The 69,829-nt window shown below is 49.1% G+C and overlaps 3 protein-coding genes across 4 annotated transcripts; 2 read left to right on the top strand and 1 right to left on the bottom strand.

Annotated features, from left to right (window-relative positions):
- Positions 1 to 13,642: 13,642 nt before the first annotated feature.
- TRIM63 (tripartite motif containing 63) lies at positions 13,643 to 25,609 on the top strand. The gene is made up of 9 exons (XM_049875902.1): positions 13,643 to 13,912; positions 15,306 to 15,478; positions 18,625 to 18,793; positions 19,592 to 19,687; positions 20,762 to 20,995; positions 21,746 to 21,768; positions 22,095 to 22,219; positions 24,439 to 24,504; positions 25,563 to 25,609. The coding sequence occupies exons 1-9, from the start codon at positions 13,754 to 13,756 to the stop codon at positions 25,571 to 25,573; spliced, it is 1,056 nt and encodes a 351-aa protein (XP_049731859.1). The 5' UTR covers positions 13,643 to 13,753; the 3' UTR covers positions 25,574 to 25,609.
- Positions 25,610 to 36,595: 10,986 nt separating this feature from the next.
- On the top strand, positions 36,596 to 43,781 carry SLC30A2 (solute carrier family 30 member 2). Of its 2 annotated transcripts, XM_049875900.1 has the most exons (8): positions 36,596 to 36,645; positions 37,341 to 37,561; positions 38,265 to 38,411; positions 39,102 to 39,255; positions 40,027 to 40,201; positions 40,953 to 41,058; positions 42,208 to 42,342; positions 43,636 to 43,781. In XM_049875900.1, exons 1-8 carry the CDS (start codon positions 36,596 to 36,598, stop codon positions 43,779 to 43,781), a joined length of 1,134 nt encoding a protein of 377 aa, XP_049731857.1. The 2 variants fall into 2 exon arrangements, with proteins under 2 accessions (XP_049731857.1, XP_049731858.1); XM_049875901.1 differs by lacking the exon at positions 38,265 to 38,411.
- A 6,171-nt stretch (positions 43,782 to 49,952) lies between these two features.
- On the bottom strand, positions 49,953 to 64,421 carry EXTL1 (exostosin like glycosyltransferase 1). Its single transcript, XM_049878330.1, has 11 exons — positions 62,826 to 64,421; positions 56,485 to 56,575; positions 56,067 to 56,174; positions 55,031 to 55,150; positions 54,312 to 54,444; positions 54,009 to 54,115; positions 53,126 to 53,221; positions 52,253 to 52,339; positions 51,655 to 51,815; positions 50,418 to 50,589; positions 49,953 to 50,250 (listed from the first exon to the last, which is right to left on the bottom strand). The coding sequence occupies exons 1-11, from the start codon at positions 63,599 to 63,601 to the stop codon at positions 50,074 to 50,076; spliced, it is 2,028 nt and encodes a 675-aa protein (XP_049734287.1). The 5' UTR covers positions 63,602 to 64,421; the 3' UTR covers positions 49,953 to 50,073.
- Positions 64,422 to 69,829: the final 5,408 nt, after the last annotated feature.

Here is a 69,829-nt window from a genome sequence, read left to right as displayed (position 1 = left end):
CCTCCTGTCTCCACTTCTCCACTCCTTCCTGAGCCAGGAGGGCACCTCATGCCTGAGAGCAGGGTAAGGAGATGGCCTTGGGGCCTTCCTTATGGCAGTCTGGGATCTTCTCTGGCCCAGGGGTGCTGAGCCATTGGCTCCCAGACCCATTTGGTCCCCTTCTCCTTCCCCCATTCCTCATAAGAGGACTTCCTCTTCTGAGAGCCTCAACAGGGTGTGTGTGGGGGGTGTGTGTGTGGGTGTGTGTGTGTGTGAGAGAGAGAGAGAGCGCCAGAGCCCTTACCCAATAACCTGAAGGGTGCATGCTCCATAAGACAGTAGACAAAGGACCCTCAATTGCCTTGACCCTGAGGGTGCCCATTTGATCTTACCTTTTTTAGTCTATTTTGCTTTCATTTTTGAAAGTAACAATTCACTGAAATAAATTAAAAACTGAATATCCCTCGCGCCTCCAGTTCTGCTGCATAGGAATAGCCGCTTTTTAACAGTTGGGGGATTTCTTTCCAACCATTTCTACGCCTGTGCAACATTTTCGATATGTCTGTTTATTTCCATACCTACACATACAGTACTTTGTAATAGAAAAGAATCAGGTTACATCACTGTTTGTGTCTAACCATCTCCTGCTGACAGCGTTTCATTTAGGTATTCCCAAGGCGCAATATCATTTTTTTTTTCTATTGAAGGGATATTTTTGTATACGTTTATTTATTTATTCTTATGCACAGACAGTTGGAATGCTTGTTGGCGTCTGCTTTTGTTTTTCAGTACACTTTTTCTTCAAGTATAATTTAGATTCAGAAAAGCACACAATTCCTAAGTGTACAGTTTGAGGTGTTTTCACAAAGTGAGTGTAGCTGCCTTAGGTACCTACGTGAGGGGAATGGGCACCTAGTTCAAGAACCAGACCATGACCAGCACCTCTAGGACCCTTCACCTGGGCCCTCTCCTGGTCCCCTCACTGCACCCCTCCCACCAAGGGGCACCACTATCCTGCCTTCTAACAGCTTATATTAGTTTTGCTTTCTTCTGAACTTTACATAAATGGGATCACACAGTATGTCCTCTTTCGCTCAACATTCTGTTTATGAGATTTATCCATGTCATTGCATGTGACAATGTTTCTCCCCTCTCATTGCTGTATAGTATTTCACTATCTGACCACACAACAATTTATTTATTCATTCCACTGAGAGAAGTTTGGTTGTTTCCAAGGTTTTGTCACTATGAACAATGTTGCAAAAACATCCTTGAGTGCAAATAGGTTTACATATCTGAATATCTGTACAACCAAACCGACTCATGGCTACCCTATAGGACAGAGTAGAACTGCCCCATTGGGTTTCCAAGTCTGTAAATATTTACAGAAGCAGACTGTCACATCGTTTCCTCACAGGGCAGCTGATGGGTTCAAACCACTGGCCTTTCTGTCAGCAGCCAAGTGCTTAATAATCTATTATGCCATCAGAGCCCCTTGGATATCTATAATCTATTTTAGGAAACCCTGGTGGCATAGTGGTTAAGTGCTGTGGCTGCTAACCAAAAGGCAGGCAATTCAAATCCACCAGGCGCTCCTTGGAAACTCTACGGAGGCAGTTCTACTCTGTCCTGTAGGGTCGCTAGGAGTTGAATCGACTTGATGGCAAAGGGTTTATTTATATCTACTTTAGCTAGCTAGCTAGCTCTTTTCTGTCCTTTTTTTAGGTTTTCTGTAGGATAGATCCCTTGAAGTACAATTGCTGAGCCACATCCATGAAGACTTTCCATTCCGATTTTATCAATTGCATCCCCCACCAAGGTCAAGAGTAGCAGCCGCACCCATTTACCTATGCCCTCACCAACCTTGGATATTATTAATCTTTAATATTTTTGTCAATCTAATAGAAGAAATCTGATTTTTTTTCTATGAGATTGACAAAAATATTAAAGATAAATATTTTAGTAGTGGTGTTAATGTGATTTTTTAAATTAGTGAGGATAAGCACCTTTTTTGTTCATTTTTAGAGACGGCATTGGCATTTATTCCTCTGTGAACTGCCTTTTTTATGCTTTGCCTGGATTTTTTAAAAAAAATAAATTGTACTTTAGATGAAGGTTTACGGAACAAAGTAGCTTCTCATTAAAGTTAGCACACATATTTTTTTATGACAATGATTAACATCTGCATGGCATGTCAACACTCTCCCTTCTCGACCCTGGGTTCCCTATTGCCAGCTTCCCTGTCCCCTCCTGCCTTGTCGTCCTTTCCCCTGGGCTGGTGTGCCCCTTCAGTCTTGTTTTGTTTAATGGGCTGTCTAATCTTTGGATGAAGTATGAACCTCAGGAGTGACTCCATTATTGAGCTAAAAGGGTGTCTGTGGGCCACACTCTTGGGGTTTCTCCAGTCTCTGTCAGGCCAGTAAGTCTGGTGTTTTTTTGTGAGTTAGAATTTTGTTCTACATTTTTCTCCAGCCCTGTCTGAGACCCTCTAATGTAATCCCTGTCAGAGCAGTCAGTGGTGGTAGCCAGGCACCATCTAGTTGTACTGGACTCAGTCTGGTGGAGTTGGTGGTAGTCGTGGTCCGTTAATTCTTTGGACTAATCTTTCCCTTGTGTTTTCTTCATTCTCCCTCGCTGCCAAAGGGGTGAGACCAGTGGAGCATCCTAGATGGCCACTCAAGGCTTTTAAGACCCCAGATGCTACTCACCGAAGTAGAATGTAAAACATTTTCTTTATAAACTATATTATGCCAATTGAACTAGATATTTCCAAGACCATGGTCCCCATTGCCCTCAGCTTTGCATGCTTTTTAATTAAAAAAATTAAAAAAAAATTTATTATGTTGTTGAGAATATATGCAGCAAAACGTATACCAATTCAACTATTTCTACATGTACAATTCAGTGACGTTGATTACATTCTTCAAGTTGTGCAACCATTCATTCTTCCTTCTTTTCCAAATTGTTCCTCTCCCATTAACATAAATTCACTGCCCCCTACAGTTCCTATCTAACCTTTTGAATTGCTGTTGTCACTCTGATCCTGTATAGATAGTCCTTAAAAGAGCATAATGCTCAATGCAGGCATTTTTCATTAGTTGAGCTAAACTATTGTTTGGATTTAAGAAGACATCAGTGAATATTTTTGGTTTAAATTTTAAAGATTATCTCAGGGCAATAATTTCAGGGTTCGTCTAGCCCCCACGGCTGCAGAAAGTCTGGATTCCATGAGAATTTGAAATTTTGTTCTGCATTTTCTCCCTTTTGATCAAGATTCTTCTCTAGAATCTTTGATTGCCATGTTCAGTAATGGCAGCTGGGCACCAACCAGTTCTTCTGGTCTCATGGCAAAGGAGCCAGTTGTTCATGGACTCAATTAGTGTCCTTTTTAATTTTTAATGTATTATGGATATTGACTCTTTGTCGTCACATGTGTTTCTAGCGTTTTCTGCCAGCTGGTCACTTGTCTTTTAGCTCTGTTTACGGAGCAACGGCCAGTTTAAATATAGTTTGTTTTCCTCTTGGTCACTGTTTATGATCTGGATAGTCCCCAAGGGTGTATGTGGCAACCCCCAGGATCAAGCTGCTGGGGGTGGGGAGCAACAGGCCTGGTGGGGTGGACAGCTGGACCCCAAGACTCTCTCTCTGGGGTACAAGCAAAGGAACATCTGGATCAGCGCTGAGCCCCTGGACCTTGAGTTTGCTATGGTGGCTTCTTCCAATCCTGTTTCCAAGTCTTCCCAATGCTACCCCAGGCCCCACTCAGTGAAGAGAGTTTCTCATCCCAGCCCAGGGGCCAGGCAGGAATCAGGGAGTGTTCAGGGCCAGTGTTAATGGGGCAATAGAGGAGGGAAAGCTTAAGAGCAAGAGCTAAGCAGTTCAATGCCCCAGACCATTTCCTACAAGTGTGATCTTAGGTAAGTTACCTAGTCTCTCTGTGCCTCAGTTTCTTTACCTGTAAAATGAGGATGATGATGGTACTGACCTCATGTATTAATGAATGAATTAATAGATATAAGACACTTAGAACACACTGTGATAGCCAGCCTCCAAGATAGTCCTAAGTAATTCTTGCCTCCCATTATTCATTGTCCTCGTGTAGTCCCCTTCTATACTGTATCAGGGTTGGTCTGTGTTACTGTGAAAGTGATAGTGTGAGACTTTTGGGGTTAGGTCATAAAGACTTAGCTACTTCTGCCTTGTTCTTTTTGATCCCTTGCCCTGGAGGAAGCCAGCTGCCATGTTTTGAGGATGCTCAAGAAGTCCTATGGAGAGATACATGTGGTGAGGGACTGAAGCCTCCAACCAACTTGCCAGCCATGTGAGTGAGCCATTTTAGAAGTACTTCTTCCAGATAAACCAAACTGTAGCCCCAGCCAACATCTTGACTACAACCTCATTAGAGACCCTGAGCCAGAACCACCCAGCTAAGTTGTCCTGAACTCCTGATCCACAGAGGCTGTGTGAGATAATAATAATAGATGTTTACTATTGTTTTAAGCAGAAACCCTGGTGGTGTAGTGGTTGAGTGCTACGGGTGCTAACCAAAGGGTTGGCAGTTTAAATCCGCAAGGCGCTCCTTGGAAACTCTATGGGGCAGTTCTACTCTGTCCTATAGGGTCCTATGAGTTGGAATCAGCTCGATGGCACTGGGTTTGGGTATTGTTTTAAGCTCCTAGAGTTTAGAGTAATCTATTACATAGCAATAGATAACAAATATGCAGATGATGGGGACACCCGTAGTAACTGTTCAATAAATGTTAGCTAATAGTATTCCCTCAACCGTCTTGATAACAACATTTGTTGAATGTCGCCATGCGCCAGAGCCTGGGAAAATGGGCTCCCACGACTGTGCTATCAATTTTCAGAAAGGGATAGTGTGCTGGGGAAGGATATTCACACAGAACCCTAGACTCTTGGGCCTAGGAAGGCCTGGAGAGACAATTCCTCTGAAAACCCATTGACGTCAAGTCGATTCTGACTCATAGTGACCCTATAGGAGGTGTAGAACTGCCCTATAGGGTTTCCAAGGCTGTAAATCACAAGCAGACTGCCACATCTTTCTCCTGCAGAGCAGCTGGTAGGTTCAAACTGCTGACCTTTTGGTTGCAGCTGAGAGCTTAACCACTGTGCCACCTTCCGTTATCCTACCCAACCCTTATTTTATAGATGAGGAAACTGAGACACAGAGAGGCTCAGTAACCTGTCCAAGGTAGCACAGCTGATACATGGAGGAGCCTAAACTTGAAGTCAGATCCATTACTCCCCAGGTATCCTCTCAGGATCTTGTAGTAATGGTTTGTCTAGGCCTAGAGGCAGAGGGAGGAGGCCCATGGGTCTCCTGGCCTAGGCCCTGAGTGGTGAGACCCAGGTTGCTCTACTCCCCTTCCATGGCGTGTGGCCAGGCCTGTGGGCTTTGTCCTGGCATCCAGGGCACTGCATCCTGACCCAAACCTCATGGTCCTGCCTCTGCCAACTGCTCTGGCTTCAACTTCTAGATCAAATGACCCATCAGTTTGATTCTGGGATCCAGGATGATTCCTCGATGAGAATGACACTGAAGCATGTGACAGGAATTTCAAACTGTAAGAAAAACACTCCACTCCCCTACCCCTCCCTTTCTGAGGGTGCTCCAGGGACCGCAGAAGCTCAAGGGGAAATTCAGAGAAGGAGGAGGGACAGGCCCCCCTCCAGGGGAGGCAAGGGGGCGGGGTAGGGGAAGAACAAGCACATGCACATGAAAAAGGTCTGTTCCATGGTGTCCCAAGGAAGCATTTCAACAAGCCCAGACCTTGTGATGTGAAAGGGGAGAGAGGGAGGATGGTTTTCTCTCCAGCATCACCACCGCCTGGGCATGCCTCAGGCTGAGAACCTGGCCACTGGGGAGGCGGAGGTGCCTGGGGGATTATCTCCAACCATTGCCCCATTTGGCAGATGAGGAAACTGAAGGTAGGCGTGGCTCCACGCATCTCATTGTGAATCTCTGGGAGAGCTGGAGATGAAGTCCAGGTGTCCAGGCCTCAGGCCAGGGTTTTCTCCCTTGAATCAAGAGGTCTCAAAATCTCAGGTTTCTGAAAAGTCTCCTCTCTGGCCACAAACACTGGCACATAGACTTTGGGGTTAAACATGCCTATTTCAGCTCTCCTTATTCCAGCCCAAGACTTGTGGTAATGTCATACAAGAGTGCATGCTTCAGTTTCTTCATCTGTAAATGTGGATAATAAACATGACCTACTCATGGTTGTTGTGAGAACTGCCTGAAATAATTCTGTAGGGCACTTAGTAAATGGCCAGCCACACGTAAGCACTGACTCAATGGCAGTTATTATACTAATTACTACTACCTTCCACTTCTCCCTTTTTCTTGCCTGGCTCAGGACATTCTCCGAGCTGTTTGCCTGCCCCCCTCAAGGAGATGGGAACTTCTCAGGCCCTGCAACTCCTCCCACTAGCAACACAAACTGTAGGGGCAGTCTCAAATGAAATAACCTGAATCTCAGCTGGGTGACTTGCCACAAGTCACTTAACCTCTCTGAACCTCAGTTCCTGATATATATATATAAGAATCATAATACCCTGAACTGTTCTCTGACTAATCAATGGCACAAAAGAATGGTAGGGAAGATGATCCTTACAGATTAAAAGGGACTCATGAGACAAAAAACACAAAATGCCATGTGTAAGACCTTCTTTGGATCTGATTTGAGACAAAAAAGTGGTCTGAAAATGGTCTGAGAATTAAATAATACTAAAAAACTATTGTTATTTTTGTTAACTATGATAACGGCATGGTGAGTATGTAAAAAAAAATCCTTTCTCAGTTAGAAATGTATACTGAAGTATTTTTGGATGAAATGACTTGATGTCTAAGATTTGCTTTAAAATATTCCCCCAACCCCAGAGGTCATGGTCCCCAGACCTTTTGTTAGCCCAAGACAGGAACCATTCCCAAAGCCAACTCTTCAGACTGGGATTGGACTGGACTATGGGATAGAAAACAATACCAGTGAAGAGTGAGCTTCTTGGATCAAGTAGACATTATGAGACTATATTGGCATTTCCTGTCTGGAGGGGAGATGAGAGGTCAGAGGGGGTCAGAAGCTGGCCGAATGGACATGAAAATAGAGAGTGGAGGAAAGGAGTGTGCTGTCTCACTAGAGGGAGGGCAATTACGAGTATATAGCAAGGTGTATATAAATTTTTGTATGAGAGACGACTTGATTTGTAAACTTTCACTTAAAGCACAATAAAAAAAAACTATCATTTATTTTTCTATAGACTACTTTTAAAGTGGTACTGTAAGGGAGACAACTTCAGAATATAGAGCGGTCCTTTTATATTAAATAAATTTGATTTTATGAAAACTCAAAAAAGAAAAAAAAAATTCCCCCCAAAAGAAGTGTGTGGAGCGTAGATGAAATAAGATTGGAGAAATACTAAGAGACGAAGCTGGATTTGGCTACATGGGCTCATTATACTATTCTCTCTACTGTTGCATATTTGAAATTTTCATTAATAAACACTAGAAACAAGTCAGTGAGGTGACTTGTAGAGAGGCCGTAAAATGAGCTCTGGGCCCAGGTACACCACTGAGATCTCATATTTGTTTCTTCATCTGCCAGTACCATAGCTTTCAAGTATGTTCTAATAACTGGAAATGAAGTTGGTTTATAGTTTCCTGGTTCTGATGCTGGCTCTGCCACTCACAGGCTGGGGGATCTTGGCCAAGAGACTTACCCTTTCTGAGTCACTTGCTTGTAGCTCAGCTGTAAAACAGGGAAGATCATGGCCCTTGCTTCACTGAGCTGTTTTGAAGGATGAACAAGAGGATGAACATAAAGGGCTTAGCACAGTGCCTGGCACATAGAAGGCACTCAATAAACATTTCTGGGGGAGAAGCACAGGTTTAGGAGTCAGCCTACCTTGGATGTAAACTTCTGCCTGGCTCTCCCACTGCCACTTGGGGCTGTGTGGCTTTGGCCAAGCCAATTAACTCTCTGAATCTTGTTTCCTCACGGGAAAAACGAGGATCATAATACCTCCCTTGCAGGACTGTTGTGAGAATTAAATGACAAGACATGTTTTGAAGCCCAGCCTGGCCCATGTGGAATTTCCCTTCCTCACCTCTTGACTTTCAGTAGTGCTGCGCTTGCCAACCCCCAGCCTGGAGTCAATCCCACTGTCCATTTGCTTGGCATTGCACCTGGACTGCCAAGTGTGACTGGAGAAAGTCAACAGAACAGTGTGAATGGCTCCTCGCAAACGACAAATCCACGTTGGCAAACATCAGTGAGACTCTTCTGCTCCCAGGTAGTCCTTCCAGTGGTCTCTAGGGCACTTCCTCTTGTGCTCCCCACTGAATGGTCCAAACTCTTCCCACCATCCTCTCATGCTCATGCTCCCTTTCCCCAGCCTTAGCCTCAGAAGTTGGCCTCAATTCTCTCTTGATCGAGGTCATCAAATATGAGCACCTCTGTCTCTACTTTCCAACACCACTGATCCTCACCTCCATTGTTTGCTCTCTCCCGTCCTCCTATCTCAGAGGGTGGAGCACTGCTCTTCCTTCCCCAGGCCCTAGAATTTGTTCAGCCAGCCTTCTTCCCCATCTTCCAGTGCTCTCCCTCCACTGGCTCCACTCTCTCAGCCAAAAATCTTGCTCAAGTACCTTAATCTCTGCTAAGCGTGCTGCTCCCTTATTTAACTCATTCATTCACTCATCTATTCATTTAAAACACATTTGTTGAGTGCCTACTGTGTGCCAGGCACTGGGGGTACAGAGATGAATAGAGACAGGCACCCACAGGTCTTTAAAATCTGAAGAGTCAAACTCACAGATGATAACAGTACGACAATTGAGACACAAAGATGAAGCCATGCCTGATGCAGAGATCGGCTGGGTGTGCAATGGGAGGAAGGCAGGAGCCATAATAGGACTCCCAGCTTTTCAGTCTGTGCAAATGGGTGGATGGTAGTGCTATTCACTAAGACAGGGAAAAGAGAAGGAGGAGCATTGCATGGGCAAGATGATGTGTTCCATTTAGGATATGGTGAGTTTGAGGTGCTTTTGGGACATCCCCAGTAGGGATCTCTAACAAATTTGTAGCTTAGGGAAGAGAGAAGCCCTGAAAATAGAGATTTAGGAATCATTGGCAGATAGGAGTTGGAATCATAAATGTATATAGGATGGTTTCAGTTGCAAGTAAGAGAATAATTCAACTACAATGGCATTTGCTGTTTCACGTCTTAAGTAATCCATAAGTAGGCAGCTTCAGGGTTGAATAAACTGGCAGCACAATGAGGGCATCAATGACCCAGCAGTTTTCTATAGTTCCTCTCTGCCATCCTCAGGGTGTTGATTTCTTCCTTGGGCTTGTCCCCCCATGGTTACAAGATGGTGGCCACCCCATCCTCTCACAACTCCACTCAAAGGCAGGAATGAAGCTTTCTCCTCCCTGAGCATAGTGGTGCCGACGCGTGAACAAAACAGGAATTTTGCGAGTAAGGAAGCTAGGATAGACTTTTCTCAATCCTTATCCCTCTCTGACCCCTGGCTGGCCTGGTAGTGCTGACTGGTTATTCAGTGGAGAGGTGAGAGAGTTGGGCTCCTGAGTCGAGCATATCTGGGTTTATGTCCTGGAATCACTTCTTACTAGTTGTGTGACCACATATAAGTTTTTTGCCTCTCCTTGCCTGAGTTTCTCCATCTGTGGATTGAGGATACAATGGTTCTTATATTATTGGTTATTGAGATGATGAAATGAAACATTACATATAGACGAAATGAAATGATACATACAAAGCACTTAGCACAGTGCCTGGCACACAGTACCTAAGTGTTCAGCAAAAACTAGATATTAACATTTTATGGAGACCACCTTCCCCTTGAAAATCTCCTGCCCTTTGTCTTCTAGGTCTCCTCTTTTTCAGATAGGCTCCTTATCTTCTCCCTCCCATTTCCTCCTTTTCCCAAGTTTAGATCCTCTGCCATTACTACTCACTAGGCCTTGTCTTGTGGCTTCAGTCATCAAATCTTCTTGGGACTGATGTGATCAAATCTATTCTCCCATTGTACCTTTTTCTTGATATGCCTGCTGTATGTTCCATGGCCTCATAAGGTTCATCCTGATGTCTGATGCCACTGCTCCTGAACTCTACCCACTCTCCTGCTCCAGCACTTTATACAGGGTAGCTTCAAAGTCCCTTTGCATGAGATTCTACCCTAAAAACAACCACTGGAACTGCCTTAATGACTTCTACCTGCCAACTTGACTCAAAATGAGAAGTAACAGGTGCAAACATCCATTAATAATCAGAACATGGAATGTATAAAGCATGAAGCGAGGAAAATTGGAAGTCATCAAAAATAAAATTGAATGCTTGAAGATCAACATTGTAGGCAATAGTGAGCTGAAATGGACTGGTATTGGCCATTTCGAATCAGACAAACATATGGTCTCCTATGCCGGGAATGACAAATTGAAGAGGAACAGTGTCACATTCACAGTCAAAAAGAACATTTCAAGATCACTCCTGAAGTACACTCTGTCAGTGATAGGCTAATATCCGTATGCTTAAAAGGAAGACCAGTTTATATGACTATTGTTCAAATTTATGCACCAATCACAAATACCAAAGATGAAGAAACTGAAGATTTTTACGAACTGCTGCAGTCTGAAATAGACCAAACATGTAATCAAGATGCATTGATAATTACTGATGATTGGAATTGAAAGCTGGAAACAAAGAAGAAGGAATAGTAGCTGGAAAATATGGCCTTGGTGATAGGAACAATGCCAGAGATTGCATGACAGAATTCTTTAAGACCAATGAGTTATTCACTGGAAACACTTTTTTCAACAGCATGAACTATACACATGGACCTCACCAAATGGATTACACAGGAATCAAATCGACTATACCTGTGTACAGAAATGATGGGGAACTTCAATGTTATCAGTCAAGACAAAACCAGGAGCTGATTACAGAAAAAAACAGACCATCAATTGCTTGCATGCCAGTTCAAGATGAAGCCTAAGAAAATCGAAGCAAGTCCATGACAGCCTTGAGTACATCCCACCTGAATTTAGAGACCATCTGAAAATGGATCTGATGCACTGAATGCTAATGACTGAAGACCAGATGAGTTGTGGGAGGGATGACATCAAAGAAATCATACATGAAGAAAGTGAAAGATAGTTAAGAGAAAGAAGGAAAAGACCAAAATGAATGTGTCAGAAGAGACTCTGGAACTTGCTCTTAAGCACAGAGTAACTAAAGCAAACAGAAGAAGTAAAAGGGCTGAACAAAAGATATCAAAGGGAGGCTTGAGAAGACAAGGAAAATTATAATGATATATGCAAAGACCTGGAGTTAGAAAACCGAAAGGGAAGAACACGATATGTATTTCTCAAGCTGAAAGAACTGAAAAGAAAATTTAAGCCTAAGTTACAATATTGAAGACTTCTATGGACAAAAAATTTAATGATGCAGGAAGCACCGAAAGAAAATGGAAGGAATAAACAGAGTCATTGTACCAAAAAGAACTGGCTGACGTACAACCATTTCAGGAGGTAGCATGTGATCAAGAACTGCTGGTGTTGAGGGAAGGCATTCAAGCTGTAATGAAGGCATTAGAGAAAACCAAAGCTCCAGGAATTGATGGAGATTGAAGTTGTAAAGGATTTCATTTGACTTGGATCAACGATCAACAATCAACACCTATGGAAACAGCAGTCAAGGATCTAACAACATATTGCATTGGGAAAATCTGTTGCAAAAGACCTGTTTAAAGTGTTAAAAAACAAAGATGTCACTTTGATACTAAGGTGCGCCTGACTCTAGACATGATCTTTTCAATTGCCTCATATGCATGGGAAAACTGGACAATGAAAAAGAAAGACCAAAGAAAAATTGACGCATTTGAATTGTGGTGTTGGCGAAGGGTATTGAATATACTGTGGATCGCCAGGGGTACAAACAATTCAGTCTTGAAGGAAGTACAGTCAGAATGCTTCTTAGAAGTTAGGATGGTGACACTTTGTCTTGCTTGCTTTGGACATGTCATCAGGAAAGACCAATCACTAGATGAGCACATCACATTTGGTAAAGTGGAGGATCAGTGAAAATGAGGGAAACCCCCCACAAGATGGATTGACACAGTAGCTGCAACAATGGGCTAAAACACACCAACAATTGTGAGGATGATGTGGGACCAGGCAATGTTTTGTTCTGTTATACATAAGGTTGCCATGAATTGGAGCCAACTTGATGGCAATTAATAACAACAACAGCAACCTGCCAACATGGAAGATGTCCAGAAGGACATGGAGAAACTCTAAAATTTGTGCAGAGAGCAACATCTGGATAACTTCTATGGATCTAGGTTAGGAAATTTGTGGCTCTACCTACCTATTGCCGTTGAGTTGATTCTGACTCATAGGGACCCTACAGGACAGAGCAGAATTGCTCCACAGGGTTTCCAAGTAGCAGCAGGTGGATTCGAACTGCTGACCTTTTGGTTAGCAGCCATAGCTGTTAGCCACTGAGCAACCAGGGCTCCAATATGATAGTTATTTTTGTCTCACTTCCTGGGCTGTGAGCATCTCAGGGCAGGGAAAGGGATTACTCATTTACCTGTCACCTTGGTGCCTAATGTATAGCCAGAAAAATGTTTGATGAATAAATAAGGCTCCTGGCTTTGCCACCTACTACTTTTCAAGTGACAAGACCCTTTCTTTCTCCAAATCCCAGTTTCAAAATCTATACAGTGAGAGGACCGGATGAGCTCCAGGAAGCCCTTTCAACATGAAAGTGGAGTTGGTGGCCAAGGGATGGAGGGACTGGCTAGGAGACTCAAGAAGATTTGATGGAAGGATGGGGTCCCTATCAAGGGATAGAGGATGGGGACTCCAAGGTCTCCTGCAAAATGTTGTGCTCAGGTCCGAGGCAGAGGGATGGGCTCAGAAAGAGGGGCTCCCTTACCCCACATCTTGGGAGGTGCCCAGGACTCCAGAGAAGAGAAACAGGGCTTCCAACTTGGGGTTTGAACACCTATTGAGAATTTGCATTTCTAACAAGTTCTCTGCTGAGGATTTGCTTTTCCACCCCAGATACACTGAACCAGAATCTATAGTTTAGCAAGATCCCCAGGTGATTCTTATGTATAACTGGGTGGGGGAGGGGCTTGTTAGAAGTGCAAATTCTCAGCAGGAGTTCAAAAGGGACAGATCAGGTTCAAAGCCCTGAGGGGAAAGGACTTGATTTAGGTCAGAGGGTTTCTCTCCTGTCTTTGAGGGGGCACTGGCTATTAACCCCTTGAATCCTAATGGTTCGCTGGATGAGTCCCAGCCCTGCCTCCCCAGCCGGGGGTCGGGGGGAGAAACAATTTCTGGAGACAATTCTGAGTACCCATTCCCCCCTGCGGCCTGCCTCCGAACAGGCTGTTCTTGTTTACGACCCCCATCCTGGGAGAACAGCGATTGCTCATCCCCACGTGTGATTTGAGAGGGTGAGTCTTCCAGGCCTGGAGGAAACTCAAACCCCGGCAGCCAACTGGCATCGGAATGCTCAGCTGGTTCCCTCCCGGGGCTCATGTGACCAGGGTCCAGCTATAAATATCAGAGGGGCCTCAGCCCAAGACAGAATTCGGGCGCCAGAAGAAGGAGGCAAAGAGGCTCTGTGCGGGTGTTTTGTGACAAAGGCAAGAGCCCCAGGTCTGCCCATAGTTAGGTGCAGGCGAAGGAGGCAGCCAGGTAGGCCTATACCTACCGACAATATGGATTATAAATCCAGTCTGATCCAGGTTGGGAACCCCATGGAGAACTTGGAGAAGCAGCTCATCTGCCCCATCTGCCTGGAGATGTTTACCAAGCCAGTGGTCATCTTGCCGTGTCAGCACAACCTCTGCCGGAAGTGTGCCAATGACATCTTCCAGGTCAGTGCCCGGCATGGTCTAGTAAAACCCTTCTCACCTAGCCCAGGACCTTTCCAAACTGCTGCTGGCTCTGTCCCCTGCAAAATGAGTCCCCCCCGCGCCCCCGTGCAGAGGCCTGAGGACTCAGCTGAGGGGTGCGAGGGAGGCTGCTCTGGCCACTCCAGTCCTTCTCCATGACGCACGTTTCCCCTCTCCATCAGGCCTACAGCTCCCCCACCCCTGCCCTAAGCAAGGCAGTTGACTTTCCGATCAAGAGTCAAATGCCTCAAGAGATAAGTAGGGGAGGCAAGCGGAAAGGAGAGAGAAACCAGACCCCTGGGGCTGGAGCCAGCTCTACTGTGGCAGGGGGCCCAGAGCTTTGGGAGGAGGGTGGTGGGGAGGTACTGGACAGTAGAGGCATCTTCCCTTTTGAGGTTGGTCCCTGTAATCCTGTGGAGGGGTGGGGGTGCCCAACCGCCCTAAGAAAGGAACCAGAGTGGACCTTCTGGCTGGGAAGCGGGGATCAAGTTTCCCCAGGAGCACTTTACATAAACGCTCTTTCACTGTTTTATCTTCAAAGTAGCAACCCTAGGAGCTTGCTCTAATTATAATGTCCATTTCATGAAGGGGCATACTGAGGCTTAGATAAGGTTACTTGTTCAAAGTCACATGGAAATCCTGGTGGTGTAGTGGTTAAAGAGCTATGGCTACTAACCAAAAGAGGTCAGTAGTTCGAATCCACCAGGTGCTCCTTGGAAACCCTGTGGGGCAGTTCTACTCTGTCCTAAAGGGTTGCTGAGTTGCAAGTGACAACAGCAATGGGTTTGGGTTTTTTTTTTTGTTTGTTTATTCGAAGTCATTTATCGAATAAATGTAACTTGAACCCAGGTTCACCGATTCTTAAAGCAGGTATATTATCTTGTGTGGTTATTGATTGCTTAGTTGCTTCTCAGGTGCTCCATGTGTAAAATGGGCTGGTTCTCATGTCAGAATGGGGAGCTCCACGCAGGGGCCTATCTGTGGAAAACAGTGCCTATGGCAATTAGCCTTAAATTGTTGAATGATCTCTCACAGCTGGCGATGGAAACTGCAATGGCGGATGGCCAGTGGAATCAAAACTGCTCGTTAGCACCCTTCGTTAGCACCCTTCCTCAGGTGGCCAGTGGAATCAAAACTGCTCGTTAGCACCCTTCCTCAGGTGGCCAGTGGAATCAAAACTGCTCGTTAGCACCCCTCCTCAGGTGGTGCCCAGGGCACTGCCCTACCTACCATACCTTAGTTAGGCCTCTGGCAGGTCATATGGTTCGACAAGAATGGTTGGTGTAGGCAGGGGTGGGGACGGCTAACAGGAGATTAGAAAGGGAAAGGGCTGGCCAGGGATCCCAGGCCCCACCTCTGCCCTTGCCATCTGCAGGCTGCAAATCCCTACTGGACCAACCGGAGTGGCTCGGTGTCAATGTCTGGTGGCCGTTTCCGCTGCCCCTCCTGTCGCCACGAGGTGATCATGGACCGGCATGGAGTGTACGGCCTGCAGAGGAACCTGCTGGTGGAGAACATCATCGACATCTACAAGCAGGAGTGTTCCAGGTCAGCTGATCCTCCCACCTCTGCCATTCTGTACCAGCTCTCCCCGGCTGTCCTTCTCTTCCTACTTCCGCTCAGGATCCGGCCTCCCAGCAGTCCAGAGAGCCATTTCCTTCTGCCTGAGGAACATACGCCCCAACCCTGGCTCTCAGTATCAGTCAGTGAATAAGGAGGAGTCCAGACAGCAGGCTGCCCTTCTGGGAGATGCTGAGACAGAAAGCAAGGGAAAGATAAGACGGGAGGGGGAGAGAGAGGCACCCCGACCAGCTAAGCGGCCCTGAAAAGAGAAAGCACCCAGGGAGAATTTGGCCAGTAGTTACCCGCCGTGGGTCAGCAGGCACCAGCACTGGGATGCTTCTTCTTGGCACCTCTTAACAATCCTATGGATCGGCCACAACTTTTATTATCCCCATTTCACAGATGAGGAAGCTGAGGTTCAGAGAGGTGAATCCATTTACCCAAGGTTGTGGAAGTAGGTGATCTAGAAGGAGACACAGTTGATCTAGTTCCAAATCTGTTTATGAAAGAGCAGCTCAGTCTCAGGCAGAATTTGTGAGTGGTAGAAGTTACACAGCGTCAGGCTTCAAACCGGAGAGAGCTTTACATACAGTCAGGACATCCCGACAAGACTTCCAGGAGCCTGATCCCACAGCCCTTATGGTCCAAAACCTTTACTGAGCACCTGCTACTGGTAATGCCCTGCTGGAGGGAGGGTGGCAGACCAGGCCTGCTGAGAAAGAGCCCTGGCCTTTCTGTCTGAATCTGTTACTAATGCACTCAGGCACTGGCCTTTGGGCCTTCATTTCCCTCGTCTACAGAAGGGGACAGTGAGATCCGTTATTGTGATTGTGAAATAGGATATCGATGATTAAAAAAATACCAAATATTTATTAAGTACCTACTTTTTTTTTTTATGTGTAGGGTACTAGGAGCCCTGGTGGCACAGTGGTTAAGCAGTTGGCTGCTAACCAAAAGGTTGGTGGCTTGAACCCACCAGCCTGCTTCCGTAAAGATTTACAGCCTTGGAAACCCTGTGGGGCAGTTGTACTGTCCTATAGAGTTTTTTTTATAGAGTTGCTATGAGTCGGTACTGACTTGATGACGATGAGTCTGGTTTTTGTTTTATGTGTAAGCGCTGTACTAAGTATTTTTTAAGCATTACCCTATTTAATCATCATAATAACCCTATAAAGTACTCTTATTCCCATTTCATGGTGAGGAAATGAAGGCTCAGAGGGGCAGAGGTTTCCAAGGTCACACAGCAAGTAAGTGATGAAGCTGAGAGAGAGATCCCAGTCTGATCGACTCCACGGTGAATATTCCTAACCACTATGCCAGATTGCCTCTCATTTTGATAGAGCTCAATATTACAATAACACAAATGTATGGTTGATCATTACGATAATAATAAAACTGACATCACATCAAAATATTAACCCATCTAGTATCAACTTATGAAGAGCACAGTGTGCATGAACCTTTCTAGACCTTTCTGCATAATTGAATGACAATGATAGCTGTCCTTTATGAGGATCTGCTCTGTGCCAGGCATTACACATTCATTACAGGCAACTCCTGCTATGACTGCAGTAGACCTGGGAGGAAGCCAAGGCTTAGAGAGGTGAAACCATTTGTCTGAGATCACAAAAATTGAGTGACAGAACAATCTGGATTTGAATCCAGATGCTAAAGCCTGGGCTCAGGAGTTTGGGCATCTGGGAGGGTGTTGGGCACAAGGCCCCAGACCTGCAGGATCTGTGCCTCCCTCAGCACCCACTGCCACCCCAGTGCTCCCTTCCCAGAGGACAGAGTCAGGTGGCAAGGGGGAACCCTTCTCAACATGGGGGGCCCTGGGCTAAAGATGTAAAAAGACAAATCTGGAAAGGGGCTTATTTAATAACTTAAAGAACAATAAGTCTGGGGTGCAACAGTAAGTCTGGGGTGCAACAATAAATCTGGGGTGCAATCGGTCATGCAAGGCTGTTTGGAGGTGAGGCATTCATACTGATTGTGGACAGTCATCCATTTGACACTTATGAGATGCCTGCTGTGTTAGAGGCTGGACAATAAGACAGTGTAGACATGGTGTTGGCTCTAAATGGAGGCTAGGGTAGGAAACGACAGATGCTTCGAGAGAAGCACAAGTGACATAGCTGAGGCCCTATGTGGACAGCAAGATAAAGGGAGAAAGGCATCCTGAGAATGTGTGTTTGGGAAGGAGAAAAGGAAGAGACTCTGGACCTTGGGAAGAATCTCTGGACTAGGAGTCAAGGCTTGTGCTAGACTGTTGAACAGCCATGGGTCCCCTATGTTCTAGCTGTGTGACTTGGGACAGATACCTTGCTTCCTCCTCTGAGCTTTGGGGCACCCTCATGGCATGCTTATTGATTTATTCTTTCTACCTATATTTAGGAAACCCTGGTGGTGTAGTGGTAAGTGTTACGATTGCTAACTAAAGGGTCAGCAGTTCGAATCCACCAAGCATTCCTTGGAAACTATGGGGCAGTTCTACTCTGTCCTATAGGGCCGTTATGAGTCAGAATCGACTCGATGGCACTGGGTTTGGTTTTTTGGTACCTTTATTTTATTACCAACACCACTATGCCAGGCACCACACACTGTAGATTCAGGGGTGAAGAAGCAGGCAACCTTCCCTGCCTTGATGGAAGTTACAGTCTTGTGGGTGAAATATAGAATTAAATGAGGACATGAGTATAAAATGCTTAGCTCAGAGCCTGGCCCACAATAACCAAGAACTATGGTGCCTATAATTAGAGCAAATGTACTCAGCCCTACCCTTCCCTGACTTGCCAGGTGACCTTGGACAAGTCAATTCACCTTTCCGGGCCCCTTTTTCTTCTTCTCTCAAATGTCTCCAGCTCTGACCCTCTGGAATTCTATGACACTTCCCATGTCATCTGCACTGGGGAAACTGGGGTTTGAGAGTTCTTGGATGTGGGATAGTGTTGGTGTCATTGGCTTCCCTGGTCCTGGGTCCCCAGAGGGTAAAAAGAAAAGGCAGCGGCCACTGAGTGCCAGTGGCTAGGGTCACGGATCTGGGCTAGCCTCCTCTGACCGGAGCTGGGGAAGGAGGCAGGGACTCTGGGTGGTGCTACCCCTCCATGACTGGCAACTGTTCTCTACTTCAGTCGGCCCCTGAAGAAGGGTGGCCACCCGATGTGCAAGGAGCATGAAGATGAGAAAATCAACATCTACTGTCTCACCTGCGAGGTGCCCACCTGCTCCATGTGCAAGGTGTTCGGGGTCCACAAGGCCTGTGAGGTGGCCCCGCTGCAGAATGCCTTCCAGGGACAAAAGGTACTGGCCTGAGCCGCTTCTGCTCCCAGACTGGGCCTGCCGAGCACGGCCGATGATTTAGGATGTGGATCTGATCCTCGTAGATCTGCTGAGCCGGCCTTTCAGGAATAGTCCCTCTGAGGGTCTTCCCAGGTCGCAGGGACAGCGCCCCTTGCCTTCCTGGGGGAGGTAGCTGAGCTCATGGGTTATACTTAGAGCCATCTGAGAGCACCTGGGTGTGGCCACAGGGGAGAGTCCAGGCCACCAGGGCCCTCTCAGGCCATGGCTTCTCCATGCCAGCATGCTTTGGGCCCCAGATAGCTCTTCCTTTGCCCCTCACATCTTGCAGACCTCAAATTCCCCCTCAGCAAGAGGCAGCTTAAAGCCTTCTCCTGGGCCTCTGTGCTATGGGAGCCCTACCATCCTGCCCCTGTGGTGAGCTGTGGCCCTTCTTTCTGTACTTCTTTCTGTTCACCCTTCTCTTGGTCTCTCTCTTCTAGAACTCTCCAAGTCTTTTAATTTTCTTCATCCCTTTCTTTCCTAGAAACAAGTCCCTCCTCTACCAGTACCTTGCTGTGTGTTTTGGGTTGCTCACTTTCCCTCTCTGGGCCCCATTTGTAAAATAAGGGGATGTACTATCTCTCTGATATTGTCTATTATGGGCCTGCCCTGAGCCCCAGAAAGAGGGGCCAGACCCCTACTGGAGGCTCTTTTTAGTAGAGAGGTTAGTAAGGGTACCACTTGGAGGCTTGAGAGAGAGGGCAGACCCTGAGACTATTTCTGTCTCTCCTTACTGATCCCCCATGCCCTCCCATCTAGACAGAACTAAGTAACTGTATCTCCATGCTGGTGGCTGGGAACGACCGTGTGCAGACTATCATCTCTCAGCTGGAGGACTCCTGTCGAGTAACCAAGGTGAGGGAGACACAAGAGTCCTGCCTGGTGCTTTGAAGTCTCCTAGTGCAGCCTACTCTCATTGGTGAGACCTGAAGCCTCACCCATGGGTTGTGGCTAGAGGTTGGGGCCTGGAGCCTGGGGTGGCCAAGCCAGGACAGCAGGGGAGGGACAAATTCATAAATTCTCTTATTCAACAAATGATTCTGGAGCTCAGCTGTATGTCGGGGAGTGCTCGAGGTGCTGGGGGTGGGCGTGTGCATCTTGTTAAAATATACATTCTGACTCAGTAGGTGTGGAATGAGGTATGAGGTTTTGCACTTCTAACAAGCCCCCAAGGGTTTGTACAAGCTGCTGGCCCCCAGGCCACACTTTGAGTAGCAAGGCTGTAGAAGGTGGAAGGGAACTTTCCTAATCCTGAATAAGTATCCATGATTTTCCAAATCCACTTGAAGTGAGGACCTGGAGATGAGATGGGGAAGGAGTCATCATTATTGCTGGTGGATGAAGCCTCGTGCAGGGTGGGCTCAAAGGGAGGAGGGGGACATTGTTCTTCCCATGGGAGGACCCCAATCTGATGGAGGACACTAGAGTCCCAAGTCTGATGAGGTGTTATTGTTATACCCATTTTACAGATATGGAAAGTAAGGTGTAACATCTGTGTTGGAGAGAAGGGAACCTCAAAAAGTAGCCCACTAGGGGAGGAACTACTTCTAACTCTCCTAGTACCGAATGATGCAGACTTTTCTGAATCCAGTCTTGGTCTTAAAACAGGGGGAAGAGTGTGACTTGGGGGTCCATGGGAGGCTCGGAATATGCCATCCCATCTGACCTGAGAGTCTCTACTTCTTTTAAGGGAGGAGATAGCTGTTTCCCATGACACCAGCCTGCAAATGTTACTGTTTTACTAATTGTGAGGTCTTAGCAAGTGCTTTCTTCTTGCTAAGCCTTTATTTCCTCTTCTGTAAAATGGGGGTGCGGTAAAATTCCTTCTGGCTTTAGAGTTTTTTCCTAGGCACACCTACCCCAGGAAGGAAGTGTTGGGGATAGGGAGTAGGATTTCACAGGATGTGACTCCAAGATTTCTGTCTTCAGGAGAACAGTCACCAGGTGAAGGAAGAGCTGAGCCAGAAGTTTGACGTACTGTACGCCATCCTGGACGAGAAGAAGAGTGAATTGTTGCAGCAGATCACGAGGGAGCAGGAAGAGAAGCTCAGCTTCATTGAGGCCCTCATCCAGCAGTACCGGGAGCAGCTCGACAAGTCCACCAAACTAGTGGAGACGGCCATCCAGTCCATGGATGAGCCTGGTGGGGCCACCTTCCTCTTGGTGAGCAGGACCAGGATCTGGGCAGGTTTCTTCAAATCAACAGCTCTGTCTAAAGTTCGAGTCTTGGCTTATCCACTGAGCACCCATGTACCCTTGAACAAGTCATTTAAACCTCTCTGATCCTTAGTTTCCTTATCTGTAAAATAGGCATGTAGCAACTCCTATCTTCCTCCTAATGATTATATGAAGATCCAGTAAGAGGATGATGACTTTGTAAGCTGCAAAATTCAATGTCCGTGGAAGAGGCTATTAATCGTAGTCTGGACATTGAGATGGAGACGTGGAAATGAACAAGATCCAGCCTTGCCCTAAAAGAGCGCATTGGCTGGTGGGGGGGGGGGGCGGGGGTGCGCAGAAAGGGTTTCAGCTATAAAACTTGACACTTCAACAAAAATTTCCTGAGTACCTACCAAGGGTCAGGGTCGAGCTCTGTGCTAGGCCGTGGGGGGCGGGCTCTGTGGTAGGCGTGGGGTATAAAAAGGTGATTAGGACACCGTCATCTTTTCAGAGATTTCAGGGTTTAGAAATGTTTGGGCTTTTTGCTAGGACAATGAAAAGGTCCTAGGGTGATGACCAAAACCTGTTCGAATCATGGATAGAGGTGTCGAGTTCAGGGAGGGGAACAGATCACCCCTGGGCTAGGAAGTGGCATGAAGTGCCCAAATATAATACTCCGTCACCAATTTTGCTGATTTCCTGGAGCTGTCCCTTCTGCAGTCCTAACTCTTTCCTCTCACTCTCCCCCCACAGAGTGCCAAGCAACTCATCAAAAGGTCGGTATCTTCCCAGGACTATGATCCAAGCCCCTAACCTCCCACAGGATCTCTGATTTCTTTCCAGTGGGCCTCCTCCTTTGTATTAGGTCACTGGGAGGGTCGCACCATAGGCTGGCTTTCCTGACCTTTGCATACCCTACTCTCTTGGATCATCTATTATGGTTGTGACTGGACAGAAAGTACCCCGTCCCTCTAGGAGGAGCCTCGAGGTGCAAGGCCTGAGTGTGGGCACAAGCATGTGCACTCGGGTGAACTAGAGCTAAGACACCCCTTCCCACATCAAGCCCTGGAGATCTCACCCTGCCTATCTCTCTTCCCCACAGCATTGTGGAAGCTTCCAAGGGTTGCCAGCTGGGGAAGATAGAGCAGGGCTTCGAGCACATGGACTACTTTACCCTGAACTTAGAACACATAGCAGACACCCTGAGGGCCATTGACTTTGGAACAGGTAAGGAAGGTGTGTGTGTCTGTTTCCCTGCTTGACCCTTGGAAACTGACTTAAAGGTAAACGCAGAGAATTAACTTTTGGATGAGTCCAGAACCTAGCATAGTGCCTGGCACAGAAATTACGTATGAATCCAGGGGAGAAAAGCATCTTGGGACAGTAGAAAAAGTGTGGTGTCTGGAGTCAGGGAGACCTGAGCTCAAATCCCAGTTCTGCCACTTGTTATCTGTGTGACCTTTGGCAAGTCCCTCCACCTCTCTGAGCTTCAGAAGCAGACTGCCACATCTTTATCCTGCGTTCATGTGGAGCAACTGGTGAGTTCGAACCTCCAGTCTTTTGGTTAGCAGCCAAGTGATTAACCACTAAACCACCAGGGTTTCTTAGAGAAGAAGGCAGATCCAATTTGACTGAATGTTGCATTGGTCTGAGAGATGTAACTTTAGAGAAAGAAGAGAGGCGTGCACAGGAAGAAGGAAGAACTAAAAGGGCTGGAGTGAAAAGGAGAAAGGCTTCTTGGCACCTCCTGTGTCAGCTTTCCTGCAAGCCTTCAGTATCTGGTTAAGTCTGTACTCAGAATCCCAGATATACCCCAATCATGGGGAAGGACAAAATACATCCCAAAGCCAAGATACCAAAGAACTCAAGTATAGCCATAGCTGTAGATCATCTGCTCCACCGTTACCCTCCTTAAACTAAGAGATTCAAGAGTAGATTGTACTGTGTGAACATGATAACACTGTGAAGCTCCACACTGTCCTCTGTAACCTCCCTGAGCCTCAGTTTCCTCATCGGTAAAATGGAGAGAATACCTACCAAGCCACTGAGTCAATTTCAACTCCTAGCGACCCAACGGCTATCATTTATTGAGCACTTTCTATGTCGCAGGCACTAATCGCTTTACATAAACTATCATTTAATACAACATCTTTATGAGGCAGGTTCTGTTATTATCATCTCCATCTTATAGTGGAGAGAATGAAAGCTGAGGGTGAGCAATTTGCTCAAGGCTATTCAGCTAGCAAGTAGCCCACACAGATCTCATCAAGGGCCATCTGGTTGTGCCATCTCATCATTCCTAATTCTCAAGGTTCTTGTGAGGATTAAATGAGACAAAGCGTGTACAGCACTTAGTACAACTCTTGGCACATAGTAAGCCAGTTGCCATCAAGTTGATTCCAACTTATGGTGACCCCATGCATGTCAGAGTAGAACTGTGCTCCACAGGGTTTTCAATGGCTGATTTTTCAGAAGTAGATCACTAGGCTTTTCTTCTAAGGTGCTTCTGATTGGACTCGAACCTCCAATCTTTAGGTTAGTAGCTGAGTGTATTAACTGTTTGCACCACCCAGGGACACCTGGCACAGAACAAGTGCTCAGCAAATGCTGAGTAGTAATGGTGATGATGGTTCGACAACAGCAGCAAGACTCCCTAAGGTTATGCACAGATCTCAGCTACTTGGCAGGACTTTTGTCTGTCGTTTTGGAGGTATTAACTTTTTCAAGCCCCATACACACTCTTGACAAATGCTCTGACTCCACTGACTCTGTGGTCACCCGCTCAGGGCCCCGAGGGGTTAAGAAAGTGGCTTAGGAGGGTGTGGGGGGCGTGTTCTCTGTTAGTAGAACTTAAAGGTGACATTCCAGGATGGGAAAGCAAGGACACAGGCTGTGGCTCCATCATAAGCCCTCTTTCATGAGCTCGTGAATAGAGATGGCCTAGAGGAGTTCCCCACCCCATGCCTACACCTTTGTAGGCTAAGGAATGAGGAAAACAGGATAGGGGGCTGCTGAGCAAGCTGATTTCAAAGGCTGAGCAAATTCCTTCAGGCCGAGGACTTTGATCCCAGAGAACCGGAATTTTTGCCTGTTCTCCCCAGTGGCGCTTATCTGTCTAAGGGACAGATGTGCAGAAGAACGCAGTGTGCTTCCCCGCAGTCCCCTCTCTGATCACAGATGATCAGGTGATAGAAGGAACCACTGCTCCTGGAACAAAGGAGCCTCTGCCTCAGTCCCTTGGAGGAGTGTGGGAGGAGGAAGGCAGACAGGGGGATGAGGAAGCAATCAGCTTGGGTTTGGCCAGCCCCTCACACCCAGGCCCTCTCTGCCTCTGTGACCGTTAGACCCCACATGGGCGAGAAAAGAGGTTTAGATAAGTGCTAGCTCCTGGTTCTCCTTTGAGGAACCAGCCTTATTCTAACACGTTTTGTCTTTGTCACACACAGAAGAGGAAGAAGAAGAAGTCATTGAAGAAGATCAGGATGAGGAAGAGCCCATAGAGGGGAAAGAAGGTAAGAAACCCATCTCCCTCTATTTGTTCATTCATTCACTCTTTCATTCAACAACATGAGCTACCTACTGTGTACAAAGCACTGTGCTAGGCAATAGGGATGAGGCTTAGTCCTTTCCCAACATATATTTTTAAACACCTTAAGGACGAACTCTTGTTACCTTTACCCTTAGATAAAAACCCCCAAACTATTCATAACAAAAAGATTCACGTTTTACATCTCAGTGACCTTCCTAACTGAAAGACAACACAAGATAGCAGAGGTAAAGATGGGGCTCACAAGCCAGACTTGCCCCATCAATAATGTTTTCTGTGGTCATTTTTGCCAGCCCATTTTAAGTATTTTTAATTAGTTGCCACATTTAAAAAATAGATTAGGAAAAAAAAGGAGATTTCAACTAGGAATCTGGGCTTCCACCTTCTTGTGAACATTTGGGAAGAGCTTGCACTTTCCTTCCTGAACTTGCACTTACCCCTGACCCCAGGGAGCTGGACCAGGGCAGGGCCGCCCCCTGGAGATGGAGCCACACTCACCAGGTTGCCCACCCCACCACTGTCAAGTCTGCCTGCTTCACTCCTTCATGTTATCTGCTGGCCCCAGTAGACAACTGAGTTTGCCAACCTGGCGGAGCTGATAAGAGCTTGGTTCTGAATCACCGCTCTGCTGAGGACTAGTGGTGTGACCTTGAACAGTTTACAACTTCTTTGAGGCTTGGGCTACTCATCTGAGCAGGGGGATTTCATAGTACTGACCTCATAAAGTTATGGTTGGGAGTAAATTAAATAATGTTCGTAAATCATTTAACATAGGAAAACTCAATACATATTTGCTGATAAATTAGTTTTCAAGCCATAGTGAAACCCAGTGCCGTAGTTACTAGAACTAAATTCCAATCCAACTGAAGAATACAGAGTTGTCTTTTGGAGTTTTGTATTGGAAGTGCAGTCCATAGTGTGTTGGGAGCTGAAGACAGATGCTTTTATTTCTCACTGCAGCCTGGTAAGCCCTGGATCCCCTGAGTCCCTGTCTCACCATGTATCTCTTTCTTTTTATTTCAGGACACCAGTAAGGACCTGGATGAATAAGACCCTCTAGATACAAAGAGACTGGGGAGGGTGGGGATGGGCCCAGCTGCCTTGGTGACAGGCCCGGGGTGGGAGGGGTTGGGGCCTCTGGAGAGGCAATGAGGAGGTGTCTTCCCTCTGCTCAAAGAGCAGGGACTAGGTAGGAGTAGGACCCCACCACTGAGTCTAGCAGCCATTGAACCGGAATTGGAAACGTGCTTGAAACAACCACACAGGACACTTTTTTACAATGGTGCAAAATGGAGTATTTTGTACATTTTTAAAATGTGATTTTTTTTTTTTTTTGTACATACTTGTATATGTATGCCGATTTGGTGCTTTTTGTAAAGGAACTTTTGTATGATAATGCCTGGTCATTGTATGACTGGCGATTGTTAGAAGGGAAGGAAGCCAGATTGATGCATCTGACCACTTCCTTTGCTCAGTGGGAGGCTGGGTAGCACTCATAGGCCTGGAAAGGGATAAAGTACTATATGTTTCAGTGCCGATCCCTGACATGTGGGGTGGTTACTAAGTTTGTGTTATGTGTCGTTTTAATAAATGCACAGTGCTCTCTCTTCCTGTTATTACCAAAAGAGCTGGGCTTTCATTCAACCTTCCTCCTCCCTCCTTCCGCATAGAGAGGGAGGCCTGCTGGCATAGTAGTGAAGCTCGGCTGCTAACTGAAAAGTCAGCAGTTCGAGCCACCCGCCACTCTTGCCACTCCGTGGAAGAAAGATGTGGCAGTTTGCTTCCTTAAAGATTACAGCCTTGGAAACCCTTTGAGGCAGTTCTACTCTGTCCTCTAGGGCTGCTATGAGGTTATAAGTTGGAATCAACTTGACAGCAGTGGGTTTGGTTTCTGGAGAGGAGCGTTCGATTCCAGCAGGCGCTCCTTGGAAACCCTATGGGGCAGTTCTACTCTGTCCTATAGGGTCACTATGAGTTGAATCAACTCAACAGCAACCAGTTTTTTTTTTTTTTGGTTTGGTCTAGTAGGAAGTTTGTGGCAGGAGGTAGAAGGTGATGGCAAGGCTAGGCTTATCCTTCCAAGAGTTCCTTATTTTTGGTGAAGATATATACAGCAAAACATAATATCAACTTAATGATGTCCGCGGTACAATTCAGTGACATTGGTTACATTCTTCAAGTTGTGCTGCCTTTCTCCATACTCTTCTCTGAATTGTTTGCCATTGTGAACACCAACTCACTGCCCTCGAAACTGCTCATCTAACCTTTGGAATTGCTGTTGATTTGATCTCTTCCAGAAAATTCTTTAAAAGAACACAATGCTCATTCTCTTCTAATTATGCAAAACTATTTGCGGATAGTTTCAGGTTTAAAGATTTCCTCAGCACAGTAGTTGGGGGAGTTAAGGGTCAGTCATCCTCAATGGCTCTAGAGAGTCTGGGTTCCAGGAGAATTTAAGGTTCTATTCCACATTATTTCCCCTTTTGATCAAACCATTCAGTAATGGTAGCCAGGCGTCATCCAGTTTATCTGGTCTTGATGGCAAAGGAGGCAGTTGTTCATATGGTGGCAACCTCCAAGAATTCTTTAAACCAGCATTTCCCAGTGTGAGGTCCATGGAAAAACGGCCCCAAAGTGATCCGCAAAAAAACATTGGCATGTTATTGCCCTGGGTCTCCAGAAAACAGAGCCGGAGGCAAAGCTTAAAGGCTAATGCTTTAATAGGAGGTGCAATCCCAGGGCAGCCAGAGTGAAGGGAAATGGAAGCAAGGCAGGGAAGGAGGGCAGGAAAATGGAAGGCAGAGAAAGAGGGAAGCAATACGGGGCATCATATTACTGATCTGGCCACAGTTTCACTAAGACAAGGCTGATTGCTCAGTCATGTGAGATGTTTCTAGCTTAAACAACCCACCATGACTCAACAGTTCATCAGAGGGAAGAAGAGAAATTCTGTCTGCTGGCTCCTTTCCATCTTCTATCTGTCTCATGGTTGAACTTTGCTTCATAGAGTGTTCATTCACCTGAACTTCCAGGTTGCGTTGCTTGGCAATTTGGGGGAGCTGCTGGGGAAACGAGGTTGCGTGTCACGCTGTGCGGTGGTTCAGTTGAGTCTGGAAGAGGTAGAAGGAGCCATAGACCCTGTGGTCCAGTTGGGTCAGGCATGGAGGCTGGAGCTGTTACTGCCCCCACTGCAGTGAGCACAATGGAGTTATGCTGGAGGCCAGACTCACTCTAGGGAAGGCCAAGACAGCCATCAGTAGGAGTGGTTGAGGGGGTGATGAAACTGCAGCAGCAGCCAGGCTTTCCATGAGCAAGCTGCCAAGGGTCTGGGAAAAAGGTAAGGCTGACGGGTCTGAGGTAGCGCATTAATTGGGCCCCATACAAAAAAACCAAAATGAAACCCAGCCCCATCACCCGTACGCCTTATAAATTTGAGGAACACTGGTCTGTCCTGTCTTTGACATTCAGAACCCAGTTGCAAATTAAGGGCTCCAAGAAGTCCTGCAGTGAAAAAAGGTATTTAGCTTTTGTTGTTCTTCATTGCTGTCAAATTAACTCTAACTCACACAACCTATGTATAACATCTTCGTACTCGTTGTGGGTATGGACTCAGCATCCAAATATTGTAAACCTTATGGATACCAAAAACAAACTCGTTGCTGTCGAGTCAATTCCGACCCTTAGCGACCCTATAGGGCAGAGTAGAACTGCCCCCAGAGAGTTCCCAAGGCTATAATCTTTACAGAAGCCCGACTACCACACCTTTCTCCCATAGAGCGCCTGGTGGGTTTGAACCACCAACCTTTTGGTTAGCAGCTGAGCACTTAATCACTGTGCCACCAGGGCTCCTTAAACTTGTGGATAGTATTGAACTTTAGAGAAGGATGTAAGTTTAGAGAAGGAATACTTTATCGAGTTCACAGGGCTTAGGATACTTCCTGATCCTTAAGGCTTTTAATTTTTTTTGGTGAATTGAATATTTGATCCAACATTTCTCAATTTATTTGTTCACATTACATCCACCAGAACTAGTGTTCTGTGGAACTCATTGTATGAAAGTGTTTTTAAACCCTCATGCCTCTGCTCATTTTTACTTCTGGGAGTTTCTCTAAGGTTACCTCAGCCTCTAATTTTGAATTTCAGGGAAATCAGACTTTGCTCTCATTTGTAGTCCCTTCTTAGCTCTGAAGTCTTTTTTTTTTTTTTAAACTTAAAAAAAAAAATTGTCTGCTATGTTACACAAACACACAATTCACAAAACTAGTTGTACAATTTAGTAAGCTATTATAATTTAACTCCTGTGTTACCACTACTCAAGTCAAAAGAAACAACACTGCCAGCCCCCAGAGGCAGAGGCCCTGTGACTCCCTTCTACCACAATTCCTTCTTCTGCTTGGAAGCCACTGTCTTAGTTACCTAGTACTGCTTTAACAAAAATACCACAAATGGGTGCCTTTAACAAACTTTTTTTTCTCACAGGTTAGGAGGCTAGACATTCAAATTCAGGGTGCCAGCTCTAGGGGAAGACTTTCTCTGTCAGCTCTAGAGGGAGGTCCTTGTCTCTTCTGAGCCTCTGCTCCTGGGCAATCTTCATGTAGCTTGGCATCTCTCTTCCCCTATCTCTGCTCTGCTCACGTGTTTAATCTCTTGTGTATCTCAAAAGAGATTGATACACTAATCCTGCCTCATTAACATAACAAAGACAACCCATTCCCAAATGGGATTATAACCACAGGCATGGAGGTTAGGATTTACAACATGTATTTTTTGGGAACACAATTCAATCCATAACATTCCACCCTTTGGCCCCTCCACCCCCCAATTCATGTCTTTGCCATATGCAGAACACATTCACCCCATCACATCATCCCAAAAGTCTTAAATCTACTCCAAGTCCAAAATCTCACCTTCTAAATCATCTAAATCAAATATGGGTGAGACTTTAGAAGTATTCTATCCTGGGGCAAAATTCCTCTTCATCTGTGAACCTGTAAAATCTAGACTACAAGTTATGTGTTTCCAAAGTACAATGGTGGAACAGGCACAAGGTAGACATTTCCATTACAAATGGGAGACATTGGAGGGAAAGAAGGGATAACAGGCACCAAGCAAGTCTGAAACCTAGCAGAACAATTTACATTAGCTCTCAAGTCTTGAAAATAATCCTCTGTGGGACCATCTGGGCAATGGCCGTGCCCTCCAGACTTTGGGCTTGGCCATATCCTCTGGATGCTGGGTGGAGGCCCCTCAGCCCTGGGTTTCAGCTCTGCCTTCTAGGCCCTCCGTTAAACCCATAGCCGTGGAGTCGATTCCAACTCATAGTGACCCTATAGGTCAGAGTAGAACTGCCCCATAGAGTTTCCAAGGAGCACTTGGTGGATTCGAAATGCTGACCATTTGGTTAGTAGCCATAGTACTTAACCACTATGGCACCAGGGTTTCCTCCAAGCCCACTGGGATGGTGATTCTGCTCCCTAGGCATTGGGCAGCCCCATTCTTCTAGTCTGAGTGGTGACCCCACCCCCTCGGCCCCAGCAGGCCCCATTCTTCTGCCTGTTGGGCATGGTATCCCTGCCCCCTCAGCTATGGGCATGGCCCTATCCCCCTGGCACTCGTGAACAGCAGCCTCACACTCTGGTGCCAGGTCGGTGAAGATCTGACTCTTTTAAACCTAGGAGACTGTGACTCCATCCTTTGAAACCAAAGCAGCCCTGCTTCCTGTGCTCCTTCCAACAGTTCTGCTGATCTCTGATCTGCTCCAAGGACGATCCTTTTCTTTTCTTGAAGGACAACAGACGTAGCTCCTTTTGGCTTGTTTCCTGCCGGTAGAATTCCAAGAGGCAGACAGTGTTCTTCCCTTTTGTCCTTTCCCTATCCCCTTCAGCCTAATGGAAACCTTGGTGGCATAGTGGTTAAGTGCTATGGCTGCTAACCAAGAGGCCAGCAGTTCAAATCTGCCAGCCGCTCCTTGGAAACTCTATAGGGCAGTTCTACTCTGTCCTACAGGGTTGCTATGAATCAGAATCAACTCGATAGCAGTGGTTTTGGGTTTTTGGTTTCTTCAGTCTAATATGATGTGTTTTCTGCTGGGGTAATTGGTTAGATCTGTCATTCACAGGCTTACTCCCTTTAACCAAGATTGTGTAGCCACATCCTTGGTAAAAAATTCTAGGACACATGTCCTTAGTTTGTACAACAGAATTTTCCAAATTTTTAACTTTTGTTTATATTATGCACAGTTCATTTTTAAGTCCATCCCTTTCTTCTCTCATTTTACTATAAGCAGCAAGGAGAAACCATGCAGCCCATTTAAGATCTTGCTTAGAAATCTCCACAGTCAAATATCAAGTTCATCACTTACATGTTCTACCTTCCGCTGAACACTTGAACATAATTCAGACAAATTCTTTGCCACTGCATAAAAAGCATCACCCTTCCTTCACTGTCAAGTCACAGGTTCATCGTTTCCTTTTAAAGCCTCACCACAAACACATTTAACATCCGCATTTCTAGCAACATTCTGTTGCTGTCGCCATAGTATTCTCTAAGACAATAGAGAATTTTTCTATAGCTCTCCTCACTGCCTTCTGAACCTCGCCAGAATTGTCTTTGATGTCTATAATTCTACCAAAAGTCTCTTCAAGGCAATCTAGGCTTTTACTACTAAGCATCTGAAAACTCTTCCAGCCTCTACCCATTACCCAGCTCCAAAATCATTTCCACATTTTGGGTATCTGTTAGAGCAGCACCCTACTCTCATTACCAAACTCTGTCTTAGTTATCTAGTGCTACTATAACAGAAGGAGCCCTGATGGAGCAGTGGTTAAAAGTTACAGTGAGCTACGCCTGCTAACCAAAAAGGCTGGCAGGTTGAATCCACCAGTCGCTCCTTGGAAACCCTATGGGGCATTTCTACTCTGTCCTATAAGGTCACTATGAGTCAGAACCGACTTGACAGCACGTAACAACAACAACTATAACAGAAATACCACAAGCGGGTACCTTTAACAAACAGTAATTTATTTTCTCATAGTTTAGGAGGCTAGAAGTCCGAATTCAGGGTGCCATCTCTAGGCGAAGGCTTTCTCTCTCTGTCGGCTCTAGAGGAAGGTCCTTGTCTCTTTGAGCTTCTGTTCCTGGATGATCTTCATGTGGCTTGGCTTCATGTGGCTTCTCTGCTTGCTTGTTTAATCTCTTTTAAAATATCTCAAAAAGATTGACTCAAGACACACCCTACACTAATCCTGCCTCATTAAGGCAACGAAGCCAACCAATTCCCAAATGGGATTACAACCACAGGCATGTTGTTGTTAGGTGCCATCAAGTTAGTTCCAATTCATAGTTACCCCATGTACAAGAGAAGGAGACACTGCCTGGTCCTGCACCATCCTCATAATCATTGTTATGCTTGAGTCCATCATTACATCCATTTTGTCAATCCATCTCCTTGAGGGTCTTTTCTTTTGCTGATGCTCTACATTAGCAAGCACAATGTCCTTCTCCAGGGACTGGTCCCTCCTGATAATATGTCCAAAGTATGTGAGATGAAATCTTGCTATCCTTGCTTCTAAGGAGCATTCTGGCTTTACTTCCTCTAAGACAGATTTGTTTGTTATTCTAGCAGTCAATATTCTTCACCAACACTGTAATTCAAAGGCATCAATTCTTTTTTGGTCTTCCCTATTCATTGTCCAGCTTTCACGTGCATATATACAGGCATAGAGGTTAAGATTTACAACACATATTTTCGGAGACACAATTCAATCCATAAGTCACTATCCTGTGTTTTTTTGATAACCACACACTTGCTTTTCTTTAGTTTTATCTCCCAAAGTCTCCTCCCATAGAACTATGAAAGAATTTGAGGCCAGAAAGAGAGAGGCCTAAATGACAAGTCAAGAATCTAATCCACGTCCTGTGTCTAGATTGCTTCTCCAGGTTACTGATTACTTGGGAAACAAGCATCTCAATAGCTTGTAACTTAACTGGGGGAGGGAGAGGACAGTCAAGGCTCTGTAATCAGCTAAAGCTTAAATTCCAAGACAATATCTAATTGCAAATAAGGGTATCTCTACTGTGCCATCTAAAGGATTCTCCAGTCCTTGCAAAGCAGAACACTTAAGGGTGATAAATATGGCTTTTGATCAATGGGCTTCCCTTAACATCATGCTGGAGAGAGGAACTGGCTTCAAAGGGGGCTATTCCAATGAATCCTAAATACAGTTCCATAGACTACTGCAACAAAAATCACCAGGGAAGTTTTATTTTATTTCCAAACCTTTAATTGTGGAATATTTCAAACATATTATAAAATAGAGAGAATAGTATAATGCACCCCCATGTACCCATCGCTTGGTTTCAACAGTTTGACACATCATCAATCTTGGTTCTTCTATAGTCTTACCCACTCACCCCACTGGGATTATTTTAAGGAAAGTCCCAGACAGCATATCATTTATCCTTCAATACTTTAGATAACTGTTCTTTTAAAAAATCATAACAACTATGCCATAAAATGGGCCCTGGGTGGCGCAAATGTTTAAGCACTCAACTATTAGCTGAAAGGTTAGCAGTTCGAACCCACCTAGAGGCACCTAAGAACACTGGCCTGGAGATCTGCTTCTGAAAATTTACAGCCTTGAAAACCCTATGGAGCAGTTCTACTCTGCACACATGGGGTCACCATGAGTTGGAATTGACTCCACGTCAACTAACAACATACCATAAGAAATGAACAATAATTCCACAATAGCGTCAAACACAGAGAAGGATTTTTCAGATACAGATTCCCAGGCTCCACTCCAGACCTACTGAATGAATCATTGGGCTCTAATTGTGGAATGAGGGAATATAATGTATATTTTTAAGTAACAATGTTCAGGTGATGCTGAGATCTGGGAATTGCTAGCCATTCTGTGTAGGACCTACTGGGCATCTTTGGAGAAGCCAAGTATATAATACAAATGGATCTGGCATTTTTCAGTATACTGAAGTCTTGACTAAATAACTTTTTGGTCAGTTGAACTCTTGCAAATCCACTGTAATGAATCATGGGAAAATATTAATTTAAAAGAAATCTTAAATATTTTTTCTTAATGAATGTACGTAGCTGGATTCAATTTATAAATTTGAATTTTTTTTTGGAGAATTTATGATGTCCCTTGCATTAAGGGGTAAAAGAGGGACATATGCTTATAAAGCATAACCATTTTTCCCTCAAGTAGGTTGTAAGAGCGGGTTCTGAGCATAGGGCAGAGTTTGAAACTATAACATGTGACTGAGATCGTCCAGTAAAAACTCCTCCTGGGAGCAGAAGCCACGTCAGTCCCTCTCCTCTGATTAAATGACCAACCCACCACTCATCTGTCAGCTTATACTGTGGTGGGTTGCATGTTGCTGTGAAGCTTGAAGTTAGGCGACCAGTATTTCAGATACCAGCAGGGTCACCGCTTGCGGAGCTTCTAGACTAAGACAAACTAGGAAGAAAGGCCAGGTGATCTACTTCTGAAAATTAGCCAATGAAAACCCCATGGATCACAACAGAATATTGCCCAATATAGGGCTGGAAGATGAACCTCCCCAGGTTGGAAGGAATTCTGTCTTCGTCATCTAGTGCTGCTATAACAGAAATACCACAAGGGGATGGCTTTAACAAAAAGAAATTTATTCTCTCACAGTCTAGTAGGTTACAAGTCTAAATTCAGGGCATCAGCTCCAGAGGAAGGCTTTTTCTCTCTGTTGGCTCTGGAGGAAGTCCTTGTCATCAGTCTTCCATTGGTCTGGGAGCATCTCAGTGCAGGAACCTCAGGTCCAAAGGACACGCTCTGCTCCAGGCGCTGCTTTCTTGGTGGTGAGGTCCCCAACTCTCTGCTTGCTTCCCTTTCCTGTTATCTCTTGAGAGAGAAAAGGTGGCTCAGGCCACACCCCAGGGAAACTCCCTTTACTTTGGATCAGGGAGGTGACCTGAGAAAGGGTGGTGTTACAGTCCCACCCTAATCCTCTCAACATAAAATTACACTCACAAATGGAGGGCAACCTACAGAATACTGGGAATCATGGCCTAACCATGTTAATACACACATTTTGGGGGGGGGGGACATAATTCAATCCATGACACACTCAAAATACAGTGGCTGCAATAGACTCAAGCATCCCAACAGTGGTGAAGATGGTGCAGGACCAGGCACTGTTTCATTCTGTTTTACATGGGTTGCCTTGAGCCGGAGCCAACTTCTCGGGAGCAAATAGCAACATACTAGTCTACTTCTTTATTCCAGTCCAGTCGGTGCTCAGAGCTGAGTTAAAATGTAATGGAAGTACAAGATACATCCCTGTCCTCAAAGACTTTATATAATTTAGTGGGAAGGTAAGGTAAATACATATCTGAGACCTCCTTACTCAAATGCTACTGTGCTGAAAATTCTCTGCGAATCTTGTAAATATGCAGACTCCATCCCCAGATTCCTACTCTACACACCTAGAGATTCTGATTCAGGTGGTCTCAGGTGAGGACCTGCAACTTTTATTTTAGTACCTTCTCTAGGTCATGCTGAGTCTGCTGGTCCTTCAGTTGTACTTTAAGAAATTCAGGAAGCCCAAGGGAAAGGTTTTGCACCTTGTCTCTGACTAAGATGGCTCCAGTGGGCGGAGGGACTGACGGATCCCCCTCCTTTTCCCCAGTGGTGTAGGAATGCGACCTGAGTCCACTCTTCTCTCTGTGAAGGGCCACATCTGCCAAGGCTTGGTCCTCGTGACAAGGAAGGACACTTAAGATAATGGGGCGATTGGTTAGGGAGGTTACCAACTTGAATCTCTTTCTATACAGAAGGCACCTGTTAGAGGCCAGTGTCCGGCACACAAGCTCCCGAACCCTCAGGAATCTCCCTGGGAGAATGCTGTTTCAAGCCGGTGGGGCCTAAGCCTGCTAATTCTCCCGCGGTACCACAACCCGTGGTCGAAGTACAGCACGTTCTACCTGTGTCTGCCTGGTGTTTGTATGCTGCGCTTCCTGGGGCTCCTGTAAGCTGCTGCCCCAGAGAGGGGAAGTAGTGACGGTGGGGGTGATACTGCTGGTGGAGCGCGACACTGCTCTTTGTATGTAGGAGTGGAAATAAAGCCAGTCCTCACCTGATCTGAGCCTGCAGGAGGGGAGTGGCAAGGACGGGTCTGTCAGTCCCAACCAGCCCTAAGGAGGGACATTGCCTCCAGTGTGAGGGAAGAGGCATACCCCTGCCCCTAGGAGCCCCCTAGTCTGAGGGGAAGACCAAAAGTGGGGAAATATGATCAAGCCTGAGCAGCCTCTAGTCTGAAGGTGGAAAAGGATCAAGCCCACAGGAGTCTCTCGTGTGTATGTGTGTGTGTGGGGAGGGGGAGACAGAACCCTAGCCTCAGGAGCCCCTATTCCGAGGTGAGGAGCCACATTTCCGCCCTCCGAGAACCCAAAGGGGATTTGTACAGACCAGGGTCCGAGAACTTTTTCGTGGGATGAGACCAGCCCGGCGGAGGAGAGTGGGCTCAGCACTCGCCCAGCACTAACTCAGTAACACTCAACGGCAGAGCTGGGCCCAGGCAGCCGGGCTTTTCGTCGCAGACCAGGTTGGCTTCTCTGGCCACATGGGCGCAGGGGACCGCTGCTCGGGGGCAACGCCTGGGCGCCTTTTGCAGCCGATCATCCCCTCCCCCTTCCCTGCAGGCTTTTGCACACGACGCGCCGCGGGCCGCTTCACACGGGGTGGTGGGGCAGGATAAAGCAGGGCAGGTGCGGGGCGCAGCGGCCCGGGCGGAGAGCGAGAGCGCTGCGCTGGAGCCGGGAGTGCAGCGGCTTGGCCCGGGACGACTAAGGCACCGGCGGGCGCGCGGCAGAGCCGGCGGCTGGGGGCGCACACGCCTGGGTGGCGGGAGCGGGCACGCGGGGCCCTCCCGGCTTGTGGGTTTCGAATTCTCCCAGCAGGTGGGTGCGCGCGCGCTGCGGAGTGTCCCTAGCGCAACTTTGAGGCACACTCGGCGGGGCGGCTGGCTCTCGGCGGCAGGACCCAGCGCGGGGCGCGTGGTGCCACATGGAGGCCACAGAGAAGCAGCATCTGTTGGACGCCAGGCCTGGAGCTCGGTAAGGCGGGAGCCTGGGGAGGAGCGGGAGTTTGCGCGGCATCAGATGCACCTCCTCGTTAGCCATCCTGGCAGTTTTGGCGGCATCTTGAACTGGGATCACGCAGGAAGGATGGGGTGAGGTGGGCGAATGGGGAAATCGAACGTGATCCCGGGGATCATACCTTCCTTGAGGCCGAGCGCAGACCCTGACCCCAGCCGGCCAAGGGAGAGGGGAGAGTGGGCTGCTCGGAGCCCCGCCCCTGGTTCAGCACTTTGCTCCCTGGCAGCCCCGCCCTGGGGAGGCGCTGTGCCCCCAAGTGCGCGGAAGAGGGAGGGGAAAAGGGAGGGAAGGTCTGCGCTTCTCCCCGAAGTCTGAGCTCTGCTCCTTCTCCAAGCTCCGCTCGGGTAAACCAGCCCAGCCCCTTGGCCAGTTCCCAAAGTATTCCGCTTCCTCCAGGCCCAGAAAGGGATAGAGGAAGAGTAACCGCACAGGCCAAGGCCCCCAAGACTCCTGCGCTGGCCATTCCCCCAGTCTTTCCTCCCCCAGCTCTGTCTTCTCACCTTCTCCTCATTCCTCAGGGACTGTCAGAGGTCAATGCCATCCTCTGCATGTGTCCAATGGAGACACCAAGGCCCACAGCAAGCTGGGGCAGAGTCAGGCCTCCTTGCCCCATCACAGAGCTGAATCTCCTCTCTTCCTCCCTCTCTGGCCAGGTCATACATGGGATCTGTATGGCAGGATGGGGCTGGCTGGATCCCTCTGCCCCAGCGTGGCCTAGACTTGCAGGCCATTGAGCTGGCCGTCCAGAGCAACCACTACTGCCATGCTCAGAATGATCCTGGCAGCCACTATGACCCCAAGAAGGAGCGAGCTCGGCGCCAGCTCTATGTGGCCTCTGCCATCTGCCTGGTGTTCATGATTGGGGAAGTTGTTGGTAAGAACTTCTGTGCTAATTAAGTGAAGTAAGGGCATGGACTGGATGATCCAAAAGACTTTTCTCCTGGATTTTCCCAGTAACATTAATAGCCTCATTTATTGAACACTCACTGTGTTAAGCCCTTTATATACACACTATCTCATGCAGTCTTCACAACTCATGCTGTCATATGGGTGCTCTTTTCCCTATTTTAGGGAAGAAGAAACTGAGGCAGGTTATGGGTCAGCAACTTGCCCAAGATTACACACAGCTAGTAGGAAAAGGAGGGCCTGAATGCCTAGGAGAGAGCATTTACTGAGTACCTATTACGTTTTTGGAGCCTTGGTGACACTGTGGTTAAGCATTTGGCTGCCAACCAAAAGGTCAGCAGTTCAAATCCACCAGCTGCTCCTTGGAAACCGTATGGGGCAAGTCTACTCTGTATTATAGGGTTGCTATGAGTTGGAATTAACAGCAACGGGTTTACCATGCTTTTCATCCTCTAAGTAGATGTTATTATCCCCATTTTGTGGATGTGGATGTTGAGGCTCAGAGAGTAAGTCACTTGCCCAAGGTCACACAGCTAATGGGTAGAGAGGTCTCAAACTCAGTGTGTCTGTCTCCAGAGTCTGTGGTCTCTCCATTGCACACATAGTCTGGGGGGGTTGGCTCCTTGGGGAGCTGATGAGGACCTTCCATCCTTATGGCTCTTCCCATGTAGGTGGGTACCTGGCACATAGCTTGGCGATAATGACCGATGCAGCCCACCTGCTCACTGACTTTGCCAGCATGCTTATCAGCCTCTTCTCCCTCTGGATGTCCTCCCGGCCGGCCACCAAGACCATGAACTTCGGCTGGCAGCGAGCTGGTGAGGGCCCTGGTCAGGCTCTAGATGTACTTGGGGGAGGGGACAGGTCAGGACCTGGATTCTCAGGTGGCTGCAATTGGTGGAGCCCTGAATGAGGCCAGGAGGGTGACCTGGGTGGAGGAAGAGGATGTCAACCCTGGTCTCTGTCCTGAGGGAATTCCCAGTCTGTAGGGAAGGAGAGATCACATTCCTGAGAAGTACAACAGCCAACTTCAAAAACATATGACTATGGCATTAATCCTGTATGGAACTCTATGGATCAGCTCTAGGGGGAGGGCAAGGTCAGCAAAGCCTTCTGGAAGATACAGGCTTTAAACCTTCTTTAATTCACCTCTGGGCTGCATTGTCATTTTCCTCTTGGAGATGGTCCAGCCTCTCCTTAGAAGCCTCAGTTTGCCAGCTGACCAATGCATATATATTTTAATAAGTCCTTTATTTTTTTTTTTTAACATGTCAAACAAGATAGTTTGACCCAAGTGACTTCTTAAGTCCCTTCTAGCTCTGATGTCCTCAGCTATATGAGTAGTAGAGTGAGGTGCAATGTGCCACCTGTACCCTCAGCAGAGTCCAGGGGCACCCAGGCCCTGACTTTGCATTCTGGGGTGAGGGAGGTCATGGAGGGAAGGGGAGGCTCCCTCAGCCCTAGGGCCACACGCTGAGGTTGGTATTGGGGGTCTGGTTCTTCCTCAGAGATCCTGGGAGCCCTGCTGTCTGTGCTGTCCATCTGGGTGGTGACCGGGGTGCTGGTGTACCTGGCGGTGGAGCGGCTAATCTCTGGGGACTATGAGATTGAGGGGGGGACCATGCTGATCACATCGGGCTGTGCAGTGGCTGTAAACATCATGTGAGTGTGGCTTCAGTTACCCCACAGTCCCCTTTCCCCCCACCTTTCACACACACACCCATGTGCCCACTCTTGGTGGAAGGAGGCCATGCCACAGTCCAGCGGCCATGCCAGAAATTCCCTGGTGATCTGAGCTCTGGCACCTTGGACACCTGGGTCCTGTTTTAGGCCTAGCCCAAGGCCTTTTGGAGCTGCAATCTGGGCCACCATCAATTCCCTTCCCTCCCTTCCCCCATACATGTCAGTAAATAACCTTGGAGGCTTCATACCTGAAGAGGGGGAAGGGGAATCTATTACCTGCAGGAACAGATGTCTCTGGGCCAGAATCAAATCCAAGTCCTTTCAAGCTGATGTTCCTGAAATTAGTCTCTGTGAGTAGCAGTGGTGTGCACAGCATTGGTGTCTCACTGAGACTCTTTCTCTCCCTTGCTCAGTGGCCTTGGGCGAGCTACTTCCTGTCTCTAGGCCTCAGCTTCCCCATCTGTGACATGTGGTGGAGAGGGGACTAGACGGCCTCCTATGTGCCCTTCTGCTCTGAGATTTGGTACTGGGCCAGCAGTGTGCTCAGACTCAGCCTGGCACTGGGGCTGAGCCCTTTCTCCTGTGGGACTTTGAAGCAAGGCCATGTGGGCTGGGCCACTCACATGGCCAAAGGGATCCCACAGAGTCTGGGATGGGGAGGGTGTTTTTGCCCCACAGGAAGGCCAGCCATAATGGCGGCCTGTACCTGCTACCTCAGTGAATCACTCAGTCCTGTCTCCATTTCTGTAGAATGGGGCTGACCCTTCACCAATCTGACCATGGGCACAGCCACGGCCACAGCCACAGCCACAATACCAGTGAGCAGCAGCAGAACCCCAGTGTCCGAGCTGCCTTTGTCCACGTGATTGGGGACTTTATGCAGAGCTTGGGCGTCTTGGTGGCAGCCTATATTTTATACTTCAAGGTCAGAGCTGGGGGCAGAGGGAGGTAGGCTGGGGAGCAGGAGGCTGTAGATTGTCTGGGAACTCCTCTCTGCACTGGACCCTTACCCAATTCCAGCCCCCTCCCAGCTCTGGGGACACAGGTCGGGAGAGAGAATGAACTAGCATTTATTCAACACCTACCAAGTGTTAGCACTTGAGATCTTCATGACAACCCTGAATGATATGGATGGTGGTGTTTTCTGCAGCTCAGAGAGGTTCAGTGCCTTGCTCAGTGTCACACAGCTAGTAAGTTGTAGAGTCAGACTCAAACCCAGGACTGTGTGGTACCAAAGCCCTGGGCATCGCGCATCATGTAGATATTGAGGAAACAGCAGGCATTGGAGTCAGGCCTGAATTTGAAGCCTGGCTCCACCCCTTGCTAGCTATGGGACATTGAGCAAGCCATTTCCTCTTCTTGAGCCTCAATTTCCCCATCTGTAAGTGAGGGCATTGAACTGAATAGTGTCTAAGGTCCCTTTTAGCTCTGTCCATGCCTTAGCCCCTTGAGCAAGGAGCCCCTTGACTGTGCCTTACCTTGTGCTGTGGTCTGCCTGCCTGTTCTTCAGGACATGGAATAAAGGACAGAGAACTGGGAGCAGGGCCAGGGTGAGGCTGGTGTCCAGCCTGCAGAGAGAGCCCCTCTCCCTGCCACTGTGCGGACTGGGAGGGGAGAAGGGAAGCTGGAGTATTACGTGGTGGGCCCCAGCTTTGCCTTCCCCTATTTATTATTAGCCGGAGTACAAGTACGTAGACCCTATCTGCACCTTCCTCTTCTCCATCCTGGTCCTGGGGACGACCTTGACCATCTTGAGAGATGTGATCCTGGTGCTGATGGAAGGTAACCTGGGCTTTGGACTCTTTTTTGCTCTTGGCTCTCTAGGTCTTATCACCCTCAACTTAAAGTGTGTTCGAGGATTCCGGCACATTGGTGACAGAACCATGGTCTGGAGTCTGGCATAGGCTGGAAACCTTCTGGGACCCCAAGCCAATGTTGGCATCAATCTAGGTCCTGAGGTTGGGCACTTCCTGGAAATGTACCCTGGTCTATGCCTTCCCTTCCCCAGCCGCTAGCCCCAAGAGTGCCACTTCCCCTGTTGGGATGCATCCTCCTGCCTAGTCAGGTAGGCTCTGGGTAATATCTGTGGCACCTGGCACTCAGCTTTCCCCATACACCTTCTCAGCCTCCCCAGCCTTTCCTCAGGCAGAGGGAGGGGGCAAGGATTACGCTTCCCATTGCACAGAGGGGCAGACTGAGGCTCAGAAAAGGACAATCAGTCTTGGGCAAGGCAACTGAATCCACTCCCAGCTCAGGCCTTTTCCACAACATCTGAGGGACCAGACTATGTCCCTGCCTCGGGAGGACATGGCTGGGATTTGAGGGGGTTGCTCGGTAATGGAGAATGGCCTGCACTGAGTGACCACACTCATTCCCCTTTTCTTGTGCCTGAAGGTCTTCAGTCTTGGGTCAGGGTCATGGGTCTCTGTGTGGCCAGGATCAGACTGGAGTTGGGTATTGGTCTGGGGTCAGCAGGAGTGTCTGGCTGCAGGTCAGAGCTTTTTCTGCAAGAATCTGATTGACCCAGATAACAGTGATGGTGATGATGTTGGTATTGTTGACGAGGCCCAGGGATTCCAAGGTTCCCTTCTTTCCTTTTCTTTCATTCAAAGACAATTTACTGAGCACCTACTATAGGTCAGGCACTGTTCTAGGCACAACTCCAGCTCTCACGGAGTTTCCGTTTTAAAAGGGGAGACAGAAAATAAACAAATTCACAAATACGATCATTGCAGACAGTGTTAAGTGTGAAGAGTAAAATACAACAGGGTGATATGATGGAGAGTTTGGGAGGTGGGAGCAACATTAGATCAGGTGGTCAAAGAAGTCTTCTCTGAGGAAGTAACATTTAGGACCAGGAGCCAGCTCTGCACAGATGGGATGGATAGGAGGGCCCAGTCTCCTTCCAGCCTCTGTCTTTGCTCTCCTCAGGGACCCCCAAGGGCGTGGACTTCACAGCTGTGCGGGATCTGCTGCTGTCAGTGGAGGGGGTGGAAGCCTTGCACAGCCTGCATATCTGGGCGCTGACCGTGGCCCAGCCTGTGCTGTCTGTCCACATTGCCATTGGTGAGTGGCCGGGGACACCTGGGGCTGGGGCTGCGGTGAAGGGAAGAGACAGCCAATGGATTAGGGCCTTCCTCCGTGGGTCAACTGGTCCCAGATGCTTGCATTGCCCGGGTACTGAATCTGGCACCATGCTGAGTATTAACAGGCACTATTTCATTTGATCCTCAAAATCCCATTTATAGATGAAGAAACCAAGGGTGAGGTAGGTGTGGGAAGTCATTTGCTCAGGTTTTTACAGCTAATAAGTGGCAGAAGAAGGCAGATTCCCAGCCCCAAGGCCAGGGCTTTTCTGGCTTTCAGGGTCTCGCTGGGTCTGCGGACTGAGGGTTGCCTGGTGGGGGAGGGAAATCTGGGGGCTTCCTTTTATTTCATGACCAAGTATATTTTATTCCAAAAATGGCAGACAGTTTAATATCAGCAAATCTACTATGGAAGGAGGAGCCTTCATTCTTCCTCTAGTAAACTGATATTTTAGGAAAATTTATCTGAGAAAATCTTGTCAAACTAGGATCCAGTTATTAACATTTTGCCCTATGTGCCTCATCACATCTCTCTCCATTCACATAGGTGGGTATATGGGCGTTCAGTGTAACATATCTTTCAATTTTCTTTCTTTCTTTTTTCCTGGGGGTTTCTTTTTTTTTTTTTTAACTTCTATTGTGCTTTAAGTAAAAGTTTACAAATCGAGTCAGTCTCTCATACAAAAATTTATATACACCTTGCTATATACTCCTAATTGGCTCTCCCCGTCATGAGACAGCACACTCCTTCCCTCCACTCTCTATTTTCGTGTCCATTTGGCCAGCTTCTGACCCCCTCTGCCTTCTCATCTCCCCTCCAGACAGGAGCTGCCCACATAGTCCCGTGTGTCTACTTGAGCCAAGAAGCTCACTCCTCACCAGTATCATTTTCTGTCTTATAGCCCAGTCTAATCCCTGTCTGAAGAATTGGCTTTGGGAATAGCTCCTGTCTTGGGCTAACAGAAGGTCGGGGGAGCATGACCTCTGGGGTCCTTCTAGTCTCAGTCAGATCAGATCACTAAGTCTGGGCTTTTTATGAGAATTTGGGGTCTGCATCCCACTGCTCTCCTCCTCCCTCAGGGGTTCTCTGTTGCATTCCCTGTCAGGGCAGTCGTCAGTTGTTCCTGGGGGTTTCTTGATGTCCATGGTCCCCTTTCCTGTTCTGCTGGGGGTGAGGGTAGGGTATGAGGCTGGAGCTCCCGATTTCTCCTGAGGGAACAAGGGTGAGTAAACAGTTCTGGTGTCTCCCCTGGTGTGTCCTCCTGGCCCCCAGCTCAGAACGCAGATGCCCAGGCTGTGCTGAAGGCGGCCAGCACCCGGCTCCAGGGGAAGTTCCATTTCCACACGATGACCATCCAGATTGAGGACTACTCTGAGGACATGAAGGACTGTCAGAAGTGCCAAGGCCCCTCTGACTGACTGCTTGGCCAGGCACCGACTGGGGTATGGACAAGACCTGCAGGTGGCAGGACTGAGTGCCCCCAGGCCCAGCCAGGACTCCACTACCCAGGCTGCTTCATAAACCTCCTGACCTCTGGTCCATGTTCAGTGGGGAGCCTTGCCCTACCTTAGGAATGGGGCTCTTCCCCTGCCTCCCCCATCTGACTATGGCCAGCCCGGGGGTGGGGACTCGGCCAGTATAAATCCAGTGTGACCCATTCCTCCAGCTCCTGCGTCAGCTCTTGGTGGGATTGGGTTTGGGCCTAATTCTGAACTAATGCTGTCTTACCCCCTGCAGCAGGCAAGGCAATGGGGCACCTCAATATCCCCTCGCCTGCCTCCCTCATTTCCCATTTCACCCTGCCTAGCCTCTGCCTTATGAATCTGTAATGAATCCCTGGAACAGAGCCCCTTCCTTCTGCCCAAAACAATATGGTTGAAGGAGGCCATGGGGATTGGGGAGCTGTGAGGACCCCACCCTCTCAATGAGGAGGCAGGGGCACCTGAGACTTACTTGTCTGTGTCTTAGTCACTTCAGTTGTGAGCCCAATGTTCCGTTTTCCTGGAGGGGCCAGGCATCTTACTAGGTAAGACACTGGCTGGGTTTCCTCCTTCCTTATTCCCCCAGCCCAGGAAGCTGGGCCAACACCAAGACGCCCTTGCCACAGGTGGCTGCAGGGGGAGGGAGGGGGCAGGGATTTCAGCGTTGGCCTTGCCCTAACAGCCCTGCAACCCCTGGGCTACTTCTCTTGCCCTGATGGTGTCCCAGGGCTCGGGAGCCTGAAATCGGACATGATTGGGCCAGCTCTGTCCTTGGTGTGGCCAGACCTGGTCACAGCCCAGGGATGGAGGACACAGAGGGGCTGGACACAGCCCAGGGACCAACCAGGAGAGGAGACACTGGCTTCCTGGGTGTTGTGTGTGAAGATTCCTGAATTAGAGGGTGGCTTGTGCTTACAAAATGCAAGAAGGCACACCTGTCCTCAGTCTTCCAGAGACAAGAGCCCAGTTATCAGGCAGCCCCAAATATAATGGTCTCTCTGCCCTTATAAGCAAGTTCGTGGGTGGTACAGATGGCTAACACATTTGGCTGCTAACCAAAAGGTTGGAAGTTCAAGTCCACCCAGAGGCACCTTGGGAGAAAGTCTGGCGATCTACTTCTGAAAAATCAGCCACTGAAAACCCTATGGAGTATCACCCAAAGTGATTTATAGATTCAACACAATCCCAATCAAAATTTCAACAGTCTTCTTTATAGACATAGAATAACCAATCCTCAGCTTTATATTAAATGAGAAGAGGCCTTGAATGACTAAAGCAATGTTGAAAGAGAAAAAGAAAGTAGGAGCACTCATACTTCCTGATCTTAAAACACACTATACAGCTATGGTAATCAAACAGGCTGGTACTGATATAACAATAGAGACATAGTCCAATGGAACAGAATTGAGAGTCTAGGAATAAACACACACATCTATGGTCAACTGATTTTTGACAAGGGTGCTAAGTCCATTCAATGGGGAAAGAAGAGTATCTTCAATAAACAGTGCTGGGAAAATTGAATCTCCACACACAGAAAATGAAACAGGGTCCATGCCTCACACCATACACGAAAACAAATTCAAAATGGATTAAGGACCTAAAAGTGCAACCAAAACGATAAAACTCTTAGCAGAAAAAGCAGGGGCAACACTGTCAGTCCTAGCTTTTAACAATGGATTATCTAATATAATAACAAAAACACAAACAGCAAAAGACAAAATAAATAAATGGGACCTCCTAAAAAGTAAAAACTTCTTTTCATCAAAAGGCTGACAAAAAAGTGAAAAGACTACCGATTGGGAGGATATCTTCGGAAACTATGTATCCCACGAGAATCTAATAATCAAAATATATATACAACTTTGACAACTTAACAAAAGACAAATAACCCAATCATAAAATGGGCAAAGTACTTGAATAGACATTTCACCAAAGAGGACATGGGAATGGCCGCCAAATACGTGAAAAGATACTCAGCATCACTAGAGATGCAAATCAAAACTACAATGAGATACCATTTCACTCCCACTAGGATGGCTAAGATAAAAAAGTAATAATAACAAAAAATAACAAATGTTTGCAAGGATCTGGGGAAATTGGAACCCTTACCCATTGCTGGTGGGAATGCAAAATGGTACCACCATTGTGAAAAACAAAAACAATGTGGCAGTTCCTCAAAAAACTAAAAATAGAACACGAATTAAAAAAAAAATAGAACATGAATATGACCCAGCAATTCCACTCCTAGGTATTTACCCAAAAGACTTGAAAGCAAAGATTCAAACAGATTTGTACACCAATGTTCGTTGCAACACTATTCACAATAGCCGAAAGGTGGAAACAAGCTAAATGCTTCATCAACAGATGAATGGATAAACAAAATATGGTACATACATACAATGGAATACTACTCAGCCAGTAGGAGAAATGAAGTCTTGACACGTGCTACAATGTGGATGGAGCTGGAAGATATTATCTGAGTGAAATAAGTCAATCACAAGAGGACCAATATTTTATGACCTCGCTTATATAAAAGACAAGAAAAGGCAAATATATAGAAAACAAAGTTTATTAGTGGTTACCAGGGATGAGAGGGAGGGGGAAATGGAGGGTTAATGGTAATAAAAATATCTCATTGATTAAGGGTAAGGTTGCACAGCCAATTATCGTAATTGCTGTCAATAAATTGTACACATGTAAAAAAAAGTATGAGAAAATTAATGATTACATGTATATTTATATGTTTTGATTAAAGTAAAATGTTTAAGGAAAAAAGAAAACCCTATGGAGCACAGTTCTACTGTGACACACCAAGGGTTGGCATGAGTCATGATGGCTGATGGGAACCAGTTTTGGCCCTTCGGCAAATAGGCCTTTTTATGGCTGTTATCATCTGTACTTCTTGCCATCGTGTGGATTCCGACTCACAGTGGCCCTACAGGACAGAGTAGAACTGGCCCATAGGGTTTCCAAGGAGTGCCTAGGTGGATATGAACCGGTGACCTTTTGGTTAGCAGACGTAGCTCTTAACCACTATGCCACCAGGATTTACCTGTACAAGATAATGTTAATGTGCACTTCAAGAGTTGTTGTGAGGACTAGAACCAATGTATGTGAACCACCTGGTGGTTGAAGAGTAGTGGTTACTTTTATCATCATCCAGGAAAGAGGGAACTCTGGGGCTCATGGCAGGTGGGCTTCCCAGCCTCCCCATGGACAGCAACAGAATTCAACTTGACTGCCCTGACTCATAGGGGGAAAGGATGTGAGAGAGGTTTCTCACCTTCTCTGAGTTCTCTCTTCCCATCTGTAAAACGACCTCTTTGTGCATTTCCAGGACTGTTGTCAGGGGCTGCCTATGATCTCAGTCAGTGGGTTTGTCAGGCCCTAGAACCTGGAACCTGGAGCATGGACAGGACTTAGGTCTGACAACTAAAATTCTTCAAAGCAATGCTGATCAGTTCCTAGAGAGAATAATCTAACCCTAAAATAACCATAACCCAAAATAACCCACTGCCTTCCAGTCAATTCCACTCATTCTGACCTTATAGGACAGAGTAGAACTGCCCCATAGGGTTTCCAAGGCTGTAATCTTTACAATCTTTATGGAAGCAGACTGCCACATCTTTCTCCCAAGGAGAGGAACCACTGTGCCACTAAAACAAAAAACCAAACCCATTGCTGTCGAGTCAATTCTGACTCATAGCGACCCTATAGGACAGAGAAGAACTGCCCCACAGGGTTTCCAAGGAGCAGCTGGTGGATTCAAACTCCTGACCTTTTGGTTAATAGCCATAGCACTTAACCACTGTGCCACCAGGGCTCCTAAAATAACCATGTTGCTGTTGTTAGGCGCCCTCGAGTCAGTTCCAACTCACAGTGACCCTACATACAACAGAATGAAACACTGCCCGGTCCTGTGCCATCCTCACAATTGTTACGCTTGAGCCCATTGTTGCAGCCACTGTCAATCCATTTCGTTGAGGGTCTTTCTCTTTTTTGCTGACACTGTATAATAACTAGGAAAACCGAAACCAAACCCACTGCTGTTGAGTTGATTCCGACTCATAACAGCCCTATAGGACAGAGTAGAACTGCCCTGTAGGGTTTTCAAGGAGCGCCTGGTGGATTAGCACTGCCAACCTTTTGGTTAGCAGCCATGGCTCTTAACCACTACGCCACCAGGGTTTCCATAATAACCATAGAGGTTTTAGTCATAAGCCAATCTGATTCAAGTTGAGCCTGTGTGCCAAGTCGTTACCCCCCCCCCCATTTTTACAGTTGAGAAAATGAAGCTTAAAGAGATAACCTTGCTTGCCTGAAGTCACACAGCAAGAGTGAGGTAGGACTGGATTTCTGCTTCATTCCTCTAGGCTTTCTCTCTCCAGCAGGGCTGGGGACCTGCTCTGGGCTGCCTGTTGGTACAGTGTGGGCCCCCAGTGTGTGCCCTCCCCGTGGGCAAGGCCATGCCCTGGCTGTTCAGTGGCCTGGTTGTCGAAGCCATGATTGAGGAGGGGAAAGGTGCCTCTTTCCCTGGCTAGGCCATCCTGGGAAGGCTGTCTGGGCTGCAGGTGTGTGCTTCCTCCTTACCCTCAACTGTTCTTGACTCTGGGCCAGCTGCCCTCCTCTTTAGTTCCCAGTCCTCCCTCCTTCCCAAGCATCTCCCAGTTCCATGCCTCCCAAGGGAGAGACGACTCTGCATCCCCAGCTGTGACTGACTCCAGCGAGGACCTGAGTCATCCAGAGGCCAGAGGTCAAGCTGGAGGATGGAGGTGGGAGGCCTTGGATAGGCCTTGGGGGACGGCATGTTCCAGCTAGCAAGCCTGTCACGGGAGTTTCCAAAGCAGCCAGGCCATCAAAGCAGGAAAACACCTGACACCCTGGACCTTGGCTGGACCCACCACCCCCACCTTTCTGGCGTCGCTGCCCCGCCCCCCACCCAGGCGAGCCCAGAGTCCCCCCCATCCCCTCACCCCGTGCAGCTGCTGCAAGGGTATTTATAGCTTGAGCGTGAGAAGCAAGGACACGCGCTTTATTTCCGAAGTGATAATTCCAGTTCCAGGTGGGTGAACGCGGGAGAACCCAGCATCCCCTCCCTCACTCCACCCTTACCGCCAGGGCATTCTAGAAAGCCCCTGCGCCCACTCAGCCCACCTAGAAACGGCCCCTTCTTACTGAGTCCCAAGTGTCGGGGCAAAAGGGGCGGGGCTGTTCTTTCAGATTCCTCACCCGAGTTTTCAGACTTCGGGCCGCACTCGCCAAGAACCCCTCCACGTCCCCGCCGCCGCCCTCTGACTGGGTGGGTGCGAAAAAACATCCGCTTTCGGGGAAAGGAGCGCGGCGTGGCTGTCCTCTAGTGGTCCACGCTGGTAATGCAGGGCGGGCCGCCGAGCCAGAACAGAGGGTCCCAGGCCCGGCTGGGGCCGACCACCTACGTTCCCACTCCCTTTCTCTCCCCACACCCGGACCGATAGAAGCCCCGAAACTGGCCTCCCGTCACCTTTTGCTCCTTCCTGGGGCGTGAGGATTGCGCTGGCAACCCAGGCATCTGTGAGTAGATGTTTTCCTCCAAGAACCCTGGAGGCGGGGGGGCGGCGTTTTGTCTCTCACGCTGCACCTTGTCCACGCTCTGGCCACCGCCGGCACAGGGCCAGGCGCGCAGCAGGCGCCCAGTTAAGTGTTCCATCTATGTGTTCCTCAAATATTTATCGTGCACCTGCATGGTCAAGAAGAAGAGGACACGACCCAGTCCTCTCGGCTCTCACAGGTCAATCCTGGGCCATGACGGTGTAAACATTGCAAGGCAACAAGAACAGAGCCGGGACTGCAGGGAAACACTGGGCTGTGGGAGCACCAAGAAGGAGACTAACCCCATCCGGGGGCGGGAATGGGGGTCAGGCAAGTTCCTGGAGGGGGTGAGGCAAGTAGATGTTAGCTTGGTGGAGAAGCAGAGAAAGGCATTTTAGGCAAAGGGATCGACATATACGAAGGCCTAGCGTCCCAGGGCAAGCGCAGGGCACCGGGGCACTGCCTGCAGAGGCTTTTGGGGAGGGTAGAGGCCCTGCCCCTCACAGATGGGAGGGCTATGGCTGGGATTGGCCAACAGGGATCTGACGCTTAGCCAACTAGCTGCCTCATTGGTTCTCAGATGTCCCAAGGCAGAGGGGCTGAGCCCCTAAGGCAGGTGCAGAGCCCCTAGGAACAGGGCTCGGGTCTCCACTTGTCCTTCCTAGGGCTTTTCCAGGCTGCGGTACTTCTTGCGCAGCACGGATACCGGGTCCTTGAAGAGCACCGGGTCCAGGCGAAGGCGAGAGGACACCAGGGGCATGTGGCCAAACCCTGCCGCCATTAAATTGATGCAGTCCGGGTCGGGGGGCTGCGGCTCTGGCCCTGAGCCCCCAGATGCCTAAGAGAGGATGGAGAAATGCGATGGAAGGTTTTTCTGTTCTTCTGCACCCCCTCCCCCAGCAAGAAGGATTTATGCCGACAGGGAATCCTTTCTCCCTTCTCTCCTCCTCCCTCCCCCAGCCAGTGCCCTGCCAGCGCAGGCCAGTTCCCCTCTGCCCTCCTCACCAGTGGAGGTCTGGCCTCCTGGTGCTGCTTCCCATAGGGCACCGTGATGGGGGGCAGCTTGGTTACTGATGCTACCAGGAAGTTCATCAGGACGTCCACACAGGTGGGTGCCTCCTCTGCCAGGCTCCTTAGAGCTTTGGGCAGGTAGTGGGTGAAAAGAGTGTGGTAATATCTGGGTAGGGGAGGAGGACAGTGAGGCTGCAGCAGCTGAGTTCACCCCCAAACCCCATTCTCTTCCTTCCTGACCTCAGCTCTGCTCCACACTCCGTTTGCCCTCGATCCCCATCCCTCTTGCCTGGCTGCCTCAGAGTTCCCATCCGCAGTGTGACCAGCTCTCCACTGTGCTGGGTTTGTCTCCACTCTGGGGCTTGTTGGCAGCCAATGGTGTACTCCCTGTCCCCTCCCTCATGGGTTTCTCAAGGCCCCCACAACTGGGCTTTGAGTTCTGATCTCAGACGGAGCCAGATTGTGGGAGGCATCAGGTGGCTCCAAAGCCATCAGACACAGCAGCTGGAAGTCCAGCTTCAGGGGTGCTGTGGATTAATCAGGCGGACGCTGGTCCAGGTGAGCCTCACTTCACACAACCCCATACAGAACAATCTGGGGCCACTATGCACACATTAGGGGCTATGCTTCACTCTATCAAGAATTCCCTGCAAAGCTCCTGGGTAAATCTATAAGAGGTTCCAGGTTACACACAGTTGTTTTAAACCTGTATAAAGAACCCCTTAAAGAGCACAAGAGACCCTCCAGAATTCAGTCCCTGTTCTAAGACTAGGGAGCTTTAGGCAGCTTTTGGAAGGCCTGGGATAATCCCCAGCTCATCACACACACACATTTATAAAGCATCAGGACCATTCTCTTGTACCCCACCTACCACCACCACCAGACTCTGACCCACACACTGCCTGCACCCTCTGCACAACTCTACTTAAAATAATAACTTTAGCTACCATTTGTTAATATCTAGGTAACAGGAACTTACATGATTTCCCCACTGGATTATCACACCAATCACGTGAGGTGAATATACTGCATTTTACAGGTGAGGAAACTGAGGCTCGAGAGGGGTGAGGAAGCTTGCCTAGGATCACACAACTGAGATGTGGCAGATCCAGGCCTAGAACCTGAATCTTTGGGCTCTAAACTGAGCGCTATTTGCTCCCATGCCACCCTGCTCCCAGTTCAGGGTGGGGTCTCTGGCTCTTTGCTCCTTGTACCAGGGCCTGTGCTGTACCTATGGTAGAAGGTGGCCGTGGTGAGAACCATGGAGAATTCGTTGGCCCTCTCAGCAGTGTAGCCCCAGCGACCCTGGGCCTCATCCCAGAAGTGGCTCCACGTCAGAAAGCCCACCATCCGCTCTGGGAAGCTCTGCCACACCGCAAAGGCAAAGTCTACCTGGGGAGGGATTGAAATGAGGTGTGAGGAAGGATTCCCAACCAACCAGGAACGTTCAGAGATATGGAGGGAAGGCCGGCCTGGCTGAGGGGCTGGGGCAGGACTCAGGGGAGAGGAGACAGCAGCCATGACTCTGGAACTCGCTAGAAGTGTAGCATGAATGCTTCAGTGTATGTGTGTGGGGAGGGGGGGAGGCGGGGGTGCTTAGGGGAGCTTTCCCAGCTGCGAGCCTCCAAAACAATGTTCCCAAAGGAGTCTGTGAAAGCCTCTGTTAGATTTCTAGTGAGGAGGCCGATTGACTTGCTGGGGCGGTTTTGAAAGCAGGAGGCTGGACATCTTGATCTCTTGTTCGCTCGGCTCTAGGAATCTGTGAGGCCACCAGGGCCCTCTGGCTCTGTCCCCACCCACACTGGGCCCCTTTTGGGCCCAGCCCTCACCTCACTTGTGGAAAGACTGGTGTGGGCATCGAGGCTGAGGATGGCATCAGTGCTGATGGTGCCGTGTGGGAAGAAGCGATCACTGACCTGCAGAGGGAGGGCAGAGAGGACCACTCAGCTGTGGGACCTCTCCCTGACCTCCCACAGCCAATATCTGAATATCTGAATATCCACTGACCAGCAATCCCCTAAGGAGTGGCGTGGAGGGAAGAGCAGTGAACAACAGCAAATCTGGGACCTGGACGACTCAACTCTCTGGGCTTCGATTTCCCCTTTGGTGAGAAGGGGCAGTTGGTCTCTAGGGGCCCTTCCAGTTTTGACATCTCAGGATATCTCTATTGTCTCATTAGATACTCAAAGAAATGACTGTCAAGTGAGTGAGTGAGTAAACGAATAAGTGAAATGAAAATTTACTTCTCCAGTGCCTGCTTTTCAGAAGGCTCGCCAAATGTCCCTCATTTGAAAGAAACAGTTCCAGAGAGATGAGGTGACTTGCCCAGAACCATCCAGCAAGGAGGTGGCTCACATCCTTCCTGGTTCTCAGAAGCCATCCCCTCCCTGACCCTGGCCAAATTTGCCATCCGTCCATATTTCCTCAAATCCCAGGTTTCTCCCCTCTCCTTATCTGAGACATCAACCCCTCCCCCTACCTTTTCTCATCACACAAACCCCCAGTTACCTGAGAACATAATGCCAAGAGACCAGAGAGGGAAGAAATTGGGCCAGCAGCTAAAACCTACTGCCTGGTTTCTTCAGACCAAGCTTGAAGTCCAGCCTTGGCTCAGACCCAAGCAAAGCACCCCGTGTGTACCCTCCATGGTTCCCAGCATGCAGTGGCTGAGCCCACCCCCCACACCCCTCCCCATCCCTCACCTTCCTGTGCCCCTCAGTGACCGTCAAGGGGACAGCCGTCTTGGGCCACTTCTCCTTAGGTGGGGGTGGCCTCTCACTGCTCCAGAGAACCAAGATCTAGGAGGAAAAAGGGGTGGTCCTGAAGCCAGGAGCTGGAGGAGATGGGGGGTTCCAGGAGTCAGCTTTCTCAGGTGGAAGAAGTACAACAGCTGCATATATGCACATTGAGGGGGAATCCAGGGTCCTTTTGTTGCCATTCTGTCCTTGTCTCTGGGCTTCTGGCAGGTAGGAATTCTGGTGACATGAAGGTGGCCACCTGTGGTGTTACAACTTGGTATGGTAGCCTCCAGCCTGGGGCCTGTCCCCATCTTCCCTCAAAGCTTTTCATTCTCTTCCTCCCACTTTATAGTTTCCAGTCCACATGTCTGTGAAGCCTCTCCTTCTGCACCCTGGCTGAGCTGATGGCTTCCCTCTCTGCCAGTTTCCCTCCTCTGCCAGTGTTCTTCTGGGTCTAGCTGCCTTCTCTGGAAGTGAGATTTGACAGTCTGTGTGCCCGGAAAGGCTCAGTGAATCTGAACTCTGGGGGAAGAATCCTTTCCTGCTGCTTCTCTGAGTCCTCAGCATTGAACCCAGGGCCTGGCACTCAGAAAATGACTGCCGAGTGAGTGAGTGAATGAATGAACGAATATTTACTTCCCCAGAGCCTACTTTTCAGGTGGCCTCATCAGCTCCACTTGGGGGAGAGGAACAAAGACTTGGGACTTAAGGAGAAAGAAAGTGCCCTTGGAAATCTCCCCTCCCCCCCCAAATGTGTGGTCATTCTTGGGTTCTAGATGTTAGGGGCCTTTCCCTGACCCTCGCTCCCACCCTGGATCCCAGGACCCGAGCTGGCAAGGGGGCAGACCTGGGCACAGTGCTGGGAGCCTGCCACCGCCTGGATGAGCTTCAGGGGGAGCTGGCCTGGGGCCCCCACCCAGATCAGGGCGCTGAATCTGCCCACAGGATGGGAGCCTGGGGGAATGAGACACAGGCCGTCAGGGTAGGAGCAGGCAAAACCCCATGGAAAGTGACCTAAGTGGAAGACCTGGAGGGTCAGGAGAGATGTTGGGGGGCTCAGGAAGTGTCTTGGCAGGGCTCTGTGGATGAGGCTGGGGCAGATATGGGGACAGCTGATAGGGATTCAAGATGTCCCATCTCCAGGGCTTACCCTGCTGCAGGTGGTAGAAAGGGAAGTCCCGGGGACTTCTGGAAAAAGTAGGCAGGGCCAGGAGTGCTCCTGGAGGGCTGTTCCACATCAGTGAGGGGTGGGCAGAGGCTCCAAACACCCGGTCCTGAATAGTCTGAAATGAGAGAGGGGCTGTGTAGAGGGGTGGCCAGTGTGGCCCTGGCCTCAGATCCTATAGGTGGAGTCTTAGGAAGTGAGGACTGGTGTAGTCCCACACTGCCCCCTTCAGGCTGTGGTGAGGGTAGCAGCAGCATCACCTGGTCCCTGGGGACAGAGTTCAGATGCAGAAGCTGAATAGGGGGCACTCAGTGATGGTGTTCCAAAGGTGGCAGGTGGTGGCAAACTTGCTGCCTCCCTTCTCTTCTTCACTTGGGGCAGATGTCACCAACAGGTCATGACATTCTTACCAGGCTCAGAATCCTTCCCAGCACAGAGCCCCAGGCAGCCACTGCTGATCAGCTGGAGCTAGCACAAGTTGAAATCTATTTACCACAGCTGTTTCCTCTACAGATGGGGAAACTGAGGCCAAGGTTGGAGAAGGAACTAGTCCACAGTCTCACAGTGAAGCCTCTGATTTTCCCCAGAGGCATCTTCAAGGAGGAACTTCAAGCACTGGGGCAGGGGAGATGTGTCTAGGCAGAGGGTGTGGAGATGGGATGGGGATGAGGCAGGAGTCATGGGCTATGAGGGGCCCCCCTCACCTCCAGAGTGGTGTGGACGATTTTCTCCACTGAGGAAAAGTAGGCATCCCATAGAAACTGGGTCTGCTGGCGCAGGGCAAGGACCCGTGCAGGGGGCATCTCCTGGAGGGCAGCTAGGACCTGGGGCACAGAGGGAGAAGAGAAGGAGGAAAAGGGCTTGTCAGGCCCCGACTGATTCTGAGGTGGGGGGCCTGGGGCCAAGACCTGGGAATCAGAAGCCCTTTCTCCAGGGCTCTTGAAGTGGGTTGCAGTGGCCACCCTTGGCTAAGCTCAGGTAACATAGTGATCAAGAGTTCAGGGGTCACTCAGGGGTCATTAAATGCTACTTAGTAGCTGTGCGACTATAGGCAAAGCACTTACCCTCTTTAAGCCTCAGTTTCCTCATCTGTAAAACGAGGATAGTAGTACCTCCCTCATAGGGTGATGGTGAGGGTAAAATTAGATAATATGAATTATCTAGTTTAGCACAGTGCCTGGCACATGGTAGAGGCTCAACAAATGATAACTACTGTTATTAAACTCCCACATAGTCTCAGTTCTTAGGGGATTCGAGGCAGTTTCACGTGTATGTTTTTCAAAGCCAGGCAAAATTTGTTTCATCAGATGGAAAAATCGCTGTGTTATTTTGCTTTCCCAACCCAGCCCCCTGGAAGTAGTCTCTGATTTTGGATTTTCTGTAGGCTTTCCTTACACTGGTTATCTGAACAGTCATAGGCCAGTGAAGCTGGGCCCACAGGGACCATGAGGTCTAACTTATTCCATTATACAGATGGGAAAACCAAGACTGAAAACTGCTCTGAGTCAGAGAAGTCTAGAACCCTGGATGCCTGACTTCCAGCCAGTGCTCACTGCCATGAACCCTCAGGAGTCTCTGCTTCCACTTGATTCTATGGGAGCCCCATATGGGGGCAAATTCATCAACATACACAGATGGGGCATAGGAACCAGGACTGAGGCCATCCTGGGAGCTGGAATCCCAGAGTCCCTCGCATGTCGTGGGTCCAGTCCCCACCCTATGGGCAGGGCCCTGAGCTACCTGTAGTGGGAGCCTCTTGTCAGCTATAATGGCCGCCTTGGTCCAATCGATGACCTCGGAGAAGGGCAGCTCCCAGCGGGGACTGAGAAGCACAGGGATGCAGCCAGCCTGTGGGAGAGGGGTTAACTAGGGCACCCAGTCCCACCCTGCACACACTCAGCCCCTTCCACCTCCAAGCCAGCAGCCGCTGCTGTGGAGGGCAAGAGGCAAAGAGGAGGGGAAAGTAGTGTTTTTTTTGGGGAGGGGGGCGGAGTTGTGTTCTGCAGAGGGTGCGGTGAATGTGACCACAGCACAGCTGAGTCCCAGAGTGAGGGAGTGGGCAGCTCACAGCCCCTGCCCATTGGCCTGGGCCCAGGGTAGCCAGCCAGCTCAGGAGTGTGGGGGGACAGGGTGGGGGATGTCCAAGTCGGGGTTGTACCTGCAGGGCTTGGAGGAAACGTAAGGCATCAGAGCGGCGGCCTGGAATGAGGCAGAAGGTGGCGTTGGGCAGCATTCCCCTGGGGTGGGTCCTAAGGAGGCACATGAGGGGGTCCTGCACACATGAGGCCTGAGACAGCAGCCCTCCACCCCACTTGGGGGCTGGCTCCCTCACTGGCCCTACAGCACCCTATATCATCACTCCCAAGTTCACAATATGCAAGCCCACCAATATGTTCCAGATGGTAACACTCACAGCCTCACACTCATGCACTAACACAAACGGGAGCCTCACACCCGCCCTTCATCCGTGGGTGGAATAGGAGGCAGGAGTCCTGGGTTCTAGCTCTGGCTCCAGCCTTGGTGGCCTTAGATGTCTCCCTTCCCTTCTCTGGGCCTCAGTTCCCTCATCTGCAAAATGCAGAGAGGGGGCCTAACATTTCCAAGGCCTTGTTTGACTTGGAATTGCCCACAGTGCCTTGCCACTACTCTGTCACACAGTCTCCAGGCGTCCCTCACCTGAGGGGCGTCCACCCTCAGCCCTCCCACAGGCCCATGAAAGGTTTCTCTGTCAGGAGGTGGGCTGGGCCCCCAGCCTGGAACCACACAGGAAGCTGCTGTCCACAGGCCCCCTCAACCAGGACAGGCCTCCTCTGTTCCTCCTACCCCCTCCCCTCAGCCCCAGGGCCACACTCAGGCTGTGTATGCCTGTCAGGGGAGGGGCAGGTGTCACAGCCTCCTCAGAGCCCTTTCCTGGGATTGCCCCACTCAGAGAACCAGTGCCCATGACCCAGTGGGAGTGGAGGTCCCAGGAACCCTGGGTTCACAGGCCCTCAGAGCAGGGCTGATGCGTAGGGCCCAGAGGGTCCTAGGGCTCTCCTCAGCTATAGGCCACCTGGCTCTGAGCCTGAAACTTCAAGAAGTAGACCTGGGAGGGCTTAGCCAGCCTCTGGGCCAATTCCCATTGGATGGGGGCGGGGGGAGTCCCCAAGAGGGCCAAGGGCTCAGGGTCACAGAAAGGGTTGGGACAGAAATGGGACCAGAACTGAGGTATGCCAACTCCCAACCCTGGGTTATGTGAACCACCCCAGAGCTTCTGCCTAAAGCTCAGGTGTCCACTAGGCTCCCCCTAGAAGAACCCACAAGTTAACACTAGGACACCTTCTATTTCATTAAGAGCCACAGCACCACCCAGCCAGCACCATCGAGTTTATTCCGACTCATAGTGACCCTACAAGACAGAGTAGAACTGCCCCATAGGGTTTCCAAGGCTGTAATCTTTATGGAAGCAGATTGCCACATCTTTCTCTCATGGAGCGACTAGTGGGTTTGAACTTTGACCTTTTGGTTATCAGACAAGTGCTCAACTACTGTGCCATCAGGGCTCTAAGGGAGGGAAGACCCTTAAGGCTAAGGCTTCAGGGAGTTCAAAGACACAAAGACTCTGCTGAATAAACTGCACCCCTTAGCCCTCATTAACATCTATTGCCCTTTCCTCTGTGCCTTTTCTCTCCACCTGTAATGCCCTTCCCTGCCTTCTTAGTCTTATTAGTCTTAATGTCTAAGCTCAAACATCACCTCCTCTGGTAAGCCCTCCTTGATTGCTCCCTCTGCTGTGTTTCTATCGCCCTCTCGCTCCTGTGATAGTAGTGACCCAAGGTAATGTTTATTGATCATGGACTTTGCTTTAGGCACTGTTCTAAGTGCTTTACATCCATTGACTCACTTCATTCTCACAGCAGCTGTAAGAGATGGGAGGTATGTACTGTTACCCCGTTTTACAGTGGAGGAAACTGAAGCTCTTACGCGGGGAAGCCAGGTAGGCAGCTCATGTGGCCTCAGTCTACTTAACAATGTATGTCATAACCATTGATTTGTTTGTTTCTCCAATAAGACTGAGCTGCTTGAGAGCAGAGGCTGTGCCTCTCTCATCCCAGTACCCCCCAGAGCCTAGCAGAGTGCCTGACAGAGACTGGCTTCTCAATCAGTGTTAAGTGAATGAATGCTCCATGTGGCATGAGAGGATGGACACAGGGCCAATGGATAGAAATGTTCAAGAGGATATTTTCAGCACAAATTCTAGTAGCAAAGCTGTCTGGGAATGGAGCCAGAGGGTGGCCTCGGGAGGTGGTGAGTTCCCTGTCAGTGGAAGTAAACAAGCAGATTACTTGGTGCTGGGGTGGGTGGTGACCACTGATGAAGTCTTAGGAATCTGTGGTCTTGCAAGGTATCTGCCCCAGAATTGGGCTGTCAGTGCTAAGGAGGAAGCCAGGTCACAGCCCATGGCTCCAGGGCTCTACTGGGGTCTGGCCCTGGGCAAGGCACTATTGTGACTTCTGTGGGCCCTTCCCTCCATTAAAAATATTTTTTAAAACTATATTTTATGCTAACAGGCAGCCATCTAAGATGCATCAATTGGTCTCAACCCACCTGGATCAAAGAATGAAGAACACCAAGGTCACAAGATAATTATGAGCTCGAGACAGAAAGGGCCACGTGAACTAGAGACTTACATCATCCTGAGACCAGAAGAACTAGATGGTGCCCGGCCACAACCAATGACTGCCCTGACAGGGAGCACAACAGAGATCCCCTGAGGGAGCAGGAGAGCAGTGGGATGCAGACCCCAAATTCTCATAAAAAGACCAGACTTAATGGTCTGACTGAGACTAGAAGAATCCCAGCAATCACGGTCCCCAAACCTTCTGTTGGCCCAGGACAGGAACCATTCCCGAAGGCAACTCATCAGACATGGAAGGGACTGGACAATGGGCTGGAGAGAGATGCTGATGAGGAGTGAGTTACTTGTATCAGGTGGACACCTGAGACAGTGTTGGCATCTCCTGTCTGGAGGGGAGATGGGAGGGTAGAGAGGGTTAGAAACTGGCAAAACGGTCACAAAAGGAGAGACTGGAAGGAGGGAGCGGGCTGACTCATTGGGGGAGAGTAAACGGGAGTATGTAATAAGGTGTATATAAGTTTATATGTGAGAGACTGACTTGATTTGTAAACTTTCACTTAAAGCACAATAAAAATTATTAAAAAAAAACTATATTTTATAACTATGTTGGTATAAAGACAAGGAGCCCTGGTGGCACAGTGGTTAAAGCACTTGGCTGCTAACTGAAAGATCAGAGGTTTGAACCTATCACCCGCTCCGAGGGAGAAAGATGTGACAGTCTGCTTCCATAGAGATTTACAGCATTGGAAACCTTATGGGGCAGTTCTACTCTGTCCTACAGGGTCACCACGAGCCGGAATTGACTTGACAGCAACAGGTTTGGTTTTAGTCGGTATAAAGACAAATAATATCACATATTAAAACATTTTCTTCTGGCTAGAAGTCCTTTTTTTTTTTTCCTGATCTGGGAAGAAATGAACACATTTGTGTGGCCCCTAAAAGTATCGTGTGCCCTAGGCTCTGTGCCTCCTGTGCCTAACGATACAGGCAGGGAGACTGTAAAATATACACTGAATTTATGTTAAAAAAAAAAAAAAGTGGGGGAGAACATATATGCATACTGCCTGTACAGTCACATCTCAGGAAACAAGTACAAGAAACTGTGTGTTGACCTCCAGAAGGAGAACTGGGTGGCCAGGAGACAGGCTGGGAGGAAGACTTTTTACTGTGTCCCTTTTTGTACACTGTGAATTTTGTACCAGGTCAATGAATTACCCCTTCATAAAAATGAATAAGTAACAATTTAAATGGGTGGGAACTTATTCCAAAGCAACAGGAGGCTATTCAACCAAGGTGGAAAAACATGGGCTTTGGAGCCAGAAGTGCAGGGTTGGATCCCAGCTCCACTGCTTCTAAGTGTCTGATCAGAAGTGAGCAGGGCCATGCTGGATTGAGAACCTTGTCACCAAAGGCCCTCTTTGAACCTTAGTTTCCTGTTCCTTGGAATGGAGGTAATACCATTTTTGAAGGGTGCTTGAAAGAATTGGCAATGACTTGTATAAAGTGCCTGGCAAACCGTGTGGCCCGGGGGATGTTAGCTTCCTCCTCTCCCCTCCCACTTTCCCACCAGTGCTAGCGGAGTGAATTGTGCCTGCGGAGGGGACTGTGAATTGCCTCTTTCTCAGCCAGCTCTTGTTTATTCAGGCCACCTTCTGGGGACTGGCCCTGCGGCTGTAGACCTCTCTCTCTCACTCTGCCCCTGTACTCTCTTTTCTCTCTCAGTCTGGTCCAGGTAGCTGCCTGACACTTTAGGGAAACTGAAGCTCAAGCTACCCTAGAGATTATAAGTCCTGTCACCCAAAGGGGGGCTGAGGCCGAAGATAGAACTCTTTGAAGTTCCTCTAGAGAACCCCTAGAGCCGCCCGGCTTCACCCCATGGACACAGACTTATCAAACGTGCTACTCAGAGGGTGGCCCAGGCTGATTAGAAAACCTGGCCGGTTTTCTGGGCAATTTTAGATCAATCCGCAAACATTTGGTTTACATGTCCAGCCACCTGGGGATACAGAGTTAGATCTGGGGTCTTACCTTGAAGTCTGGTCTTGGTTCTCAATGGGGTCACGCAGATATGTGTGTGTACGTGTGTGTTGATGTGTTTGTGTGTATATGCAGGCAGCGTCCCTAACTTTCAGCTTCTCAGAGAAATCCAGACTAAAATAGCTTTCAGATTCACCAATAACTCACTGCATTTACCTGTAACTAAAGTCAGCCAAAAGGTCTTTCTGTAAGCAAGAACGGCTAAGCGTTTAAGTGTTCAGCTGCTAACTGAAAGGCTGGTGGCCCAAACTCATCCAGTAGCTCCACGGAAGAAAGACCTGGAGACCTGCTCCCGTAAAGATTACAGCCGAGAAAACCCTATGGGGCTATTCTACTCTGTTACATAGGGTCACTATGAGTCAAAATCGACTCGATGTCACAAGACAACAACAACATAGCCAGAAAAGTGTGGGGAAGGGGGGAGGCTGGTAAACAGAGAAACTTGCCACCAAAGGTGAGCTTCTGTCTGAGCTCTGAGCTGGCAGTGCCTGGGGAGATCTCCCAGGAGCCCCAAGCAGAGGCATAAAAGGAGCTTGGTCATGTGCAGAATTCCTGGGAGGGAAGTGAAGCTCAGAATAGCCTCTGTTGTTCTAGCAGAGAACAGGGAGATGGGGAGATACCTGAGGGAGAGAGCTGGGGTAGGATACGAGTGACAGGTTCCAACTTGGGCCAGCCCCAGGAGATAGAGAGGGAAGCCTTTGCCGCGGGGGCCCTGGGCAACCTCAGAAGGACTTGATTTGAATTCTTGCCTGCCCAGTCAGCCTTTGGAAACTACTGGCCTCCTAGGGGGTGCAGAGAGTGCTCAGGGGTTAGCTGCTTTGTTACCTGAGGTGTGTCACCAACTAGCTGCAGTGGACAGAAGTTTCTGAACAAGTTTTCCACGTCCTACAGTTCTGTGTCCTGGTTGCACAGTGGTTAAGCACGCCGCTGCTAGCCAAAAGGGGGCAGTTGGAACCCACCAGCTGCTCCACTGGAGGAGGATGTGACAGACTGCTTCCATAAAGACTTAAAGCCTTAGAAACCCTATAGGGCGGTTCTACTCTGTCCTAAAGGGCCACTATGAGTCAAAATCGACTCAATGGCAAGGAGTACAGGCTCCCATGCTCCTTATATAGTGTTCAGGCACCTTCCCTGGCAGGAAGTTCTTCTTTAGGTCTGACCTAAGTCATACTTGCTATAACCAAATACTACTTCCTTGAGAAGTTAATATTCCAAATTAGACATTGGGCAGCTTCCATCTGTGACCAATTACTTATCTCCATGGCCCCTCTTAGTCATTTGACTGGCTGATCATAGACTTTCTCTCAAAACTCAGAATTCTAATTCTGAGGGCTTTGGTAACAGACAATTCTGGACTCAAACACTGGCTGTGCTCTTTCTAGCTGTGTGGCCTCAGACAAGTTATTTAACCTCTCTGAGCTTCAGTGTTTGGTATACAAACAAATAATAGCAATTCACATTATTTTATTATCATCATTATTTTAGAAAAAGTTAATATTTATAAAAGTGCAGACACTATCCAAATGTATGTTAAATAATATATCAGGGAAGGAGAGATTGGAATGAGGGAAATGGAGAAAGTAGGGATGAGTCATGTTTTACATTTTTAAAGAACCCCAAGGAAGAACTCCCAAACCTGTGGTTGACATTCCTTGCATCATATCATCAGCTTGGTAGAAGTGTTCTCTGTTGTCTAACCTGACTCCCTCCTGCTGCAGCTGAGGCCTGAGTTTGCCAGAACTAGTTGGTTCTCTTATCTCAATCCTGCCCTCTACCCTGGCCTCTGGGCTCCATACTGTCACACCTCCTCCCGCCACAGCCCCCAAGGGGAAAAGTCCACTTACTGCGTAGGTCCAGGGTCCTGCTCATAGCGCCCATCCCAGAGGCATGTGGAGGAGTCGGTGCCTGCTGTGCGCCACCCACCTCTCTCCTCTGCCAGGGCTAGCAGGGTCTCCCCAGGGTGGGGGCTATGCTGCTGCAGCTGGCCAGGAGCCCCACCTCGAAATGGGTGGGCTTCAGGGAGAAGTGGGAGAGCCACGTCGAAGCCACGCCGGAAGGTGTCTACTGTGGGGCTGGCCTCAGCCACCATGGCCTGTCCCAGCTGGAAGGTCTTGGGGCAGGGGGCTGGGTGGAGACTGAAGACCAGATGGTTCTTGCCCCCATTCCATTGTGGAGGCACTGGGCTGGCCTCTGCAGCAGGGGCGTCTAGGCTGAGGAAAAGGAGGAGGCAGGCCTCACCAGGGTTGGATGTGTGGTAGCGGGAGCCCTCGATGGAAGCCAGGATCCGGCGATGAATCTCAGAGGTTGGTTCTGCCGCAGGGTACACGAACACCTTGAGGCTACCACCCCTGCACTGGGAAGTGTCAAAGCAGGCTTCCCAGCTGCAGCCGTTGCTGCCGGGGGCTCGGGAAGGTCGAGGGGCATCTTCTGGAAGCTCCCCAGGCTGGAAAAAGCTCTGTAGGAGCTCCGTATCTAGCCAGCGGGGCCAGCCTTGAGGGGCTCCTGGCAGAGGTCTCGGGGGCACAGCCAGGCGGAGAAGTGGGGAGACCCCCAGGAGGACGAGGAGGAGCCAGGAGGCTGACAGTGCCAGCCAAAGGGACTTTCTTCTCCAGGACTGCATGTGGCCACCCACAGCCCGGTTTGGGGGAAGCTAGGAGGCCTTGGCTAGGAAGCAGAAAGAGCAGGGGCCTGAGGGTGGGTGGCCGGTGCTAGGATCAGTCTTCTAGTCCAGCGCCCTCATTGTACAGATAGGAAGACTGAGGCCAGGCGTAAGAGGCCGGGTAAGACCCAGCTTCCTGACCTTGCCTTCCTGTGGTCAGCACTCTGCTTCCTTGGCCTTTGGACAGCCAAGCTAGCCTCTGCCCTTCCCACAGCCCCCCTGCTCCAGGGCACTGCTCAGGCTGATGCAACCCCTGTCCAGGCTGCAAGGCTGTGGCCTTCTGTCCCTCCAGCTGCACCCCCTGACTCTGCCCTTGTCTGAGAGGAGGGCTGTCTGCCAGGCCATGGGGGACCCGTGAGGACTCCCCAGGGGGCAGTTTGGCCAGGGTGCAGGGCTGGAAGGAAGCAGGGCTGGTCTCCTCAGGGCAATCCTGCCTAGGCAGCCCTGGCTGCCCCTGTGCCTGCTGGCAGGCACTCCTGGACTGTGGTCCCTGCGGTTGGAGCTAAAATTAGACCCTGCACCCCATGTAGGCCATCAGGGCCAGCTGGGGTCAGGGCCTTGGTGCGGCTGGTGCCCCCTGCCTGGGGGGCTGGGAGGGCTCTGGGTCCTGGTCATCTTCCTCCCTGCCACTGTCCCCACTCCCGTAGTGCTGCCTCTTCTCCCTTGAGCACTGGCAGCTGGCCCTGTACCCTCTGACTTGGAGCTATCACGGTGCAGAGGCCAGGTCTCCTGCCCCAGCCCCTGCCCCAAGCCCCAAGTCCCTGCCAGTGTCTCCCTCTGCTCCCTCTCCAGGCTGCATCTGGCTGGTCTGGATTCCTTTCCCAGCGGCAGCCTGGCTCCTCCCCTGCCAGCCCTGATTCGCTTCTGGCTGGAAGGCAAAGTCTCCACTTAACCCTTTCCAAACCAGTTTCTTCGATTTTTCATAATAATAACCACACCTTACAGTTTGTCAGGAGCTGCCACAGCCTCATCTCTTCGAGCTCTCACAGTAGTTCTCTAAGGCAGAGATTTATCACAGACATTTTTTACAGATGAACAAAGTGACAGTCACAGAGGGAATGGAATCTTCCTAAGGTGACCCAGGTAAAAAGTGGTAGGGTGGGGATTTCAACTCTGAGCATCTGACCCTAAACCTTAGAGTTTCCCACTGGCCACCCCTACTGGGTATGTGAGTATGGGGAGTCTATAAATTAACAGGAGGGAAAGTCAACAGATGTGATGAGTGAGAAGGAATTAAGGGGCTGGGGACATTGGGAAAGGTGCCCCCAACTCTACCCATGGTTGGTCCCCTCTTGCTTCAGTCGTTCTTTCCATCTAGCTCCGGCCTCTTAGGGCCCACTCCTGGCCCCCTTCATTCAGACACACAGGTCTGCCCTTGTCTGGAGCTCTGCAGGGAAAGGCTTAGTGCTTGTTCTAGTCCTGGTGAGGGGTTCTTCCCGAGGTTGAATTTGACTCTCCATTAATTCATGCTCCATTGAGGGGCTCCCCTGGTCCTGGGCCTGGGCTCTGTGAGAGGAGTCAAGGAATGGGTGATGAGGGAGACACAGACCCTGACTACCAAGAGCTCTAGCCTGATGAGGGAGGCCCCGTGGAGTCCACAGATCTGGAATTGAGCTCTGCCTCTACCTCTTACTAAGGAGCCCTAGTAGTGCAATGGTTAAGCACTCCGCTGCTAGCCTAAAGGTCAGCAGTTGGCTCTGCCGGAGAAAAGACCTGATGATCTGCTCCTGTAAAGATTATGGCCTAGGAAACCCTATGGAGCCGTTCTACTCTGTCCTATAGGGTCACTTGAGTCAGAATCCACTCGATGACACACAAGAACACTGAAAAGCTGACATTTGAGCAAAATCCTGAAGGGTCGAGGGAGTGAGCGGAGTGTATTTCTAGGAGAAGATCATTCTGGGCAGGGGGAACAGCCAGGGCACAGATTCTGAGGGGGAACAGGCCTGCCATGCAAGAGGCACAGTGAGGGCAGGAGGAGAAGCAGGAGAGGAGGCCAGAGAATTGTAGGGCCTTGTAGACTGTTACAAAGGGTTTGGCTTTCATTCTGGAGAGCACTGACATAGGGGTATGACCCGACCTTATTTTCATAAAACCACTCAGACTGTAGGGAAAAGGTTGATCACAGGGACAGGGACAGAAGCAGGGAGCCCTGTCGGACCATGGCCATAATGCACACGAGCCATGATGGTGGCTTGGACCAGGGTGGCAGAGGGCAGAAGAGGCGAGAAGTGGTCAGGATCTGGATATGTTTTGAGCCAGGGCAAAGCGACAGATGTGCTGACTGATTGGATGTGAGGTTTGGCTTGAGCACAGGTAGGATGGAGTTGCTATCGGCTGAGATGAGCAAGACTGAAAGAGGAGCAATGTGGGGAAGAAGACCAGGAATTCAGTTCTGAGGTTAGGAATCATGTCCACTCATCTTTCTCATCCCCAGCACTAAAAAAAAAAAAACCTATTGCCTGGAGTCGATTCCAACTCATAGCGACCTTATGGGACAGAGTAGAACTGCCCCACAGGTTTCCAAGGAACAGCTGGTGGATTCGAACTGCTGACCTTTTGTTTAGCAGCCAAGCTCTTAACCACTGTGCCACCAGGGCTGCATGATAAATGTCCAGTAAAGGCTTTTTGAATGAGTGGACGGATAGATGGATGGACAGGTGGATGGATGGACGGACGGACGGACAGACTGACGGATGGATGAATGGAAAAAGTTAGGAGGTCTAGGAAGACAAGGATGGCTGGTGAAGGGCTTACGGTGGTGCCTGATCCTGCTCCAGCTCCCCTATCCCTATCCCAGGGCACAAGCTCACTCCTACCTCCATCCCTGCTGAGGCCTGGGCTTGTCTGGATTGTGATTCACAAAGTTACCCTTGAGGCTTGGATGGAGAAAGAGAAAGCAGGGAATCCTGGCAGGCAGGGCTAGCAGGGCTTATCCTAAAAATAGATCTCTGGGCTCTACCAAGGGTTCTGAGGCCTCCATTGGGCTCTTTAGAGCTCGTCAAAGCCACCAGGAGTCCCTGTCCTATACCTGGTCTACAAGCGATGTGACAGAAGCAGACACTTTGGGGCACGTCCGGAGGTAGTGGATGGCAGGGAGGAGGAGGCAATGACCTGGGTACTGGTTCAGCATCGGGAGGCTTCCCAGAGGAGGCAGAGGCCTTGTTTCTTGCAGGGCAGGGTCGAAGCAGGCCTTGGGGTGAATTTGAGGACAAGGTACTCTGGATGGCATCCTAGAGCCTCTGAGCACTGCAGTGTTTGTGTCACTGCCGTGGTGGTGTCGTGGGTGCCTGGGGGCTACCTGGGGGCTGCCTGAACACGGGATTGCTCCCAGCCTGAGGTGTCAGGTGTCAGATTGGCCAAGGTACCCAGGCCGAAAATGGGAATGACAATACTGTGTTTGAAGTATTTCCTCTCTGCCTCCCTCCCTTCCTTCCCAGGGCTGGGCCCCTAAATGGCCAAAAGGAAAGGATCTAGTCTTCAGGAAGAAAGGGGGCTGGTGGTGAAGAGCACAGCCCTAGTGCTCTTTAGAAGCTGTGTGTTCTTGGGCAAGTTACTTCATCCCTCTGTGCTTGCATTTCCTCATCTGCAAAATGAGCATAGTCATAGCTCCTCCCTCAAAGGCTTGCTGGGAGGAGGATTCAATGAGGTAATGAATGCACAGCATTCGGTATGCCCTGCCCAGCACAGAGCAAACACTTAACAAATGGTATCCTTCTGTCCCTGACCCAAGAGGAGATGAGATAACTTGCCCAGGGCATCAAGCTGTCCATCTGGGACCAATCAGGACAGGACTTGGGTTTCCTCCATCTGCACCCATGTTATTTCTGCTGCACCTCCATCCCTGCCCAGAAGAAAAGATACACTGGGAGCTCCAAGAGGCGATCATTGTGGAAACCCATCTGCTGCCTCTTGTCTGCTGCTGTTTGTTCCTCCAGCTCTAGGCTGTCTAGGTGTCTCACAGCAGAATTAACGAGTGTGGGGCTAGAGGCTGCCAGAGCCCTGGAGTCTCAGCTCTCACTTTCTTGAGCACCCAAACCCCAAGCCTGTTGCCATTGAGTTGATTCTGACTCATAGCAACCCTATAGGACAGAGTGGTACTGTCCCATAGGGCTTCCAAGGAGCAGCTGGTGGATTCGAACTGCCGATCTTTTTGGTTAGCAGCCGAGCTCTTAATTCTCGAGCACCAAAAGCCAAAACCAAACCCTTTGCTGTCGAGTCGATTCCGACTCATAGCAACCCTATAGGACAGAGTAGAACTGCCCCATTGAGTTTCCAAAGAGCGCCTGGTGGATTTGAACTGCCTACCCTTTTTTACCCTTTGGTTAGCAGCCATAGCACTTAGCCACTATGCCACCAGGGTTTCCTTCTCAAGCACAGCTAACCCCAAATCTCCAGGAACCTCACAGGGCCCTGGAGCATCAATTCAGCTCCAGCTCAAGTAAGTCTGCCTGCCGTGGCTCCCACCAGGATGCAGAGCCCATATCCTGCCCATAGTGGATAACTCATACCTGGACCCTACCTGGGGCAAGGCCAGGGGCCCAGCCCAGGAGACTCCAAAATGGGAGTCAGGGAAAGCAAATTCCAGCCCCTGCTCCTCCTCCAAGTATGTCCGTTTGACCTTGGACCAGTTACACCCTTTTTTGGGTCTTTCTTTTTTTTTTTTTACCATCAGCTTAAAGTGGTAGCAGGACCAGGTCATCTTCTGGGATTTTCAGAGCAAAAACGCTCTGAAATTCTTACTCAGAAGTAATCCTGACACAGGTTTGAAGGTCAACCCTTCCCCCTCCCATCCAATCAACACTGAACTTCGTTAAGGAAAAGTATCCAAAACTTGGAAGTGAGACAATGAGGAGACCAAGTGACCTCCATTGTCCCACTGGGGCATTGTCTAACAAGCCACCCAGGGTCATGTGACGCCCTAAGGGATGACAACTTTGACTTTTTATGCACTCTGGATTAGGGCCCAGGCATTGGATAAGTCTGAGAAGTAAAATGTTAATTTGTAGGAAACAGATAAATTACAAATGATTTTTGTCCCATAATGATATAAATGACTTCTGACCAGCAGAGAAGATAACCCCAAAGGTAATAGGTCACGCTCCGTAGGGCAGTCACCGGTTTTGAATCTAACTGACAGTTTCATCCCAGCATTCTCTGGGTTTGACTGGTTATCATCAGTGAATCCTCTGAATAAGCTTTGTGGTTGGTCCTGATGGTTCCCCCATGAATGCGTGAAACACATCTTTGACAGTGCCCGCTGTGTATTTGTGTGACAATTCTTTTAACATTTAGAAAACTATAATTTGATAGCTCACCCAGCCTCATTTTCTTCTTCTGTGAAGTGGAGAATTTGAAAGAGAAGCTGTCACATTTGCTGACCACGTGCCAGGCACCATTAAGCTTTTTAGATCCATAATTTCTTTTAAGCCCCACAGCAAAACTGCCTAGGTGGGGGACTATTCCCTCCCATTTTGCAGACAAAGTTAGTGTGGTTCAGAGAGGTGAAGTAATTGCCCCAAGGCCACACAGGCAGTGAGTAACAGAACCTAGACTTGACTCACTGCATCACAAAGTTAATTTGTCCTTAACAGGCTTATTGTGGGGCTCGTTGGATGAGATAACATGTGGTAAAGGGCTTGGTACACTGAACAGGTATGTACACATGTGAATAATTACAGTCAATCCAAAGCTACCTTCTAACCAGCCACACCTAGACACAACCAGGGGTTTGGGCTTCCCTCCCCTGGAGAGCATCTCTGCTTCCTGTAGGGTGGGTTTCTGCTGTCGGAGAAAGTCAAGCACCCCTAACCCAGCCCCTGACACACAGGACACTCACTATCCATCTCTCAAACTAAAGACTGGGCTTTCAGCCCTGGCCCCTCCTCTGGAGCCTGTATCCCTGTTGCAGGGGTCTAAGGGTGGGGTCCGGGGCAACAGAACCGAATAAGCCAAGCAAAGTGCATTCCAAACCCCGCTCCTGAAATCATTCTGCCCATCCTCCTGCTGGCCTCATCTGAATCAGACCCTCTCTGAAGGCTCTGGAAACCATGCCCAGCCTCCCCCAAGCTTCTGGACCCTCCCCGCCACCCAGGACAGCCCATACCCTGACACTTCTACCTCAGCTCAGGGTGCCAATGGGTTAATCAATGGAGCCAGTTTGGCAAATGTTTTCCTAGCAGGCACACT

Source organism: Elephas maximus, chromosome 3, assembly GCF_024166365.1.
Source record: "Elephas maximus indicus isolate mEleMax1 chromosome 3, mEleMax1 primary haplotype, whole genome shotgun sequence".
Taxonomy (NCBI): domain Eukaryota; kingdom Metazoa; phylum Chordata; class Mammalia; order Proboscidea; family Elephantidae; genus Elephas; species Elephas maximus.
This window is presented reverse-complemented; position numbering and strand designations above follow the sequence as displayed.

Excerpts from the sequence above, each read along its gene's own strand:
- TRIM63 (XM_049875902.1), top strand. The coding sequence starts at position 13,754 with ATGGATTATAAATCCAGTCTGATCCAGGTTGGGAACCCCATGGAGAAC. Across the intron at positions 20,996-21,745 it reads GTGGGGCCACCTTCCTCTTG|AGTGCCAAGCAACTCATCAA; the intron begins GTGAGCAGGACC and ends CTCCCCCCACAG. Across the intron at positions 22,220-24,438 it reads GGCCATTGACTTTGGAACAG|AAGAGGAAGAAGAAGAAGTC; the intron begins GTAAGGAAGGTG and ends TGTCACACACAG.
- SLC30A2 (XM_049875900.1), top strand. The coding sequence starts at position 36,596 with ATGGAGGCCACAGAGAAGCAGCATCTGTTGGACGCCAGGCCTGGAGCT. Across the intron at positions 38,412-39,101 it reads CTTCGGCTGGCAGCGAGCTG|AGATCCTGGGAGCCCTGCTG; the intron begins GTGAGGGCCCTG and ends GTTCTTCCTCAG. Across the intron at positions 41,059-42,207 it reads GATCCTGGTGCTGATGGAAG|GGACCCCCAAGGGCGTGGAC; the intron begins GTAACCTGGGCT and ends TGCTCTCCTCAG.
- EXTL1 (XM_049878330.1), bottom strand. The coding sequence starts at position 63,601 with ATGCAGTCCTGGAGAAGAAAGTCCCTTTGGCTGGCACTGTCAGCCTCC. Across the intron at positions 54,445-55,030 it reads TCGTCCACACCACTCTGGAG|ACTATTCAGGACCGGGTGTT; the intron begins GTGAGGGGGGCC and ends CTCTCATTTCAG. Across the intron at positions 50,251-50,417 it reads AGGAGGCCAGACCTCCACTG|GCATCTGGGGGCTCAGGGCC; the intron begins GTGAGGAGGGCA and ends ATCCTCTCTTAG.